Source organism: Gossypium arboreum, chromosome 4 (genome assembly GCF_025698485.1).
Source record: "Gossypium arboreum isolate Shixiya-1 chromosome 4, ASM2569848v2, whole genome shotgun sequence".
In the NCBI taxonomy this organism is placed as follows: Eukaryota; Viridiplantae; Streptophyta; class Magnoliopsida; order Malvales; family Malvaceae; genus Gossypium; species Gossypium arboreum.
Genome location: NC_069073.1, coordinates 42997747 through 43069835, shown reverse-complemented (window position 1 = coordinate 43069835; position 72089 = coordinate 42997747). Strand labels below are relative to the sequence as shown.

Sequence of the window (72089 nt, the reverse complement as noted above, 5' to 3'; positions counted from 1 at the left end):
TTTCACAGTTTAACCATAAAATTTCAACATTTCTCAATTCAATCCTTAAATGACAATTTTGTCAAAAATCACTTTACAAATGTTGTTTATCTAACAACAAGCATACATTTTCTATCATCAAATATCAAAATACACCTATATTAATCAATGGAAAAACTCTAACCTTTAAGAATTTTTCAAATTAGTCCCTGGGCTAGATCGATTAAGTTACAACGACTCCGAAAACATAGAAATCATTAAAAACGAGACAAAAATGAACTTACATGCACCAAGGATAGATAGTCGAATATTGAAGCTCAAAAATGGTGTTTTCTCGTCCTTAAAAATCGGCTAGTAAAAGATGAACATGAAAGCTTATTTTGTTTTATTATTTTTACTATGTTTATTTAACAATTTACTTATTTAACCTTAAATTAAACCTTTAAAATTCACTTAAACCATGTACATAAATGTCCACTAACATTTACAATGGTATAATTACTACATAAGGACCTTCATATTAATATTTCATAGCTATTAGACACTTTTAGATAATAGAACACAAGTTTTACACTTTACGCGATTTAGTCCTTTTTATTTAATTAAATACTCAAACGATAAAATTTCTTAACGAAATTTTCACAAAATCATATTATCATGCTGCAAACATTAAAATATTAATAAAATAATTATTTTAACTTCAAATTTGTGGTCCCGAAACCACTATTCCGATTTGACTAAAAATGGGCTGTTACACATCCATATATATATTTCTTTACCATTTAGTCCAAATCTCACCTTTTGTACCAAATCGCAAACAATCCAAATTTCAACCATACATACACATATTCATAATTCAAATACACAAAAATTTAAACACAATCATACCAAATTAACTTACCTAAAAAAATAGCAAATGAGATTAACTTCAAGGACTACTAATCAAATTTGGTTTTTTCCCGATTATCCCTAGCTTGATCAAATTCTCGATCAATCTAATGCCGAAAGTTTGAAGCTTTGAAACCTTTTCTTTCATTTTTTATTTCAGTTGAATAAGGATGAAATAGATGAAAATAATCTATTTCCATCCACTTAGGTTGTTCTTATACTTTAATTAAGTATTTTTTTAACCTTAATTAATTAAGTTTAATTAAATTAAACATATTTAATTAACTAAAACATCACCAACCACTATCACAATATTGTGTTATTCAAGATGGTTAAATTTCCAATTTAGACATTTGGTTAATTGTAATTTAGGCCCCTAGACCTTTGGCCAATTAAAAACTTATAACGATTTTTTTTTTACAATTTAGCCCCTGTACCTAAATTAACTATCAATTCAACAAAATTACTAGACCAAACTTTAATATATTTTTATACTAACCTCGTAAATATTAAATATTAATATTTACAGACTCAGTTTACGAAAATAAGGTTCCAGAACTGTCGTTTCCAACACCATTGAAAATTAAGCTATTACACTATTTTGTTTTCTCTACAGTCGTTTGGGTCATAATGATAGTTTTTGTCCCGCTAAGATTGTTTTGAGAAAAAAGATACTAGAGATGGGTTGGGATATTTTTTTGAAGGTGACTCCGCGGAAGGCTTCAACGGTGACTAGTTGTTGGTTAATAGAAGAGGGTGGTGGCATTCTGAATGTTCAGAGTTCACAGTAAAATAGGGAGACCGATGTGAGGAGTTTCTGTAACCAATATTTCTGTCAGTGGATTCATTTGAGACTTAATTTAGAAGGTAGGTTTGGTTTTGCATCGAGTGGAAAGCAGCAGATGAGTAGGTCGGGGGCTATGGGTAAAGAGAATATTGGGCTAAGAATAAAAGCCCTAAGCTACATGTATAAAAAAAAAGGTCATTTGTCAGAATTACTAGAGTTAATCCTAACCTATTACCTTTAGACCTCAACCCTATTTTTCTCTTCCAAGACAAATTAAGGTTATCACATTAATACAATTGGTGGCTTAACAAATAGATTAAATAAGTATGAGATTGAATATAAAATTAGCATAGATAAAAAACAATTTAAGAGAAAAATAATCAATTAACTAGGATATAGTTGTTGGACCACCAGTGCACCATTGACATAGCGTAAAAACAAAATCCGATGAACTTGCACCATGGATCCATATCCGACATCATCATTTCATTAGCACTTAATGACTAAGAGAAAAAAATCCCAAAAACGTTAGTGGCCAAATTGTAACTTTTTTTGTTAAGTGACTAAATAGAAACCTTACACAAAGTTAGATGACTAATGATGTAATAGTTTACCTTATATATTTTGTAAAACATTCGGATTCTATAGGTTTCTAAAATATTTAAAGTAAGGATAAATTACACTTAAGGTCACTAAAGTCATAGTAAGTTTATGTTTTAGTCACTCAACTTCAAAAAGTTACAAAATAGTCACTAAGCTATTTAAAAGTTTTCATTTAAGTCAATAAACTATTCAAAAAAATTTATTTAAGTCCTTGGGCTATTGAGTTTTTTTTTTTAGAAAAAGTCTTACTAGCAGCTCCAAGTGACAATTCTGCAATTGTCATAGTGGATCAGTACCCATCGACGAGTAGAATAACATACATTAAACTGAAGTTGATCTTACGGTTAGTGTCAGAGATCGGAGAAGAAAGTTGTTTGGATTTTGGTTCATAGATTTGTGATGTTCAAAGTAGTTTAATGAAAAAAACTAAACTGTAAAAGAAAAAAGAGCTTTCAATTGATACAAGCAGTGCGAATAGAGAATGTCATACAACAATAATTTCAACAGTTTAATGACTTAAATGAAAACATTTGAATAGTTTAGTGACCATTTTGTAACTTTTTAAAATTGAATGACCGAAACATACTTTATAATGCAGAAATTTATAATGTTGACCTATTGTATACTATAAGTAATTTTATGAGTTAACAAATTTATGCTATTGTGCTTTAAAAAAAATGTATAAAAATATAAAATATTTTTTAACTATTATTTAACAGTAAAATGCCCCAGCAAGCCAAGCCTTCTTCCATTGCGCTTAAGTTTGGGGAGCTACCGTCAACGTTCTCAACATCACCGAAACAAAGCCCATCCATTCCTCTCTCAACTTGTCGGCCAAAGTTTCTGAAACCAAAAACAAAAAAAAATCCCAAAACTTGATCGCCTCCATTAGTTGTCAAGAGTCATCATTCGTTGGTGTCTTATCCAGACAAAACGACCTCCAAAATGAAGCTCTCCTCCTTCACTATACATCCATTGTTTTAGATTTTCAAAAATATAACCAAAATCCACGAAAACCCAAGAAAAATTTCAAAGTCAATAACCCTAATCCATCACCGTCCACTTTCGAATCAACATGGTTTCAAAGTATGAGTTTCTCCTTATCGATGGCCACCTATTAATCTTTTCAAAATAATGGGCAGATGCTCAGAGCAGGTGTACTAAACCTGGTACGATTCTATTCTCTTTTTCTTTTGATTTTCTCCTTTGGTTTCTCTTTTGAAAATTATATCTGCAGAGCTCTCTAGGTTTTTTTTTCTTTTTTTTCTAAGAATTCTCATCAAACCGTCGATGAAAATGTCGAAAAACAAGAACAAACAAGCCAAGCTAGTGGGTTTTAGAAAAAAAAAGGGAAAGGTTTCGATTTTCTTCCATTTAAAACATGAATTTGATGCTTGAAATAATTTTTTGGGTAAATTACACCAACAGTCACTCAACTTTGAGACAATTGACCAAACAGTTACTCTAGTTTCAATTCAGTCACTCAACTTTCAAAAAATAATAAAACAGTCACTAACGTTATCGAAAAGTGACAAATCAGTTACCCATTGACATTTTCTGTTATAAACTTAACGGGACATGTGACGTGGCCAATTAACTTGCCATGTTGGATAAGGCAAAGTTGAGTGACTATTTTTTTTATATCCTTCCTTATCCATTTTTTTAATAAATGACCCAATATTTTTTATTTTTTATGTAAATGGCCCAATATGTTTATACTTCTTCTCCATCTCAAAAATCTTGTTGTCGATGCATCTGCCACAACTATCTTTGGAGTCACCATCGTGGTTCACGACCACCTTATCTCAATCATCCATCATCCATTCAGCAATCAACAATCTAGATCAAAAGATGTTTGGAAAGAACCTAGGAAGAGTTCACCTTGTTCAAGCCTTGAAGAAAAAATGGTTCCTACTAGAGAAAAGAAGAACTAAGGAATGGGAAATGAGGGAGAAATTCAATTGGGTTGAACTTGTTAAAAGGGAACTCAAGATTAAACAAGTTGTTGGCATCAAGAGATTCGTGAAAAGTATCAAAGGCAGAGTTGTTGCCATTGTGGAATCGATTAAGAGAGAAAGAGTTGAGGGAAGAGTAATAGAAGGTTGGGAGAAGGGATTATTTGGAAGAATTCAAAAGCAAAGCCATTGCTGTAAAATTTGAGAAAACAAAAAACGTGTTGAAAATTTACCCATCTATATGACCATGTACAAACTCTTGTAAAGGTTAAATGTTTTACAACTAAGTTACTCATCTATATGCCTTTTTATCTAAGAGAAAGCTCTCCAAAGTATTAGAAACACAAAGAAAAAATTAAAAGCTCCCCAAAATATTAGAAACAAAAAGAAAAAATCTGAAATCAAAAGACCCCCATCTACCATCTTTATTATCATATATAAATGAAACTTTGGCCACTGCTTCTTCTCTATAGGGCTTTCTTCTCCTCTATAAACGAAATTAAAATTTAAGAAACTAAAATGAGATTTTGGATTGATGGATTCTAGGGATTTGAAAGTGGGTTTAAAGAGAGTTGGAGGTGATGGTGATACGCTATTAGTGATGAGTGGAGCTTTGAAAATTTTCTCTTTTTCTTCTTCTTCTTCTTCTTCTTCCTCATCCTCTTCTTGTATTCTTCTTCTTATTTTCTTCTTCTTCTTTTCTTCTTCTCTGCTTCTTTTTTTTTCTTTTACTGCCCAGCCAAACTAGATTTTTAAATTGGGGTCATTTACACAATAGGATTGTGACAGCCCAAAATTTACCCTAGTCGGAATGTGGTCTCGGGACCATAAAACTGAGGCATAAAAATAATTAAAAATTTATTTTGATGCCTATAATATGTGTGTGCTCATGTATGACATTTTATGATGATTGATTTAGTGTTATAAAGGTGAATTCCACTAGAAAGGACTTAGTAGTGAACTTTGAAAGTACGATAGGGAAATGTGTGATGACTAATTAAAGCATGCATGCAAAATAATGGACTTGCATGTCAAATTCCCTTTACAAGTGATGGCCGGCCATGACAAAGAGATATGGGCTAAACATGTCATGAAACATGTTTTGTTGGGCATTAGGGAGAAATAATAAACAAATAAGCATGGGTAAGAAAAGAATGAAAAAAAATGTGTGTGAGAGAGTAGCATTCCCCCTTGCCGTGAGTTGACAAAGAAGGAAGAAAAAAATTGTTGTGTTCATCCATTTTCACTTCTTGGCGAAAATACTAAGGAAAAGGGGAGGATTTTTGCTTCATGCTTGGTTTGGAAGAGATCTAGAAGGAGATTTGGCTAAGTTGCATCAAGATTAAGGTATGTATGAGGTTGTGTTAGGAGTTTCATGCATGTTTTGGTTGCTAACTTGATGTGCATGTTAGCCATGGCTCAAATCTTTGTTATGCCATGGAAATGGTATTTGGCCAAAGTTGTTATGGTGATAAAGCCATTGCATGCTAAGTGTGAAGCTTGATGATGATGCATGCAATGATGGATTGTCTACTCTTGAGTAAGATTTTGAGTTTTCTTTTTGTTTAATCATGATTGAAGTTGAAAAGGAGCATGATTGTCATATTCGGCCATGATGCATTCATGAGCATGGTTCATGCTTCTTGCATGTTAGTTAAAATTTGTGTTTTGGATGGCTATGGACACCTTGAAATTCGGCCATGCTCATATATGTATATATACATTTGCACATGATGTTTTGGTTATGAACTAAGTGATGAATATGTTTGTTTAAAGAAGAAGATGTTGAAGAATGATTGTGAAATTGCAAGCACATTCGGCCTAGCACACATATGAGTGCTTGATGCTATATTATAAGTTTTGAGCTACAATATGCAAAGCATTAACTAGTAAATTGCATGCTATTTTTGTGAGGTATTAAGTGCATAATTGGCCTCAACATGTACATGAATATTCGGCCTTGGGTAGCCTATTGAAGGCCTTAGCTTTTCCTTGATGCTCGAATAAATTGTATTGAATTGCTTGATGTAGTATAAAATGTGCATGACCATTGTGTATTCAAGCTAAAAAGTGGCCATATGACCATTTAAACTCCTTGTCATATTCGGCCATAAGCTAGCACAATGAGGTTTTAATAAATTGAATTTGTTTGAATTAGCTCAAGAGCTAAGAGGGCCACAATTGGACAAGGGGAAGGAAAAAGTGATCGAATAGCCTTAAAAGCCGTTCGACAACATCCGAGGTAAGTCCTCAAGAAGTGACCTTACTTGAATTATGTGGAATGAAATATGGATGTATTGATTATTGATTTATGTGTGTATGAGTATCCGAATAATACCCGGGCTAAGTCCCGAAGGCGATTATGCTAGTGATTATAATTGTGTTTGAGCCTTAGTAACGAAAATGAAATATGTATGTCCAATGATTATTGATGTATGTGTGCATGAGAAATTGAATGATATCCGGGCTAAGCCCCAAAGACAATTATGCTGGAAATTATATCCGGGTTAAGACCCGAAGGCAATTGTGCTAGTGGCTACATCCGGGCTAAGACCCGAAGGCATTCGTGCGAGACATTCTATCCGGGCTAAGACCCGAAGGCATTTGTGCACGTGGTTATATCCGGTTATATTCCGAAGAATCTTGGGCTAGAGGTGAGTGTTGGTTGCTGTAATAAATTCAATTAGTACGCTCAAAAAGCCCAAAGAATAAGGTACGTTTATATGTGCATTGGAAAGTCGACATGTTTGAGCAACATTCGCTCAATCGACTAATGAATTTCAGCTATTGAATTGATCGATACTTTGTGAAAGTATATAATGATGAAGTGTGAAGTAAGAATGACTATGTGAATGTGTATTAATGGAATGATGTATTTGGTTATGTGAATGTATTGCTTTAATTAAAGCTGATTATATTCCTTGAGACTTACTAAGCATAAAAATGCTTACCCCGTTGCTTTGGCTCTCTGTTTTATAGATTTCGCTCGATAGCAATCGGATTCGGGATCAATAAAGTCGAAGTCATCCACACTATCAATGCTTCTATTTTGGTATAAATTTTGTTTGAACTTTGAAATGGCATGTATAGGACTACCCCTTGTTGGTTAAATATGTTGTGATGTATATGTGTACGGCCATGCGAAAATGGCTCGTAAAAGTGAAGTATCGACTTAGACTATTTGTGGTTTGTATATGTATATATTTGGTGTCATGATGTGACTATGGATTGGAAATGGGAATGTTGGTCACATGATCAGCCATTGGCATGGTTAAAATGATCATATATGAACCTATGTATGGCAAGACTAGTTGGTTCATGGAGACTACCAAATAGGTAAGACCTACCTTAAAAACAGATGCTGCCAGCTGCAGTGACGTGAATGTGAAAAATCACCAAACTTTGTAGGAATGGTATTAAATAGTGAATAAGCTATGTAAATGAACCTTGATGAGTCTATTTTCATATGGAAGAAACGAAATAGTCATAGGAGTTACATGTTAAGAGATATTAAAGCTATTGTGAGACAGGGCCAGAACGGTTTCTGGGTTCCCTGTCGCAACTTTAAAAATTTTCTATAAATTATCCAGAAAGAATTAGGAGTCATGCCTTATATTCACAGATTCCATTTTGAGTCTAGTTTCATTAGAAACAAACGGCACCAGTATTAAAGTCCTGTACAGTGAGATATTCAAGTTGTAACGCGCGAAGGTCAGAGCAGTCGATCCCTGTAACATGGGTGACTTTAACTAATAAACTGTACCAATTGGCCCGACCAAAAATTCTAGAAAAAAATCCATGGATGGATACATGAGTCTAAATTCAGGGAAAATTTACGAAACCAGTTTCCGAGTTTTAAAACTCGAGATATGATTTTTAAGGCGACGGTGACGCAGTTTTCCAGCCTGACTGGAAATGTCAAATTGGTGGGCAAAATATGTGAACTTGGCTTGTTAACCCCTCGTGTCCGACACCGGCGATGGTCTCGGGTTCGGGGTGTTACAATTTTATTGGTATCAGAGCCACGGTTTAGTCGATTCTAGGACTACCGTGATGTGTTTGGGGTCTAGCTATACATGCCATTAAATGATGAATCGATAGTGTGGTGATTTCTGACAATTTGACTTTGTGTTTGTTTATAGCAATGGATCCCGATCCCAACCGAGCGATAGCTGATGATTTGGAGAGTGTGGCACCTGCTCCCGCGCAAGGGACAGCACCGGCGGACTCTCAACCTATGGCCAGCAATCCGAATGACGAGGCTAGGCAAGCCTTTTATAGTGTGATGAACGAATGGTTTAATCAATACATTCGAACTAACACTACTGTTCCACAACCTCCATTCCCGACAAATGCAACCCCGCACCTACAATACCTCCGTGGTGACCAAATAAGGTCAAGTAAGCCCCGATCGATAGGATTCAAAAACATGGGGCCATTGAATTTAAGGCTACGGATGATGATGATGCCGAAGCGAGCTGAATTTTGGTTGGATAACACTATTCGGTGCTCGATGAGCTATCCTGTACACCGATGAGTGCTTAAAGTGTACCATCTCCTTGCTACGTGAGTCCGCCTACTATTGGTGGAGTACTCGACTTCGTGGTACCTAGAAAGCAAGTGACTTGGGAATTCTTTCAAACCGAGTTCGAAAAAAGTATATCGATCGAGATTCATCGACCAAAAGCGAAGGAATTCCTTGACCTTAAGCAAGGTTCTATGTCGATTCTCGACTCTGAACGAAAATTTGTGAGGCTTAGCCAGATGCAGCGAGAATGCATTTCGTCAAAGCCATTATGTATAAACGCTTCGAGGATGAGCTGAATGATGATATAAGGATGTTCGTTGGCATTCTCGAGATACGAGAGTTCGTAGTACTTGTTGAGCGAGCTTGTAAAGCGAAGAGCTTAGAAAGGAGAAACAAAAAGCTGATGTGGGAACGGAGAATTCGAAAGAGGTCCTCGGAAAGTCTCTTCAACAAGCATCGAAGAGATTTTGAGATGATGCGAGCCGGTCTAGAGGCGTTTGGGCTTTTCTAGACGAGGACGCGATCGACCCTGTGACCACACGAGTCACTTGATCGCCGATGGTGGAAATGATCGCCGAGAGAGGCGAGTGTCCACATTGTGGCAAATGGCATTCGGGGATCTGTTGGTTTCGTGATCGCTCCTGCTATAAGTGTGGGTCGGCCGACCACTTTATGAAGGATTGCCCGAGGATGCATGAGCAGAATGTAAGTCGAGTGGAAACCCGAGTGCTACCATTTGCCGAGGTAGGCCACCTAGAAATATGGGCAATGTCGATGGCGGTCGAGAGGATCTAGAGATGCTACCATCGGATCTCGAGGCTCGTGCTCTGCAAGGACTTATGCCATCTGGCGCGTGAGGATCTTGCCTCTCGGATGTCATTACTGGTACTTTCACTCTTTTCAATACAAATGTGATTGCTTTGATTGACCTGGTTCTACTCATTCATATATATGTGAAACCTTAGCATCCATAAGACTTTGCCTATTGAGTCTCATGAGTTTGTAATTCGGTGTCAAACCCTTGGGTCATTACGTGCTTGTCAACAAAGTGTGCAAGAAAAGTCCCCTAGTGTTCCGAGGTTCTTGTTTTCCGGGGACTTGATGCTTTTGCCGTTCGATGAGTTCGACGTTATTCTTGGTTTGGATTGGTTGACCATGCACGATGCGGTTGTAAATTGCAAAAGCAAGACTATCAATTTGAGGTCTTGCGAATAATGAGATAATTCGGGTTGAGTCTACGGACTTAAAGGGTAGCCACCGTAATATCGCAATGTTGGCCCGAAAATATGTAAGAAAAGGTGCGAAGTGTACCTTGCGTCGTGCTTTCGATGACAAGGAATCGGAAAAGAAACTGAATCGTGTCGATGGTTTGTGAATACCGGATGTTTTCCTGAAGAATTGCCGGGTTTACCACTGTTCGAGAAATAGAATTTGGCATCGAATTGGTACCGTACCACTCAATTTCAATAGCTCCGTGTCGTATGGCACCAACGGAATTAAAGGAGTTGAAAGCTCGATTGCAAGAATTGGTGGATAGAGGTTTTGCTCGCTTGAGTTTTTCGCCTTGGGGTGCGCCGGTGTTGTTCGTGAAGAAGAAGGATGGAACCATGCGGTACGTGCATCGACTATCGTCGACTTAATAAAGCGACGATAAAGAACAAATATCTGTTGCCACGTATTGATGACTTGTTCGATCAATGAAGGGAGCCTCGGTGTTCTCGAAAATAGATTTGAGATCGGGCTATTATCAATTGTGAATCCGAGATTGGACGTACCCAAGACGCCTTGAGCGAGATATGGTCACTATGAGTTCCTAGTGATGCCGTTTGGGCTCACTAATGCCCTGCGGTATTTATGGATTTAATGAATCGGATCTTGGACCATATTTGGATCGATTCGTAGTCGTGTTCATTGATGACATCTTGGTCTATTCAAGAAATGAGACCGAACATCTTTGAACACCTGCGGTTAGTCTTTGCAAATTTTACGGGATAAGCAATTATATGCTAAGTTCAGCAAGTGTGAGTTACGGTTAAGAGGTTAGCTTCTTGGGTCATGTGGTATCTGCATCGGGTATTCGAGTCGACCGAATAAAATTTCAGCCATACTTAATTGGAAGCCTCAGAAATATTACGAGGTTCAAGCTTTTTGGGGCTTGCTTGTTATTACCGACGATTTGTGAAAGGCTTCTCAAAGATAGCCACGCCGATGACGGCTACTCCAAAAGGATGTTAAGTTCGAATGGACGGAGGAATGCCAAAAAGTTTCGATCAATGAAAACTTATTTGATGAAGCCCCAATTTTAGTGCAACCCGAATCGGCAAAGAGTTTGTCATCTATAGTGACGCCTCCTCCTTGGGTTAGGTTGCGTATTGATGCAAGAAGGTCGAGTTGTGGCCTGTCGTCGAGGCAATTAAAGCCACACGAGAAAAATTATCCGACCCATGATCTCGAATTGGCGCCATCGTATTCGCCTTAAAGATTTGGCGACATTACTTATTTGGTGAAAGGTGCCATGTGTACTCGGATCACAAAAGTCTCAAATATTTGATGACCCAAAGAGACTTAAGTCTGCGACAAAGACGTTGGCTCGAGTTGTTAAAGGATTATGAGCTGGTCATTGACTATCACCGGGAAAGGCGAATGTGGTTGCGGATGCCTTGAGTCGTAAATCATTATTCACTTTACGACGATGAATGTGCACTTGTGCATTCGATCCGACGGTGTGTTAGTGGCTGAATTGAAAGCCAAACCCTTATTGACACATCAAATTCGAGAAGCTCGAAAAGTCGACGACGAGTTGGTACAAAAGCGGGCCGAGTGTGTTCGAACAAGGACTTGGAGTTTCAAATCGATGATGACGATTGTTTGAGGTTCAAAGGTCGTCTGTGTGTTCCAAAGAATTGAACTCATTTCAATAATTCGAATGAAGCCCATTGTAGCCGAATGGCAATCCACCGGGAGTACGAAGATGTACAACGATTTGAAACGTCGGTTTGGTGGCATGGTAAGAAACGAGACATCTCCGACTTTGTTTGAGAGGTTTAATATGTCAACAAGTGAAAGCGGAACATCGGTGCCTTGAGGATTACTTGACCAATCACGATACCCGAGTGGAAATGGGATCGAGTCACAATGGACTTTGTATCCGGACCGCCATTGTCGACAAGTAAGAAGGATGCGGTTTGGGTCGTGGTAGATAGATTGACTAAGTCGGCTCACTTTGTCCCCGTCGTCGGATTTTTCAATGGACAAACTAGCCGAATTATACGTTCTCGATTGTGAGATTACACGGGTGCCTATTTCCATCGTGTCGATAGAGATCCGAGATTTACCTATCGATTTTGGAAAAAGTTGCAAGAAGCTTTGGGTACCAAGTTGCATTTCAAAGACCGCCTTCCACCCCCAAACCGATGGTCAATCCGAGCGGATAATTCGGATACTTGAGGATATGTTGAGATGTTGCGTCCTCGAGTTTAGTGGTTCATGGGAGCGGTATTTGCCGTTGATTGAATTCGCACAACAACAACTTTCAATCAAGTATTAAGATGGCACCCTACGAGGCTCATGACGATTAGTAAATGCCGTACACCATTGTTTTGGTGAGCTTGGTGAAAGCAAGATCTTGAGGTGGATTTGATTAGAGATCTTTGAGCAGAAAGTGAAAGTAATCCGTGAAAGTCTGAAGATAGCCTCCGATCGTCGAAGTCGTCGCGCGATCTGAAGCGTAAGGATATCGAGTATCGGTGGGTGATAAAGTGTTTCTTAAGGTATCGCCTTGGAAAAAGATACTCGATTCTACCGTAAGGGCAAGTGAGCCCGAGGTTCATTGGGCCATATGAGATATCCGGCGAGTCGGTCCATGGCATATCGTTTGATTTTGCCCCGAACTCAAAAAGGTTCACGATGTCTTTCATGTTTCGATGCTTGACGCTATAGATCCGATCCATCGCACGTGATTAGTCCATCGAAATTGAAATTCAAGCTAATATGAGTTATGAGGAAGAACCGATTCGTATCCTATCACGAGAAGTGAAAGAGTTATGAAACAAGCGGGTTCCGCTAGTGAAAGTGTTATGGTTCAAGCACGGGATAGAAGAAGCTACTTGGCAGACCGAGAACTCTATGAAAAAGCGATATCCAAACCTATATACCGGTAAGATTTTCGGGGACGAAAATTTCTTAAATAGGGGAGAGTTGTGACAGCCCAAAATTTACCCTAGTTGGAATGTGGTCTCGGGACCATAAAACCGAGGCATAAAAATAATTAAAAATTTATTTTGATGCCTATAATATGTGTGTGCTCATGTATGACATTTTATGATGATTGATTTAGTGTTATAAAGGTGAATTCCACTAGAAAGGACTTAGTAGTGAACTTTGAAAGTACGATAGGAAATGTGTGATGACTAATTAAAGCATGCATGCAAAATAATGGACTTGCATGTCAAATTCCCTTTTACAAGTGATGGCCGGCCATGACAAAGAGATATGGGCTAAACATGTCATGAAACATGTTTTGTTGGGCATTAGGGAGAAATAATAAACAAATAAGCATGGGTAAGAAAAGAATGAAAAAAATGTGTGAGAGTAGCATTCCCCCCTTGCCGTGAGTTGAGAAAGAAGGAAGAAAAAAATTGTTGTGTTCATCCATTTTCACTTCTTGGCCGAAAATACTAAGGAAAAGGGGAGGATTTTTGCTTCATGCTTGGTTTGGAAGAGATCTAGAAGGAGATTTGGCTAAGTTGCATCAAGATTAAGGTATGTATGAGGTTGTGTTAGGAGTTTCATGCATGTTTTGGTTGCTAACTTGATGTGCATGTTAGCCATGGCTCAAATCTTTGTTATGCCATGGAAATGGTATTTGGCCAAAGTTGTTATGGTGATAAAGCCATTGCATGCTAAGTGTGAAGCTTGATGATGATGCATGCAATGATGGATTGTCTACTCTTGAGTAAGATTTTGAGTTTTCTTTTTGTTTAATCATGATTGAAGTTGAAAAGGAGCATGATTGTCATATTCGGCCATGATGCATTCATGAGCATGGTTCATGCTTCTTGCATGTTAGTTAAAATTTGTGTTTTGGATGGCTATGGACACCTTGAAATTCGGCCATGCTCATATATGTATATATACGTTTGCACATGATGTTTTGGTTATGAACTAAGTGATGAATATGTTTGTTTAAAGAAGAAGATGTTGAAGAATGATTGTGAAATTGCAAGCACATTCGGCCTAGCACACATATGAGTGCTTGATGCTATATTATAAGTTTTGAGCTACAATATGCAAAGCATTAACTAGTAAATTGCATGCTATTTTTGTGAGGTATTAAGTCCATAATTGGCCTCAACATGTACATGAATATTCGGCCTTGGGTAGCCTATTGAAGGCCTTAGCTTTTCCTTGATGCTCGAATAAATTGTATTGAATTGCTTGATGTAGTATAAAATGTGCATGACCATTGTGTATTCAAGCTAAAGAGTGGCCATATGACCATTTAAACTCCTTGTCATATTCGGCCATAAGCTAGCACAATGAGGTTTTAATAAATTGAATTTGTTTGAATTAGCTCAAGAGCTAAGAGGGCCACAATTGGACAAGGGGAAGGAAAAAGTGATCGAATAGCCGTAAAAGCCGTTCGACAACATCCGAGGTAAGTCCTCAAGAAGTGACCTTACTTGAATTATGTGGAATGAAATATGGATGTATTGATTATTGATTTATGTGTGTATGAGTATCCGAATAATACCGGGCTAAGTCCCAAGGCGATTATGCTAGTGATTATAATTGTGTTTGAGCCTTAGTAACGAAAATGAAATATGTATGTCCAATGATTATTGATGTATGTGTGCATGAGAAATTGAATGATATCCGGGCTAAGCCCGAAGACAATTATGCTGAAATTATATCCGGGTTAAGACCAAGGCAATTGTGCTAGTGGCTACATCCGGCTAAGACCAAGGCATTCGTGCGAGACATTCTATCCGGGCTAAGACCAAGGCATTTGTGCACGTGGTTATATCCGGTTATATTCCGAAGAATCTTGGGCTAGAGGTGAGTGTTGGTTGCTGTAATAAATTCAATTAGTACACTCAAAAAGCCCAAAGAATAAGGTACGTTTATATGTGCATTGGAAAGTCGACATGTTTGAGCAACATTCGCTCAATCGACTAATGAATTTCAGCTATTGAATTGATCGATACTTTGTGAAAGTATATAATGATGAAGTGTGAAGTAAGAATGACTATGTGAATGTGTATTAATGGAATGATGTATTTGGTTATGTGAATGTATTGCTTTAATTAAAGCTGATTATATTCCTTGAGACTTACTAAGCATAAAATGCTTACCCGTTGCTTTGGCTCTCTGTTTTATAGATTTCGCTCGATAGCAATCGGATTCGGGATCAATAAAGTCAAGTCATCCACACTATCAACGCTTCTATTTTGGTATAAATTTTGTTTGAACTTTGAAATGGCATGTATAGGACTACCCTTGTTGGTTAAATATGTTGTGATGTATATGTATACGGCCATGCGAAAATGGCTCGTAAAAGTGAAGTATCGACTTAGACTATTTGCGGTTTGTATATGTATATATTTGGTGTCATGATGTGACTATGGATTGGAAATGGGAATGTTGGTCACATGATCAGCCATTGGCATGGTTAAAATGATCATATATGAACCTATGTATGGCAAGACTAGTTGGTTCATGGAGACTACCTAATAGGTAAGACCTACCTTAAAAACAGATGCTGCCAACTGCAGTGACGTGAATGTGAAAAATCACCAAAATTTGTAGGAATGGTATTAAATAGTGAATAAGCTATGTAAATGAACCTTGATGAGTCTATTTTCATATGGAAGAAACGAAATAGTCATAGGAGTTACATGTTAAGAGATATTAAAGCTATTGTGAGACAGGGCCAGAACGGTTTCTGGGTTCCCTGTCGCAACTTTAAAAATTTGCTATAAATTATCCAGAAATAATTAGGAGTCATGCCTTATATGTACAGATTCCATTTTGAGTCTAGTTTCATTAGAAACAAACGGCACCAGTATTAAAGTCCTGTACAGTGAGATATTCAAGTTGTAACGCGCGAAGGTCAGAGCAGTCGATCCCTGTAACATGGGTGACTTTAACTAATAAACTGTACCAATTGGCCCGACCAAAATTCTAGAAAAAATCCATGGATGGATACATGAGTCTAAATTCAGGGAAAATTTACGAAACCAGTTTCCGAGTTTTAAAACTCGAGATATGATTTTTAAGGCGACGGTGACGCAGTTTTCCAGCCTGACTGGAAATGTCAAATTGGTGGGCAAAATATGTGAACTTGGCTTGTTAACCCCTCGTGTCCGACACCGGCGATGGTCTCGGGTTCGGGGTGTTACAAGGATGCCATGTTACTTTTTTGTTACGTCTGTAACAGAAAATGGTTAAAAGGACTGACTTGTTATTTTTCAAAAGTTGGGTGACTGAATTGAAATTAGAGTGACTGCTTTGTTATAAAATGTAACAGCCCAGTTTAGACCCTAGTCAGAATAGTAGTGTGACACCCCTAATGTGACCCTAGTCGGAGAGTGGTTTCGGGACCACAAAACCGAGTCACAAGAATAATTAGGTGTTATATTCTGTGCTTATTGTATGTGGAATTTGTATGCGTAAATATTTCGTGTCTTGATTTTTATTAATTAGGTGCTAATTTATAAGAAAGGACCCATGTGTTAGGACTTGAAAATGTGATAGGTGAATTTTAAGTGGCCTAATAATGCATGAAGTGAAATAAATGGAGTTGCATGTCAATTATCCCATTTCCTAAGGTTAGTGGCGGCCATGACAAATTATGGGCAAAGGGAACATGTTTCCAACATGTTTTGCTAATGGTTGATGTTAGAATGGTTATTATATTGGTGTTAGTAGGAAGAAAAGAAAAAAAAATGGGTATGTGTGGTTGCCCCTCCCCATTGCCGTGTATTGAGCAAAGAAAAAAAAAGTTTGGTTCATATTCCTCCTAGCTTAGCCGATCCTTCAAGAAGAAAAGGAAGAGTTAGCATTCGGTCACTTGAGCTTGAACTAAGGTATGGAATCCATGTTAGTCTTTGAAATCTTTGCATATATGAAGCTAGTTACTAAGTCCTTTACTTGCCCATGTCAAAAATTTTGAAGGTGGTAGTAATCTGGTGTTGGCCATGGAAGATGTTTAGGGAAATGGTTGTTGCCTTTATGATTTAAGGAATAATTAGAAATGGGTGAAAGAAACAAGTCTTTGTTCTTGATTCTTCTTGGCCGATTCTAAGGGAGAAAAGAGAGCAACCATTTGGTTTCTAAGCCATAAATAAGGTGAGAAATTCATATGAATCCTTGAAATTTTAGATGAAATTGAGCTAGTTACCAAGTATTTTTTAGGTGACCCATGTTAGAAATTGTGATTTTGGGGTGACTAGAACTTTCGGCCATAATGGATATTGAGGATTAAGGTTTTGTTTCATGCTAAACTTGATGAATCTTGGTGTATGGGTGCTTGAACTAAACGAATGATCAAGTAGATGCATAAATACAAAGTAAGAAGAATCAGCTATTATGTGTAATACTATTGCGAATATGAAAATGTTATACTTGAATAATGTATATGGTTGGAGTTGATAATATGAAAGGAAGGCTTAGATGTGTTTGTTTAAAGAAGGAATTGTTGAAGAATGTATGTGAACTTGGCCAACGTATTCGCTTAGTACATATATGATGTGAAAGTCTTGGAATTTATTTTTGATTTTTGTGTATTATGACCATGTATAATCGGCCACATGAGTAATTTGAGCACTTGATGTTATATTAAAATTCTTGAGCTTAAATATATGGATGTATGTATATGTGGTCATATAATGGCGTTTTGGTTTAAAGGTTGAATGATAAATTATAATAAAGCGAGATGATATGAGATGCCGAATGTGATTGACAAGTAAACATTATTGATAAAAATATTGAATACTTCTACTTGTATTCGTTAAGCTCAAGAGTAAAGGGGAGCTAAATCCGATAAAGGGAAGGAAAAAGTGGTCGAATAGCCGTTGAAGCCGTCCGACGACATCCGAGGTAAGTCCTCAAGAAATGACCCTACTCGAATTATGTGAAATGAAATATGGATGTGTAATGATTATTGATTTATGTGTGTATGAGTATTTGAATGATACCCGGGCTAAGTCCCGAAGGCGATTATGCTAGTGATATGTTTGTGTTTGAGCCTTAGTAACGAAAATGAAATATGGATGTGTAATGATTATTGATGTATATGTGTGCATGAGCAATTGAATGATATCCGGCTAAGTCCCAAGACATTTATGCTAGTAATTATATCCGGTTAAGACCAAGGCAATTGTGCTAGTGACTACATCCGGGCTAAGACCCGAAGGCATTCGTGCAAGTTGTTAAATCCGGGCTAATACCCGAAGGCATTTGTGCAAGTCGTTCTATCCGGGCTAAGACCCGAAGGCATTCGTGCATGTGGTTATATCCGATTGTATTCCGAAGAAGCTTGGGCTGGAGGTGAGCGTTGGTTGCTGTAATAAATTTAATTAGTACGCTCGAAAAGCCCAAAGAATAAGGTATGTTTATATGTGCATTGGAAAAGTCGATATGTTTGAGTAACATTCGCTCAATCGACTAACGAGTTTTCAGCTATTGAATTGGTTGATATCTTGTGAAAGTGTATAATGATGAAGTGTGAAGTAAGTATGATTATGTGAATGTGTATTAATGAAATGATTCATTTGGCTATGTGAATGTAATGCTTTAGTTAAAGCTGATTTTATTGCTTGAGACTTACTAAGCATAAAAAAATGCTTACCCCGTTGCTTTGGCTCTCTGTTTTATAGATTTTGCTCGTTAGCGATCGGATTCGGGATAATTAAAGTCGAAGTCATCTACACTATCAAAGCCTCCATTTTGGTATAATTTTGGTTGAACTTTGAAATGGCATGTATAGGACTACCCTATTGTTGAAGGTCATGTACCTTTCGGTTTTGTGTAAGCTTGGATAGCCATGCGAAAATGGCTTATATACGTTTTTAGTATGATTCTATAATCGTTTGTATGATGATCATTATGGGGTATGGAATTGTTTGAAAAGATTAGCCATTGGAATGGTTAATCGTGATCACACTTTGTGCTATGTATGCAAAAAGGGCCAATTGAATCGTGGAAATCATGAAATAGGTAATGGTTACCTTGAAAATGAGATGCTGGCAGCAGCAGTGGTGTTATTTTGAAAAATCACCAAAATTTTTAGGAATGGTATTAAATAGTGAATAAGTTATGTAAATGAACCTTGATGAGTCTACTTTCATATGGAAGAAACGAAACGGTCATAGGTGTTACATGTTAAGAGATATTAAAGCTATTGTGAGACAGGGCCAGAACGGTTTCTGGGTCCCCTGTCGCGACTTTAAAAATTTACTATAAATTATCCAGAAATAATTAGAAGTCATGCCTTATATGTGCAGATTCCATTTTGAGTCTAGTTTCATTAGAAACAAACGGAACCAGTATTAAAGCCCTGTACAGGGAGATATTCAAGTTGTAACGCACGAAGGTTAGAGCAGTCGATCCCTGTAACATGGGTGACTTTTACTAATAAAATGTACCAATTGGCCCGACCAAAAATTCTAAAAATAAATCCATGGATGGATATATGAGTCTAAATTCAGGGAAAATTTACGGAATCAGTTTTCGAGTTTTGAAACTCGAGATATGATTTTAAAGGCGACAGATGACGCAGATTTCCAACTGTCTAGAAATGTCAAATTAGTGGGTGCAATATGTGGATTTGGCTTGTTAACCCCTCGTGTCCGAAAATTGGCGATGGTCTCGGGTTCGGGTGTTACAATTTGATTGGTATCGAGCTACGGTTTAGTCGATTCTAGGACTACCGTGATATGTTCGGGTCTAGCTATACATGCCATATAGTGATAAATTGATAGTGTGGTGATTTCGACAATCAATTTGTGTTTGTTTATAGCAATGGATCCCGATCCCAACCGAGCAATAGTGATGATGTGGAGAGTGTGGCGCTGCTCCGCGCAAGGGACAACAAGGCAGACTCTCAACCTATGGCTAGCAATCCGAATGATGAGGCTAGGCAAGCCTTTTATTGTGTGATGAATGATTGGTTCAACCAATACATTCGAACTAACACGACTGCTCCACAACCTCCATTCCCGACTAATGTAACCCTGCACCTACAATACCTCCGTGAATCGACCAAATAAGGTCAAGTAAGCCCCAATCGATGAATTCGTAAACATGGGGCCACTTGAATTCAAGGCTACGGATAGCGACGATGCCGAGCAAGCTGGATTTTGGTTGGACAACACTATCCGGTGCTCGATGAGCTATCTTGTACACCGATCGTGCTTAAAGTGTACCATCTCCTTGCTACGCGATTCCGCCTACTATTGGTGGAGTACTCGACTTCGGGTGCCTAGAGAGCAAGTGACTTGGGAATTCTTTCAAACCGAGTTCAAAAAAGTATATCGATCGAGATTCATCGACCAAAAGCGAAGGAATTTCTTGATCTTAAGCAAGGCTCTATGTCGGTTACCCACTACGAACGAAAATTTGTGAGGCTTAGCCGTGACGCGAGAATGCATTTCGTCCGGCTATTATGTAAAACGCTTGAGGATGGGCTGAATGATGATATAAGGATGTTCGTTGGCATTCTTGAAATCGAGAGTTCGTAGTACTTGTTGAGCGAGCTTGTAAAGTCAAGAGCTTAGAAAGGAGAAACAAAAAGTTGATGTGGGAACCGGAGAATTCGAAAAGGTCCTCGGAAAGTCTCTTCAACAGCATCGAAGAGATTTCGAGATGATGTGAGCCGGTCTAGAGGCGCTTGGTTTTCTAGACGAGATCGCGATCGACCCCTGTGACCACACGAGTCACTTGATCGCCGATGGTGGAAATGATCGCCGAGAGAGGCGGAGTGTCTCGCATTGTGGCAAATGGCATTCGGGGAGTCAGTAGGTTCCGTGATCGCTCTGCTATAAGTGTGGATCGGCCGACCACTTTATCAAGGATTGCCCGAGGTTGCTCGAACAAAATGTAAGTCAAAGTGGAAACCCGGTGCTACCATTGTCAAGTAGGCCACCTAGAAATATGGGCAATGTTAGTGGCGGTCGAGAGGATCTAGAGATGCTACCATCGATCCGAGGCTCGTGCTCTGCTAGGACTTATGCCATCTGGCGCATGCGAGGATCTTGCCTCACCGGATGTTATTACCGGTACTTTCACTCTTTTCGATACTAATGTGATTGCTTTGATTGACCCTGGTTCTACTCATTCTTATATATGTGAAACCTTAGCATCTAGTAAGACTTTGCCTATTGAGTCTACTGAGTTTGTAATTCGGGTGTCAAACCCCTTGGGTCATTACGTGCTTGTCAACAAGGTGTGCAAGAAAAGTCCCCTAGTATTCCAAGGTTCTTGTTTTCCGGCGGACTTGATGCTTTTTCCGTTCGATGAATTTGACATTATTCTTGGTTTGGATTGGTTGACCATGCACGATGCGGTTGTAAATTGCAAAAGCAAGACTATCGATTTGAGGTGCACGAATAACGAGATAATTCGGGTTGAGTCTACGGACTTAAAGGGGTTGCCAGCTGTAATATCAGCAATGTTGGCCCGGAAATATGTAAGAAAAGGGTGCAAAGCGTACCTTGCGTATGTGCTCGGTGACAAGGAGTCAGAAAAGAAACCCGAATCAGTGCCAGTGGTTTGTGAATACCCGGATGTTTTCTGAAGAATTGCGGGTTTACCACTGTTCGGAAATAGAGTTTGGCATCGAATTGGTACCGGTACCACTCAATTTCGATAGCTCCGTATCGTATGGCACCAACGAATTAAAGGAGTTGAAAGCTCGATTGCAAGAATTGGTGGATGAGAGGTTTTGCTCGCCCGAGTTTTTCGCCTTGGGGTGCGCCAGTGTTGTTTGTGAAAAAGAAGGATGGAACCATGAGGCTGTGCATCGACTATCGTCAGCTTAATAAAGCGACGATAAAGAACAAATATCCGTTACCGCGTATCGACGATTTGTTCGATCAAGCTGAAGAACCTCGGTGTTCTCGAAAATAGATTTGAGATCGGGCTATTATCAATTGCAAATTCGAGATTCGGACGTACCCAAGACGCGCCTTGAGCGAGATATGGTCACTACGAGTTCCTAGTGATGCCGTTTGGGCTTACTAATGCCCTGCGGTATTTATGGATTTGATGAATCGGATCTTGGACAATATTTGGATCGGTTCGTAGTCGTATTCATTGATGACATCTTGGTCTATTCAAGAAATGAGACCGAACATCTTTGAACACCGAGGTTAGTCTTGCAAATTTTACGGGATAAGCGGTTATATGCTAAGTTCAAGAAGTATGAGTTACGGATAAGAGGTTAGCTTCTTGGGGCATGTGGTATCTGCATCGGGTATTCGAGTCGACCAACAAAATTTCAGCCATACTTAATTGGAAGCCTCAGAAATATTCTTGAGGTTCGAGCTTTTGGGGCTTCTTAGGTTATTACCGACGATTTGTAAAGGTTTCTCAACGATAGCCACGCCAATGACGAAGCTACTCCAAAAGGATGTTAAGTTCGAATGGACGGAGAAATGTCAGAAAAGTTTCGATCAACTGAAAACTTATTTGACTGAAGCCCCAATTCTAGTGCAACCCGAATCGGGCAAAGAGTTTGTCATTTATAGTGACGCATCCCTACTTGGGTTAGGTTGCGTATTGATGCAAGAAGGGCGAGTTGTGGCCTATGCTTCGAGACAATTAAAGCCACATGAGAAAAATTATCCGACCCATGATCTCGAATTGGCTGCCATCGTATTCGCCTTAAAGATATGGTGACATTACTTATTTGGTGAGAAGTGCCATGTGTATTCGGATCACAAAAGTCTCAAATATTTGATGACCCAAAGAGACTTAAATCTGCGACAAAGACGTTGGCTCGAGTTGTTAAAGGATTATGAGCTGGTCATTGACTATCACCCAGGAAAGGCGAATATGGTTGCGGATGCCTTGAGTCGTAAATCATTATTCGCTTCTGAGCGATGAATGTGCACATGTCCGCTTCGATCCGACAACGTGTTAGTAGCTGAATTGAAAGCCAAACCATTATTGATGCATCAAATTTGTGAAGCTCGGAAGGTCGACGATGAGTTGGTTGCAAAACGGGCCGAGTGTGTTCGAACAAGGAATCGGAGTTTCGGATCGATGATGACGATTGTTTGAGGTTCGAGAGTCGTCTGTGTGTTCCAAAGAATTCGAACTTATTTTGATAATCTTGAACGAAGCCCATTGTAGCCGAATGGCGATCCACCCGGGAGTCTGAAGATGTACAACGATTTGAAACGTCGGTTTTGGTGGCATGGTATGAAGCGAGACATCTCCGACTTTGTTTGAGGTGTTTAATATGTCAACAAGTGAAAGCGAAACATCAAGTGCCTTGAGATTACTTGACCATCACGATACCCGAGTGGAAATGGGATCGAGTCACAATGGACTTCGTGTCCGGACCGCCATTGTCGGTGAGTAAGAAGGATGCGATTTGGGTCGTTGTAGATAGATTGACTAAGTCGGCTCACTTTGTCCCCGTCGTCGGACTTTTCAATGGACAAACTAGCCGAATCATGACGTTTCTCGATTGTGAGATTGCACGGGTGCCTATTTCCATCGTGTCGGATAGAGATCCGAGATTTACCTCGCGATTTTGGAAAAAGTTGCAAGAAGCTTTGGGTACCAAGTTGCATTTCAAAGACCGCCTTTCACCCCCAAACCGATGGTCAATCCGAGCGGATAATTCGGATACTTGAGGATATGTTGAGATGTTGCATCCTCGAGTTCGATGGTTCATGGGAATGGTATTTGCCGTTGATTGAATTTGCTTACAACAACGACTTTCAATCAAGTATTAAGATGGCACCCTACGAGGCTTTGTACGGTCGTAAATGCCGTACACCATTGTTCTGGTGAGCTCGGTGAAAGCAAAATTTTCGGGTGGATTTGATTAGAGATCTTTGAGCAGAAAGTGAAAGTAATCCGTGAAAGTCTCAAGATAGCCTCCGATCGTCGAAGTCGATGCGCGGATCTGAACCGTAAAGACATCGAGCATCGGTGGGAGATAAAGTGTTTCTCAAGGTTTCACCTTGGAAAAGATACTCGATTCGGTAGTAAGGGCAAGTTGAGCCCGAGGTTCATTGGGCCATATGAGATATCCGAAGCGAGTCGGTCCGGTGGCATATCGTCGATTTTGCCCCGAACTCGAAAAGATTCACGATGTCTTTCATGTTTCGATGCTTGACGCTATAGATCGATCCATCGCACGTGATTAGTCCATCAGAGGTTGAAATTCAAGCCGATATGAGTTATGAAGAAGAACCGATTCGTATCCTAGCTCGTGAAGTGAAGGAGTTGCGAAACAAAAGGGTTCCGTTAGTAATAGTGTTATGGCTCAAACAAGGGATAGAAGAAGCTACTTGGGAACCCGAGAACTCTATGAAAGAACGATACCCAAACCTATTTATCGGTAAGATTTTCGGGGACGAAAATCTCTTAAGTGGGGGAGAGTTGTGACACCCCTAATGTGACCCTAGTCGGAGAGTGGTTTCGGGACCACAAAACCGAGTCACAAGAATAATTAGGTGTTATATTCTGTGCTTATTGTATGTGGAATTTGTATGCGTAAATATTTCGTGTCTTGATTTTTATTAATTAGGTGCTAATTTATAAGAAAGGACCCATGTGTTAGGACTTGAAAATGTGATAGGTGAATTTTAAGTGGCCTAATAATGCATGAAGTGAAATAAATGGAGTTGCATGTCAATTATCCCATTTCCTAAGGTTAGTGGCCTACCATGACAAATTATGGGCAAAGGAACATGTTTCCAACATGTTTTGCTAATGGTTGATGTTAGAATGGTTATTATATTGGTGTTAGTAGGAAGAAAAGAAAAAAAATGGGTATGTGTGGTTGCCCCTCCCCATTGCCGTGTATTGAGCAAAGAAAAAAAAAGTTTGGTTCATCTTCCTCCTAGCTTAGCGATCCTTCCGGAAGAAAAGGGAAGAGTTAGCATTCGGTTACTTGAGCTTGAACTAAGGTATGGAATCCATGTTAGTCTTTGAAATCTTTGCATATATGAAGCTAGTTACTAAGTCCTTTACTTGCCCATGTCAAAAATTTTGAAGGTGGTAGTAATACAAGTGTTCGCCATGGAAGATGTTTAGGAAATGGTTGTTACCTTTATGATTTAAGGAATAATTAGAAATGGGTGAAAGAAACAAGTCTTTGTTCTTGATTCTTCTTGGCGATTCTAAGGGAGAAAAGAGAGCAACCATTTGGTTTCTAAGCCATAAATAAGGTGAGAAATTCATATGAATCTTTGAAATTTTAGATGAAATTGAGCTAGTTACCAAGTATTTTTTAGGTGACCCATGTTAGAAATTGTGATTTGGGGTGACTAGAACTTTCGGCCATAATGGTTATTGAGGATTAAGGTTATGTTTCATGCTAAACTTGATGAATCTTGGTGTATGGGTGCTTGAACTAAACGAATGATCAAGTAGATGCATAAATACAAAGTAAGAAGAATCGGCTATTATGTGTAATACTATTGCCAAATATGAAAATGTTATACTTGAATAATGTATATGGTTGGAGTTGATAATATGAAAGGAAGGCTTAGATGTGTTTGTTTAAAGAAGGAATTGTTGAAGAATGTATGTGAACTTGGCCAACGATTCGACTTAGTACATATATGATGTGAAAGTCTTGGAATTTATTTTTGATTTTTGTGTATTATGACCATGTATAATCGGCCACATGAGTAATTTGAGCACTTGATGTTATATTAAAATTCTTGAGCTTAAATATATGGATGTATGTATATGTGGTCATATAATGCGTTTTGGTTTAAAGGTTGAATGATAAATTATAATAAAGCGAGATGATATGAGATGCGAATGTGATTGACAAGTAAACATTATTGATAAAAATATTGAATACTTCTACTTGTATTCGTTAAGCTCAAGAGCAAAGGGGAGCTAAATCCGATAAAGGGAAGGAAAAAGTGGTCGAATAGCCGTTGAAGCCGTCCGACGACATCCGAGGTAAGTCCTCAAGAAATGACCCTACTCGAATTATGTGAAATGAAATATGGATGTGTAATGATTATTGATTTATGTGTATATGAGTATTTGAATGATACCGGGCTAAGTCCCAAGGCGATTATGCTAGTGATATGTTTGTGTTTGAGCCTTAGTAACGAAAATGAAATATGGATGTGTAATGATTATTGATGTATATGTGTGCATGAGCAATTGAATGATATCCGGGCTAAGTCCCGAAGACATTTATGCTAGTAATTATATTTGGGTTAAGACCCGAAGGCAATTGTGCTAGTGACTACATCCGGCTATGACCAAGGCATTCGTGCAAGTTGTTAAATCCGGGCTAATACCCAAGGCATTTGTGCAAGTCGTTCTATCCGGCTAAGACCAAGGCATTCATGCATGTGGTTATATCCGGTTGTATTCAAGAAGCTTGGGCTGGAGGTGGCGTTGGTTGCTGTAATAAATTTAATTAGTACGCTCGAAAAGCCCAAAGAATAAGGTATGTTTATATGTGCATTGGAAAATTCGATATGTTTGAGTAACATTCGCTCAATCGACTAACGAGTTTTCAGCTATTGAATTGGTTGATATCTTGTGAAAGTGTATAATGATGAAGTGTGAAGTAAGTATGATTATGTGAATGTGTATTAATGAAATGATTCATTTGGCTATGTGAATGTAATGCTTTAGTTAAAGCTGATTTTATTGCTTGAGACTTACTAAGCATAAAAAATGCTTACCCGTTGCTTTGGCTCTCTGTTTTATAGATTTTGCTCGTTAGCGATCGGATTCGGGATCATTAAAGTCGAAGTCATCTACACTATCAAAGCCTCCATTTTGGTATAATTTTGGTTGAACTTTGAAATGGCATGTATAGGACTACCCTATTGTTGAAGGTCATGTACCTTTCGGTTTTGTGTAAGCTTGGATAGCCATGCGAAAATGGCTTATATCGTTTTAGTATGATTCTATAATCGTTTGTATGATGATCATTATGGGGTATGGAATTGTTTGAAAAGATTAGCCATTGGAATGGTTAATCGTGATCACACTTTGTGCTATGTATGCAAAAAGGGCCAATTGAATCGTGGAAATCATGAAATAGGTAATGGTTACCTTGAAAATGATGCTGGCAGCAGCAGTGGTGTGGTTTTGAAAAATCACCAAAATTTGTAGGAATGGTATTAAATAGTGAATAAGTTATGTAAATGAACCTTGATGAGTCTACTTTCATATGGAAGAAACGAAACGGTCATAGGAGTTACATGTTAAGAGATATTAAAGCTATTGTGAGACAGGGCCAGAACGGTTTCGGGTCCCCTGTCATGACTTTAAAATTTACTATAAATTATCCAGAAATAATTAGAAGTCATACCTTATATTTGCAGATTCCATTTTGAGTCTAGTTTCATTAGAAACAAACGGCACCAGTATTAAAGCCCTGTACAGGAGATATTCAAGTTGTAACGCGAAGGTCGAGCAGTCGATCCCTGTAACATGGGTGACTTTTACTAATAAACTGTACCAATTGGCCCGACCAAAAATTCTAAAAATAAATCCATGGATGGATATATGAGTCTAAATTCAGGAAAATTTACGGAATCAGTTTCCAGTTTTGAAACTCGAGATATGATTTTTAAAAGCGACGATGACGCAGATTTCCAACTGTCTGGAAATGTCAAATTGGTAGGTGCAATATGTGGATTTGGCTTGTTAACCCCTCGTGTCCGACACCGGCGATGGTCTCGGGTTCGGGGTGTTACAAGTAGTTTCAGGACACAAATCTGAGGTCGAAACAATATTTTAATATTATTTTTCATGCTTACAATATGCGAATTAATGTGTGAAAGTTTCGTATAAAAATTTAATCGTTTGTGTGCTTAATTCAATAAAAGGACCTAATCGCAGAAAATGCAAAAGATGTGTTCTATTTGTTAAGTGTGCCTATTTGTTATGTCTTATTAAAGCAAAGGTCCTTATGTTGCAATTTGACCGTGGTTAGTGGGATTGGTCATAAATTACCTTAAAATGGATGAATTGTAATGTTTTAAACAAAGGTTAAAATGGTAAATTATGTAATAATGTTGATTAAATAAAACAAAACATGAATTTAGTGTTATATTCATCATCTTTGCCAAAAATTGAAAGAAAAAAAAAAGAAAATAAGCTCGTTAGGGTTTGGCAATTTGTTTACTTGATTAAAGTACGGTTTTGACTCAGTTTTTTTATAATTTCTTTGTTTTTGTGACTGTTGCTTTGTGTTCTATTAAGCTCATACCTCAATTTCAGAATTTGATTATAATTTTAAGATGTGTCATTTTTTTTATAATGTGAGTTTTATGGAGTTTGATGATAGAAAATGAAAGATATGTGTTAGATTGCTATGTTTTGTATTGAGATTTTTGATGAATTTGAGTATTTTGGACTAAATTGTGAAAATGAGAAATTGAGGGGCTAAAATGTGAAATAAATGGAATATGTGGGCTTATATGAGCTAAAGGAAAATTTGGTTAGGCATGTGTGAAAAGAAATTATGTGTATTTTATGATTTTATGAATTAGAGACTAAAGTGTTAAAACGTAAAAATGTGAGGGCTAATTTGTAAAATGCCCTAAATTTGTGTATATGGATTGCATTGAATGATTTGTTGAATAAAAGAGTTAAATTTGAATTTATATAGATCAAGAACCAAAGAAAATGGAATTAGATCGGGGAAAGTCGAAAGTTGTTGAATAGCCATTCGTTTTCGTTCATTTCCATACGAGGTAAGTCTATATACAAACAAATGTGTTTGAATTGATTTATTCATGTTTATATGATATTGAATTGTGATGAATGGTTATAGAAGTTGAATATGTGAAATCGAGAAAGTTTCAATAATATGACAACGTCTGAAAGCCCGTACGAACCATAGGAATAGTTAGGATACATATGTCATGACATAGGATTTCGATATGTGATTTCGTGTAAGACTACGTCTGGGATGTTGTCATCAATTTGAGATTTACGTGTAAGACAATGTCTGGGACATTGGCATTGTATTTAATTTCATGTAGGACCCTCTCTGGGACAGTGGCATCGATATTTGATTACATGTAAGACCACGTCTGGGACTTTGGCATTGTATGAGCTTTCCGAGTTATCCGTGTATCCTATTTGATTCTGTACGGCTCAACAGGAATTCCAAGAAATGAATAACTATGTGAATGTGTATCCGATTCAGGTACATTTGAAATGTATAACATGATTGAGAATGAAAGGTAAGTATTTGTACAATTGTGGACTTATGATATATGAAAGTGAATTATGGTCAAATGAGTTATATGAGATTTAAGGATGTGTGCTTATATTTTTTCCATAAGTTACATGAATGAATTGTGTTATGTGATAAATTTATTTGTATATGGTTTACTAAGCTTTTGAAAGCTTACTTTGTGTGTGTTTTCAATTGTTTTTAGATATCGAAGCTACTGTGAGCTCGGGGATCTTCTAGGATCATTACCACACTATCAAACTCTATTTTGGTACCTTTTGAAAATGTGAATATTGCAGTATGGCATGTATAAGCTAGAAGTATTTGAATATGTTTTGTGAAATATATATCATGCCATGTGAAATGGCTAGATTAAAGGTGTTATTTGGTTTGATTTTTGGCATATAAGTTATGTTAAGAAATGGTATGTTTTGATATGCATAAAAGGGCCAAATGAGAAATGGTCAATTTGGTAAGTTATGTGAATTAGTTATGTAAATGGTATGAATTTGATATGAGAATGGATGTGAAAAGTTAGGATTTTGATATGTATGAATGAAGGAATTTGGTATGTGATTTTTGTATGTTTTGGGTTTGGATAATAAGGATGAAATTGTTTAGTGATTATATAGCATGAGTAGTGAATTTTTTTGAATGAAATTAGTTGAAATTATGGTACATTTGATGCTTATTTGGTGCTTGTAGGGAGGACCCTAAGTGGGTGGCATATTGGCCTTGTAAATGGCCTATTTTTGCCCATACGGGTAGGGACACTGGCGTGTGTCTCTGCCGTGTTGCTCGAGGGCCATTTCGAAATGAGCCTGGGTAGACCACACGATCGCACACACGAGCGTGTGCCAAGCCATGTGGCTAAGTCAGTTTCAAGCGCGGGCTAGATATACAGGCGTGTGACTGGCCGTGTAAACCAAGTCAGTAGCCTCCCTAATTTTCACACTGCCTGGCACACGGGCGTGTCTTGCGGCCATGTGGACAAGTCAAACTAGAGACTAAATTTAAACTAATTACAAAGTTGTAACAATATAAAAATCTTTCAATCTTTATCCAACCACTTTTTAAAAGAAATCTTCAACCCTTCAATCTTTATCCAATTATCCTTAAATCGTTAATCTTTCAATCAAGATCTCCTCTTTGCTTTTTGTTCCAATTGAGCCCATTTTTTTAAGAGTTTGAATCAGCATATCAACTTCATTCCTGATAAGAAAAATCTAAATTTAATAGAATTTTATTCGATAATTAGCTAAAAATAAATATATTAAAAATACGAATTTATCTTGCTATCAAATTCCCCCTACTTAACCGATGCTTGTCCTCAAGTATGATATCCACTAAAAATAATCCTTCAATCCTTTTTAAAATCAAAACCCCCTTTCTTAGTCAAGCATACTTCAAATAATTAGGTGAATCAAAAATAAACAATTGATAAACTCAATCAATAAGCATTTCATAAAATCTCGAACGGTATGTTAAATTCAACTATTTCATTAAATTTAGGCTTAATCAAACAAGCGAAACGATCATATCCAATTTATACTTTTATTTATTTTTTATTTTTTATTTTTTATTTTTTATTTTTTATTTTTTTATTTTTTTTCAAACATAGTTAAGTCCTTTAACGCTAAGTGAGATGACAACCCAAACACCTCATATAGATTACTCAACCCGACACATTCCCTTTATTTATTTATTTTTAATGAATTCGAGATATAATCAAACATTTTGACGTGAAACGAGATGACAACCCAAGCACCTCATCTCGATTACTCAATTTCATATGTCCCTAATCTATTTATTTCTCATTTCTCAAGGCAGCTCGGTTAGCGGAGTGTTACAAGCTTAGGCTCGTCACCAAAACTTTTGACGCGAAATGAGATGACAACCCAAACACCTCATCTCGGTTACTCAACTTGGTCACATTTCTGAATCTTCACTCTTAACCAAGCTGTTAGCAAATTTATTTAAAATGGGTACTTTTATTAGGCAAGTTAAAAAAAAACCAACAATTTTCATGAAATATCGACTAAGGCGGAACATTTTCAATTCTACAAAATATACATTGGTCAAACAAGGAATAGTTATTCATGATTCACCCAATTGTTTAAGTAAACTAAAGATAAGAATTAGAGGTTTATTTCAGAAACGAATTAAGAATTTATTCTTAGCAAAACATATGCAAGAAGAAAGTATGACATGATCCTACAAACCCCCTACTTAGACCACATTGCCTTCACTATGCAATTTTAAAACAATAAAAGGGTCAAGTGTCCTCCCTGTGTTAATTTGGCAGAAGGTGGTTTGGGCAGTTTGGGTTAGTTCTGGTCGGTTTGGTCCTAAGTGTATGTTTCCACAAATGGCAGCACTAAAATTTCACAAGGCGTGCTCATGCCATGAACTAATTCCGACCTCCTAAGAAAAACTGTCTTTGTCCATGTTCCTGGAAAATAACATGATCAAATCGATTAAAATGATACTTTATTTAATTCTCAAACTAAACTAGAATTCAAAATTAAATTAAATGAATGAAAATAACTAAAAATAAATGTGGGTTGCCTCTCATAAAACACTTTTATTAACGTCGTTAGCTCGACAACCTGAGTGTTATTCATTTGGTTCATCAAGAATTAATTCTTCCATTACGTGCACTTGAAAGTTCTCATAGAAAGATTTCAACCTTTGCCCATTGACCTTGAAGTATTTTTCGGATTCCTTGATCATTGGTAGATTAAAAAGCATTCGAGTTTCTCTACTTAGGTTTTCCTTTTTCTCTATCAGAATATTTAAATGTTTCGGTAATAGTTTGAGTTCCAATTTCGGGACCTGCAAAATGAAAGGTAAAAATTTAGTTTGAAAAGGAGACAATTGAATTTTTTTTACCTTGAATTTTGGGAAACTGTGGTGCCTCCATGAAAATGACAGTTTCACGAATTAGCTCTTTGAATGTCATTAATTCCCCCAGTTTATCCACTGTATTAAGGTCTAAATTTCCGCAATGCACAATTTGTAACCTATCCTCTTTATGATATTCACAATGAAATTTCATTAGTGGTTTAATAATATCAACACTAGAAATATTCAACATTGTATTGGGTTGGCCCATTACCTCATAAACATTAAATTTTACCACTTCACTGTCAAGTTCCATAGTAAGCATTCCACTTCGAACATCAACCTTTGTACGTGTGGTACTTAGGAATGGTCTCCTAAGTAGAATATCAGAAGCATTTTTTGAGTGGTCGTCCTCTATATCAATAATGTAGAAGTTTGCAGGAAAAATTAGTTCATTTACCTTTATAAGGACATCTTCCAACACCCTTTCTTGATATTCGCATGATCTATCTGCCAATTGAATAATCACCCATGTTTCTTTTAAAGGACCCGTGTTTAGCATCTTAAAAATAGATAAAGGCACAAAATTAATAGATGCTCCTAAATCACAAATGGCTTTTTTTATGCCAATATTACCTATTTTGTAGGATATAGAAAACATAGATTAGTCCTTACACTTAGGTGGATTTTCCTTTGTAGCACTGCAGAAATGTTTTCCCCCACATTTACCCATTCATTTCCTTGGAGTTTCTTTTTATCGATGCACAGTTCTTTCAAAAATTTTGCATAGCGTGGAACCTATTTGATTGCATCAAGTAAAGGAATATTAATTTCTACCTTTCAGAATGTCTCAAGGATTTCTTTTTCCTCTCATTCTTTTTTAACTTGGGTAAGCATTCTAGGGTATAGGAGAGGTACAACAAATGGTTTATGAGGTGTTGGCTCTGTGGGAGCTGCTAGTTCAACTTTTTGTTCTTCCTATTTAGCGTCATGGTCACGACTTATGCTAGGCGCTGGTTTTAACACTGTTCCATCTTTCATTGTCATAGCACTTGCGTTTTGACGTGGATTTGGCTCGATTTGAGATGGAAGTTTCCTTTGGTTCTCCAAATGACTGACCATGAGTGCTAGCTTACTTATTTGTTGATCCATTTCTTAGAGATAAGCTTTAGTCTTTTGTTGAAACTTTTCAGTGCTAATGACCAACCTCTACTATGGTTTCAAGAGATGACTTTCGAGGTTGATACTGTTGAGGCGGAGGTGGTCTTGGTTGATATGGTTAATTGTATTGAGGGTTCGATCCATAACTTAGATTTGGGTGGTCCCTCCACCCTGCATTGTACGTGTTCGAGTATGGATCATAGTGCCTTTTAGGTGGCCCTGGGAAATTCCCAACAGCATCAACTTATGCAGTTGTGTCCTCAAGTAAAATCGGGCACGAGTTAGTAGGATAATTGATTTAGCACAAATCTCACACAACCGAGTTGGGATCATTTGTCCTGCAAGCATATTTTTAACCACATTAGTAAGTTCATCAATCTTATTTACTATGGAAGGAGTACTTAGCTCATGAACCCTTCTCGTAGGTTCCATAGGTGGTCGATACTGTTGAGTATTTGCAGCCATAGTCGAAATTAATTCACTAGCTCTTTAGGGAGTCATGTTCACAAGAGCCCCTTCACTGGTGGTATTAATCATCTTCATTTCCATTGGGAGTAACCCATCGTAGAAATACTGTATAAGCGATTGTTTAGATATGCCATGTTGTGGGCAACTTGCACACAACTTCTTGTATTGCTCCTAATATTCATAGAGTGATTCTACTTCCTTGTTGTTCAATTCCAACTATACTCCTCCTTAATTCGACTGCTCGAGCTGCTGAGAAGAACTTGTCAAGAAACAATCAAAATATATCAATCCAAGTATTAACAGATCACGAAGGTAAATAAAATAGTCATTCTTTAGTAGAGTCAGCTAATGAAAAAAGAAAATCTAGTAGTTTTATTTAATCCTTAGTTACTCCTTTTGGTTTCATACTTAGACAAACCATATGGAACTCTTTCAGATAAGTATGGGGGTTCTCATTTTTCAAACCGTGAAAAGTAGACAAGAAATGTATTAATCCTAACTTTAACTCGATCGGTGTTTCACCCGCCGGATAAGTTATGCATAGAGGTTGTTGTTATCTAATGCTGTAACGCCCTAAAAATCCCGAAACACGAAAATCCCGAAATCTCAAATTTTTTCTTTTGTGTTTAGCGTTTCCGGTTAAGTTTTAATTATGTGATGGTAAGTCTTGGTCAAGATTTGAGTTCAAACCTAGGGATAAAATAAATTATAGTTTAATTATTAAAAATTATTAAGAGAACCCTAATGGCATGTAGGTGGGCTTTTGAATAAATGAAGGGAATATTGGACAGAAAAGAGCCTGGTAGCCTAGGGGATAAGTGGCGTGTGACTAGTGCCAAAGGTCTGGGGTTCGAATCCCACTTTGCTCAAATAAGGGATTTATTTTTGCTTTAAGGGTGGACAGAGGTGGCGTTGGAGTGAACTCTGTAGAGAGTGATAAGGGGAGAAATTTGAGGAAAGGATCAATGGGTTATCAGGGAGAAAAACGAGGAGATGAGGAGTAAGGATGAGGTGGAGCCGAATTGGGAACTTAGGCTTGAGAAATTCAGCTATAGGGGCTATAAATAGGTGCCAAATGGGATGTGGCCAGGCTAATACCAAATTCCCTTTGCCTTGTTGCCATAAACCCCATTTCCCTAAAAGTCGAAAACCCTTTGCATTTCTTTCTTTTCTTTGTGCCGATTTCTATCCTTCCTTTACACAATTTTCTTTGTTGCACTTGTGGTTTAGCCAACTTCTTCTTTCTTCTTCCCTTGGTACCGAATAGTCTTTTGTTGCCATACAAATCTCAAAGGGCCAAACACCTCTTTGGCCGAATACCCTTGGTGCCTCCACTACCCTTTCCACTCAGTTGATTCTAGTGTAAGTATTCGCTCTTCTAATCGGTTTGTTTTGCTAAGTATCGATTATTATCCCTCACTTCTTCTAATCGATTTTGGTAGGAATAGGTATCGAATCTCAGTCTTTAGATCTCTGTCGATTTGCTCCTCAAGAGAGAAACCTTGGTAAGTGTTCTTGATCTTAGTTGGTCGAATGGTCATAGTTAAGGTAAGGGGGACTTGTGTTGGATACAAGTCACCTGTTATTCTAGTTTTAATAATTAAGATTGGTGCAGATCTAGGGGTTGAGCATGGTTAATGATTAAAGAAGGGACTGTTATAACTTTCGCGCAAGGTAAGGTGAAAGGTGAGGTTTCGGTTTTGGTAGAGATATGTTTTAAGCATGCGATTAATTGAAGGATGATATCAATTGTAGGTTCGGGGCTAAGGAAATCGCAGCACGTTTTATTACCAGATGTGTACATACACTGCACACACAAGTAGATCGGCAAATCTCAAAAAGCCGAAATGCCGAAAAGCTGAAAGTTTGGCTGTGGTGTCTTGCGAGTGCGTGAACACTAGTAAGGGGGAAACTGGTAGGTTACCTGAAGCCCATGGGCAATTCCATGGACTTGGGTTGTGAATTGGCCAAACGGGCCGGAATGGGCTAAATGTGCCCGATGGGTTGTTGGGCCTATAATAAGCAAAAATTGATAATTGATGCTATGTGATGAAAAATTGTATGTGAGCATGACTGTAAATGTGGTTTTGGCCTAGTGGCCATATGAATTTGATTTGGGCCTAATGGGCCACATAAATGTGAATGGGCCTATTGGGCCATATGAAAGATATTGGGTCTAGTGGGCCATATACATAGGTATGAGGGATTTGTCTGGGCTTTGTAAGAGATTGTAGGCCTAGTATATGATGACTGCATAAAACTTAATTAATTTATTAAAAACCATGGACAAGTCATAGGGTTAAGGTGTGGCAACGGGTATATGCATGTCTAGGATTGGATCTAAGGAGAGCTTGGTACTTAAGCGGTCTTAATGACCCATCTCCTCTTCTCTGGAATCCTACCTGATCATAGTATTCGTTCATCTTAGCTCACGGGATTTGTTAACGAGCCAAGGTAAGTAAAAACTCGTAATAAAGGAAAATTACCGAAATGCCCCTAAGGGCGAAAATGACTAAAATACCCCTATGCGTGAGTGTAAGATTTATGATTTCTACATGTATATCTGCTGCATCCATATGATATTCTGTTTAGGATGTATATGGGTTGGGAATTATGGAACGGAGGAAGTATATGAGGGTCACATGGCTGCTTGACAACCGTGGATCCACCGATGGCTTTTAAAGCCAACATGTGATTGGCAGCTTACTGCAATGAAGGTAGTTCCACAACCGGGCTACCATTGGAGTGTATCAGATGGATGGGTCGATATTTATATCCCCACATGGTGTGTACAGGGGGACGGAGTTGGTGTGTAGCGGATGGATTATTGGGGTAGGTTGCACTGTATTGCATTGCATGTATGTTGTATGGTCAATGATGTTTGCTTGTTACTTGTCGAGGGTTGTACATACTTAGTTTACGAAAACTCACCCCCTCTTTTATTTTTCTCAGGTGATGCTCAGTAGGAGGTTCGATGTCTGGAGGGACTCTGGTGGCTAGCTAGCAAGACAATTTGGATTCATTTTAAAAGTATTTAAGTTACTCATTTATTAAGTAATTTTCATTTAGTATGGATTGTAATAAGGCCTCCCCCTTTTGTTATTGTTTAGATCTTTTAATTTCGTGCATTGTAATTATAAGAAGTGGAACATGGATTTTCTAAACCATAGTTTTCTTTTAATACTACGTTTCTGCAACTAAATTTTTAAAGGATAAGTTTTCTTTAATCGAATGTTTTAAACAAAGCTTCGCAATCAGAAAAGAGATTTTACTAATTAGTTGAGATGTAACTTTTTAAGGAAAGGTTTTCAATGAAACAAGGTTTTTGCTAAGTCACTTCAATGTGACACACCAGATTCAGCCATAACGTCTGGGCCGAGTTTGGGGTGTTACAAATGCAGCTGCAAGTTGGTATATAGTTTGATCTGTCATGTCGTCTGAATCTTCAGATGAGTAAATATCTTCGGTGTAAGATCCTTCTTCAGAGTCGGGTTGTGGTTGTTTACCGTGTTGAATAGCTTCTCTTCGAAGTGTTCGAGCTAACTTTTCTATTTTCAGTTAAATGCTAGAGTCCCCAATTCTAACCTGGTCATAAAAAAAATTAGAAATTTTCACCAATCCGTGGCAACGACGCTAAAATTTGATAGGCGTCGAAACCACCAAATATAAATTCTTATGACAAAATAACAATAATTAGTAGTATAGAGCAGTAGCGTCGAATCCACAGGGACTGTCTATCTAAATTTGCCTTTTTTCATGACCAGAATAGCTGTCGCGGTCATAGTCGTGCCCACGACCTGTGCGTAAAAATGTTGCAAAATAAAAATGGTGGGTTTAAATTGATTAAAATAATAAAATAAAGAAATATGAAAAATAATATAAAAACATATTCAAAAATGCACAAATAAATTTTAAAAAATAAAATAAATTGATAACTAAAGTATTTTTTTAAGCTTAGTTTGTAACACCCCTAACATGTATTCGTCGACGGACTAGGGTTAAAGGCATTACTGGATGAATTGGAATATTTTACGAACAATTCATAAATGTCATCCATAATCATAGTCATATATCACAATAGAGTCCCTTATATAGGTCATCGAGACCTTAAACATGCATTAGAAAGGGGTCGGGACCAAACCGAGCTCATATAATTTTTTTTGAAAATTAAATGATTTTTTCAAAGTTACACAGGTCACACTCCCATGTGAACAGGTCGTGTGCCTCACATGGCATTAGACACTCTCGTGTGTCTAGGTCATGTCAAAACAGGGCATACATACTGACTTAATCACATGACCACAAGACATACCCGTGTGCCTTGGCCGTGGTCGAGGCTGACTTCGGTCACACGGCTAGCCACACGCCCATGTGCCTTAACCATGGTCAAGACTGATTTAAAATTGTGGGGTATCCCAAGGGACACACGGCCGTGCAACGTGACCATGTGTTGTACACGGTTGAGACACACGCCCGTGTGGACAAAAATAGGCTATTTGAAAAGCCAATTTGCCATCCAATTTGGGTCAAACCTACAAGCATCAAACCAAGCACATTTGCACTATAATTTCAACCAATTTCAATACCAAAACTTACATCATTCATGCCATATTATTATCAACCAAATTCAAGCTTATAATATGTACTCAATCATATCAAATCATAAGCCAAATTCATATTAGATCATATGTTTCATAACTCCAATTCACCAAAACCTTACCAAATTGACCATTTCACTAGGCCATTGAAGCACATCAAAACATACCATTTATGAACACAAGTATATACCAAATTCATTCATAATCTCATCCATAACCAAGCCATATCACATGGCTAGATATACACATCACAAAACATAACCAAAATCCTCTAGCCTATACATGTCATACTATAATATATACATTTTCAAAAGGTACCAAAATAGAGTTCGATAGTGTGGTGATGATCCTCGATGATCCCCGAGCTCCCAGTAGCTACGATATCTATAAAACAATGCAAACACACACAAAGTAAGCTTTCAAAAGCTTAGTAAGCCATATTACAAATAAACTTAACAAATAACATCAATTTAGATCAATTCACTAATATAATTTAAGGCAAAATACATTCACTTAGCCATATATCTCTTATATTTCATTTGAACATGATTCACATATACATATCATAACTCATTCTCATAGCACCTCATATCATATATCCATCAAGGTACATATATTTACCTTTCATTCTCAAACATAGTAATACAATTCTAACGTACCTAAGTCGAATACAAATTAATTTAGTCATCTATTTTCTCGGAATGCCCGTTGAACCGTTCGGAATCATACGGATACGCGGATAGCTTAGAAAGCTAGTACAATGCCAACGTCCCAGACGTGGTTTTACATGTAATCAAATATCGATGCCATTGTCCTAAATAGGGTCTTACACGAAATCAAATACGATGTCAACGTCTCAGACATGGTCTTACACTTAAATCATAAGTCGATGCTAACGTCCCAGACGTGGTCTTACACGATAACACATATCAGATCCTATGTCATGACATATGTATCCTAACTATTCCTAAGGTTCGTACAGGACTTTTCGAACGTCGGAACTTTGTCTATACTTTCTCGGATGTCTCATATTCAAGGCATAAAACCATTCATCATTATTCAATAGCATAGAAACATAAATAAACCATTTCAAATACATTTATTTGTATATAGACTTACCTCGTACGGATTTGGATAGACGGAATCGCCTACTCAACGACTTTCGACTTTCCCCAATCTAATTCCGTTTTCTTTAGCTCTTGATCTATATAAATTCAAATTTAACTCTTTTATTGACCAAATCATTCAAATTAATCCACAAACACGCATTTAGGGCATTTTACAAATTAGCCCTTACATTTTCACATTTTGACAATTTAGTCCCTACAAAAATCACAAAATACACAAAATTTCTTTGGACACATGCCTAGCCGAATTTTCATAGTGTTCATACAAGTCCACATATTTCTTTTATTTCACATTTTAGTCCCTCAAAATTTCATTTTCACAATTTAGCCCAAATTACTCAAATTCATCAAAAAATTCAAAGACAAAACATGTTAACCCAACATCAAGCTTCCATATACCATCATCAAACTTCAATAAACTCATAGTTTCATCAATGGTATAATTCAAAATCATCAACAAAATCAGAAATTGAGACATGGGCTTAGTAAAACACAAAGCAACGATCACAAAAACGTAGAAATTATCAAAAACTGAACAAAAATGAACCTTGAATCAAGCTTGGACCATGGCCGAATACTTCAAACACTTAAACCCTATCTTTTCTTACTATTTTCGGTGGAAGATGGATGAACTAAATGAATTTTAACCTTTGTTTTTATTTAATATAACATTAATAAACATTTTACCAGTTTAACCTTATTATTAAACATTATAAAATCACATATATTAAGGTCATTAATGTCCATTAATCATGTTAATGGTCCAATTGCAACATAAGGAACTTTCATTTACAAAGACATATCAAATAGGCACTTTAACAAGTAGAAGGCCACTTTTACATTTTATGCAATTAGGTCCTTTTCAAAATTAAGCACACAAATGATCGGATTTTCATAAGAAACTTTCACACATGCTAATTCACATGTTATAAACACAGAAAAGAATATTAAAATATTTTTCTAACTCAGATTTGTGGTCCCGAAACCACTATTTCGACTAGGGTCTAAACTAGACTATTACATAGCCTTAGCCTCGGTGTACTCCAATCTTGGATTGATCCTTGAAATAGATTTTCCTTCCAAGAAATAAGCTAGTTATAGCAACTAATAACGTCTCGATTGCCAACTTTTCCTTATGTAGTCAATCTTGGTACGACCTGCCAATTGAATCTTGCTGAATTTCTAAGTACGATACACGTGTTCACAATTTAAGATTTTGACAACCTTACGATCTGTAAGCCCGACTTTAATCAATGGCCTCAACCGCTTATGTTGTTTATGTAACGCCCCATACCCGAGACCGTCGCCGGAGTTGAACACGAGGTGTTAACAGGCTTAATTCATTACTTAAACAGCTCAAACAATTTATTTTTAAAATTTCCAGTTAAACTAGCAATCTGCGTCACAGTCGCTTAAAAATTCATATCTCGAGTTATGAAACTCGAAATCCAATTCCGTCAATTTTCCCTGAAAATATACTCATTTATATATTTACTAATTTTTTTATAGAATTTTTGGTCGAGCCAATTAGTACAGTTTATTAGTTAAAGTCTCCCCTGTTGCAGAGTTTGACTGCTCTGACCTCTGCGTATTACGAATCAAATACAGAGTTTCAATGACTATACTGTTTGCTTCTAATAAAACTAGACTCAATAAGGAATCTGTACATATAAATTATGACTTCTAATTATCTTTGAACAATTTATGGTGAATTTCCAAAGTCGAAACAGGGATCCAGAAATTGCTTTAGCCTGTTCACAAAAATTTAAACATCTCATAAAATATAACTCATATACTGTTTTGTTCCATCCATATGAAAATAGACTCATAATTCTTCAATTCCATATATTATTCATCATATAATTGTATCTCTACTATTTTTAGTGATTTTTCAAACTCACGTCATCTTCTTTGTCTGAATCTATTTTATGGTAAATTTTACCTATTTCATGGTTTACATGGATTAGCTAGCATTTTAGCATACATAACACCAAATATGATCATGATTAGCCATTCCAATGGCTAATCATTACCAAGCATTTCCTTACCACTCAATAACCATATCATAAGACCATATACACAAAATGATTATAATGCTATACATGCCATACTCAAAATATACAAGCCATTATGCCAAGATGGTATACGGATAGTGTGAGCATGCCTCCGATCGTTCCCGATTTCCGAGCTGGCTTGTCAACACTACAAGGAATGAAAAGGAGGGAGTAAGCATAAATGCTTAGTAAGTTCACATGCAAATAGCAAGTAACACAACTATATAAGCAAACATAAAACATCATTTGCATAATCATCACTGAGACATTCATATCACATTTTCATTTATCATCTTACCATATTGTTGTTATATCGAGTTTTCAACCCGAGGGTTAAGTACATACCTGTTCAAAGTATTCATTTCACAACACTTACCAATACGTCCGTTTCATCTCGAGTATTCCTCCATTTGAGTAGAATTTTACCCGTTGAACACATCAGAATATAATTCGGATACATGGAAAGTTTGCACATAAGTGCCACATATGTAGCCAAGCTACCATGTAACCCGCCCATAAGTGAACTCGGACTCAACTCAACGAGCTCGGGCGTTCGCATCCATAAGTGAACTCGGACTCAACTCAACGAGCTCGGATGCCTAGTTACATCTCTCGAACTCGGACTCAACTCAACGAGTTCGGATGCTCAACCATCCTAGTGACATGTCACTTGTATCCTAATCTATTCCTAAGGTTCAAACGGGTGTTTTCCTTGATCACACATCTTTTCCATCTTCCACGGAATATCGAAATTGATACTTCGGTGATAGTTCATACTCATCAAGTAATTCACATAATTACATATTATTCAACAATAACCACAAAGCATAATATTTCATGATAATAATCAGCATCATATCATATAAACAACATTAAATTGCTTAAAATGACAATTATGTTACTACATTTACACATGAACTTACCTCGTATGCGAAAATGGCTACTTTTACCATTTCGTCCACAACTTGGTATTTTCCCCATTTTAGCCCGAATTTTAGTTTTTCCTTGCTCTATCATTTAAACTATAGTCTAATTAGGACTCACATTATACAAATTGAACCAAAATCATATTTTGAAAAAATTACAGTTTTGCCCCTAAACTTTCGCATATTTACACTTTTGCCCCAAACCTCGTAAATTAAACTTCGGCCTATTTTCTTATGTTTTATGACATGCTGATCATTTTTCCCTTCTATGGCAACATCAAATTCTCACTCTAACATGTACTTATGACTATTAGGTATTTTTACCGATTAAGCCCTTTTGCTCGTTTTCGCTTAAAACCGAGTAGTACAAGTTGTCTAACATAATTTAAAACCTTATATTCTATCATAAAACACCAAAATACATAAATTTCACCTATGGGTATTTTTCCAAATATGAACCCTAGGTTGAATTATTGCTAGCATAAGCTTAATCGAGCTCTTGGGACTCCAAAACGTAAAAATCATTAAAAGCGAGGCTAGAACGGACTTACAATCGAGCTTGGAAGCTTGAAAACCCTAGCCATGGTTTCTCCTTGCTATATTCGACCATGGGGTTGAATATGAGCAAAATTGGCTTTTAATTTTGTATTTTAATTCATTTTACCCCTAAATGACCAAAATGCCCTTACTACTAAACTTTCCAAAAATTTCATCCATGTCCAATTTTTTTCCATAGACTTAGAAATTGGTAAAATTCTATTTAAGACCTCCTAATTAATATTTCAAAACAATTTCATACTAGAAACTTCTAGAATGCAAGTTTTACAAATTATTCAATTTAGTCCCTAATTTCAATTTAAGCACTTTATGCATAAAATTTCTTCACGGAATTTTCACACAATCATGCAATCATATCATAGACCTCAAAATAATCATAAAATAATTATTTCTATCTCGGATATTGTGGTCACGAAACCACTATTCCGACTAGGCCCAAAATCAGGATATTACAGTTTAAATCTGATCTCTATATCCCTTGACGGAATCCAACTGACTTTTCCCACTCAGACATGCCAAATTGTTCATGGAAATTCGAACACATCACAACCAATTCATCTTATCAACTATACGCCAAACAACTCCAACCCAACATGTATTTTTTGAATCGAAGCTGAATCAACTTTAAGAGACAAATTTGTATTATCCCATATATCGGAGAGATAAAAAATACTGCGTTGAAAGGTTTTTTGAGCGGGTTTGAATCTCACGATTGTTTTGTTAGAATAATTTCTGAACTAAAGCTAAAAAAGGTTTAGTTAATCATGAAAAGAATCATAATAAATGGTTTAAATAGAATTACGAAAAGTGGAAAGGGAAAGGGCCTTAGAAGGTAATTAAACTAAAAGGTTTGAAAGTAAAAAAAATGAAAGTAGCAAGGATGAAGATGGCGCAGGAAAGGGGAGAAAAAAATTTATTAAATGTCTAGGCAAATGTGTGTTTAACTTGATGTAGCCACTAGGTATTTATACACACTTTTAGTGCTAAAATTTAGTTAGATTTTTCCTAAATATTATCACTAAATAATCTTAAATATTATCAATTAAATAATTCTAAATATTATTATTAAATAATTTAAAATTTAAAAATAAAATTTAAACTAGAGCCTAAATTTAAGCTAATTACAGAGTTGTAACAATATAAAAAATCCTTTAATCTTTATTCAACCACTTTTTAAAAGAAATCTTCAACCTTTTAATCTTTATCCAATCATCCTTAAATCTTCAATCTTTCAATCAAGCTCTCCTCTTTGCTTTTTGTTCCAATTTAACCTGCTTTTTGTTCCAATTTAGCCTGCTTTTTTTAAGAGTTTGAATTCAACCTACCAACTTTGATTTGAATTCATACAATATTGATTTCAAGACAATTTTTACATAATTTAATTTATCAAAAAATAAATTTTAATTTTATTAATTAGTTTCAAATGATCAAATCTTTATTTTATAAAGAGAATTATCTATTTAAAATAATATTATATTTGAAAATTAAAAATTAAAAAATCTTAATTTTAATTTTTATCTAACAAATATTGTATTTAAAATTTAAACTAAAATATTGGCATATTGATAGAATTTAAAAAATAGATAAAATTATAAGGTCAATGTTTTTTTAAATATTTTAAAGGTAATCATATCCAAACCCTATTAATCAAAATTTTGTTGGATCGGGTAGTGAAATAGGGCTGCGATATCGGAGGGAGACAGAGGGTACATGGTGACATCCTTTACCGTAAAATCGGTGGCAACTTTTATTAGCAAAGAGAAAAGGCTGGGGAGATTCAGAGACTTGGTATCACTGTCATCCATGGAAAACCAAACGAAAGACAAGATTTATTTTTACTATAACCATACTGATTCTTGCAATTCCGCGAGGTGGACTGCCAGGGAGAGCTATAAATTCATGTATGAGCGACCTTGGCAGGATGTTCTGCATTTCTTTTCCAATGTGGTCAACGCCCGCTTAACCTTATCCACCGTGTTTGGCACTGACAATAGCCCTCAGGTATCCGTATGTTTCTTTCCTATTGAATTAACTCATTATTCAATAAATTTGGGGCGTGTTACTTGTATTTATTCAACAAAGGTTTTTCATGCCAGACATATATTGATGTTGTTGATGATGATTATAAAACATTAGAGCTTTGTGATGAGAAGGAAGAAAGGTTTGGTAGATGGGAAAGGGTAACATTCAAGATAATTCTTTCATACAGTGGATATGCCTTTGATGGATGGCAGAAGCAGCCTGGTTTGAACACTGTACAGGAGTAAGTTTATTTATTTAATTTTCCTGTGAACTGACTTGTATTCTAACCCTTGCTTGAATGCACTCTACAGAATAGTTGAAAAATCTCTTGGGAGATTTGTTGATGACAAGAAAGCACGACTTTTGAAAGAAAAATCTAAACCACTCGAAGGTTGTGCTGTGGTTGCTGGCCGAACTGACAAAGGAGTGTCTGCTATTCGGCAAGTTTGTTCTTTTTGTATGTTAGAACATTTTTTGTCTCAGATTCTTGCTAAAGTGAGTATCCTTTGCTTATATATACCAAAAAGATAAGCTCTTGTGTTAGGCATATTCTCCAAAGTCTTAAGAAAAGACAAGTTGATATGCAATTCTTGAATATCACTAAGAATTCTCTAAATTCCTATATTGAAACTTCTTTTTCATATTTTGGGAAATGGTGGTGAAGAATACTGTATCAGCGTTGAAACTATGTGCCCCCCACATGATTCATTTTTCATTTTGCTTCACTAAACCTTCTTGGTTTTCATTCTTTTTCTCATCTATAGTGGAACTGGGTGGTCTCTAATACACACACTCCTCTAGATATTATTCAACATTATCTTGTTTTTTTACCTCTTCTATTAAGGGGTTCTCTAAACTTCCTCAAGAACTACATCACATCTTAGAAATTCTTTGAGAGCTTCTAATCCTCGTCCTAATTCTACTCCTAAATCTAAGCTAGTATTTACCTTACTAATTTCTCACCATTGAATACCATTGGCTTGCTATTAAACTCCCCTAGACTTGTCTCAGGCACGTCTCTCCTAAAATTGATGTGTCTCTAGTTCTAGAAGAGTCTTTGATTGTTTCTAGAGTATCGAAAACAACATCAAAAGGTATAGAGGAGGATTGGAGGCGACATAGCTTTTTTCAAACTAAAGTACATTATGGTGGAAAGGTTTGTGATTTGGCTATTGATGGAGGTAGCATGGAGAATGTCATTTCGAACGGTGCGATATATAAGTTGAAGTTGCCCTTAGAAAAACATATTTATCCCTACAAAATTTATTGCCAAAGGTCACAAAATATGTCACATCTAGATGCTTAGCTAAGTTTGTCATGAGAAATAATATAGATAAAGAAGCTTTGTGATGTTCCTATGAATATGGTTCTCATTCTTGTGGAGAGGCCTTGGTTGTATCATGCTAAGCCAAATACTTAGTCCTTTTATAGGGATGGTAAAAAGTGCACATTTCATCCGTTTAAAGATGCAAAATTAGCTTCTAATGCTTCAAAAATTAGTAAAATTAGTGGGTTTTTACTTGCTGAACAATTTGAGCTTGGATGATCAAATTTAGTGTGTGCCTTGGTGAGTAAAGTTGTGACTAGTTACCAAATTGAAGAAGCACCCAAACAAGCTTGAAAAATTCAACATTTTTTGAGTGAACTTGTCTTAGTTAGTGGTGATGTGCCCTAAGGCTTGCCACCCATGAGAAGTATTCAACATGCTATCGATTTGGTACTTGGTGCTTCTTGACAAATTTTGCTGGCTTAACAAATGCCACCAACACAGTGTTGAAATACAAAGTCAAGTAGAGTTATTGGTTAAGGGTTTTGGTTTGTGAAAGTTTGAGCCCATATGCATGTCGAATTTTACTTGATCCAATAAAGGATGGTTATTGGAGGATGTTTCTTGATAACTATGCAGTTAATGAAATCACTCTAAAAAATAGATTTACCATTCCTTGGTTAAATGATATTTTTGGTCAATTGGCTGGTTTTATGGTGTTTGCAAAGATTGATTTGAAGAGCGGGTATTACCAAATTAGGTAGAGATGAATGGAACAACATTCAAGCCTCTAGATGGTCTTTATGAGTGGTTAGTAATGTGTTTTAGCCTTTCTAATGCATCAAGCAGATTTATGCAAGTCATGAATGAGGTATCTAAGCCCCTTCTAAATTCTTCTATTGCTTTTTACTTTGATGATGAATTGGTTTAGAATAAAAGTAAGGAAGAAGACTTATCTCACATGCGACAAGCTTTGGAAGTGTTGAAAAAAGAATTATGAATTTCAAGGAATGCAACTTGTGTGAAGAAGTGTTTTGGAGGTTTGTTGTCTTTGCAAATGATATAAGACCAGATTTGGATAGGGATCATGCCATTAGAGAATGGCCTAGGTTGCAAAATTTTAAAGATGGTTTGGCTTCTTTTTTATAGGAGGTGCATTAATAATTTCAATGTTGGTAGAAGTCTTATTAATAGTATTTGAAGATGAATAACTTTGAATGGCCAAAATCAACCTAATAGGCGTTTGAAATGGTTAAAATTTTGATGATGAAAGCACATGTTCTTGCACTTGTAGATTTTGACAAGTTATTTGTTATCAAATGTGATGCATCTTAAGTAGGAATTGGGGTTGTTCTCAGCCAAGAAGGAAAACCTGTGGAATTCATTGCTGAGAAGTTATTTGATGCTAAAATGGAATTATTCCACTTATGATCTAGAGCTTTATGCTTTGGTAAGAGTTGTTCAGCATTGGGAGCATTATTGAGATTATTGATAGTTTGTGGTTTTTCTAAATCATCAAGCATTGGAATATGAGTTTAGAAAGAAAAAAAAAAGGCTTAAGGCATGTCATGAGAAGTGGAGTTCCTACCTTCGTGAGTTTAATTTCTCAATGAAACATAAGACATGTGAGTGTTGTGGCAGATGCACTTAATAGGTGATCATCATTTTTATTTAATAGCAATGAAAGTTGAAGTGATGGGCTTCGAAGAATTGAGGATTCAATACTAAATGGACCAAAACTAAACCACATCTCAGCCCTATTACTTTTTTAATTGGAAGGGTCAACTAGATAGGAACAATTGCATTAACTATTACATGATGGGTGTGTGTTTAAATGAAATTATTTGTGCATTCTAGATTTTTCTTTGTGTGAATATATTATGAGGGAGCTTTATGGAAATTGCTTGTAAGGGAACTTTGGGAAGGTAAGACCATGGAGCTAGTGGTTGATCGATATTTTTGGCCAAGAATATGTAAATGTCATGGGCCACTGATCAAAGCCCTTAACCATCACACACAAAACACCCCATAGAGGTCAACTTCTTAAATGAGGTTCATTTGTCCTGTTTGAACTGGCCTGATTCATGAAACTAATGGAGAAGCCCATCTGCTTGAAGCCTTAGTGGTCTAGTGAAACACTTTAGTAAAACTAGAGTTATCAGGGTAAATAGTATAAATCCTAAAGGGATAAGATTGTAGAGTTTAAATATTTTAGGATTCTCAATTGTAGATAGGCTCTAATCTTGACGGTCGATGTAACTAAATTTGTACCGTTGGTTTTGGGAGAGCTCAACCTTAAATAAAGACCTCCCCTTCATTTGTGATCATCTTTTCCTATGGCTTTTCAGTTCTCTCATTGCCCTTTTGTTTGAAGTTGCTTCTGCTATATTTTTTGGTGCCTTAGAGAATTTTCGAGAGAATTCTCACTTTTCAAGTTTTAGGCTGACTTAGATAGATTTGAAGTAAAGAATCGCCTAAAGTCGTGCGGTTTGCTAGACTTAAGTTCTAGCCCTGTGGCATAAAGATGTAGACATTTTTGTGATGAGGTGTCTTTGTCAATTTGACAGGGGCAATTCACAAAATTCAGGGCCCTACATTCTGCTACCTATGCCAGATGTGCCTTGGAATCATTTGAATATGGATTTTGTGGACGAAAATTGGGACCAATTTATATTTTCCAGCATTTTTCATCCACAAACAGATAGGAAAAAAGAAGTTGTTAATCAGAGTTTAGCATATATGGCTAGATTTATTGTTGAGAATCATGTGAAGCATTATTATTTGGTCCTCAAGCAACAATTTCATACAAGAACTCGACGAACAAAACAATTATAGAGACACCTTTTGTTGCTGACTATGGACTCTAACCTCAACATGTGCTTGATTTAGTTCCTTTGCCACTTGGAACTAGGATGAGTTATGATGGAGAAGCTTTTGCTAATTATGAAAAATTCTTCAAGAGGTGATAGTGATAGTGCCTTGAAAGCAAGTAATGAGAGTTTTGCTAATACAACATATCTACCTTGTCATATTAAGGAGTTTGAAGAGGGAGGGAGACTTAGTTCTACATTTGAGGCGAGAAAGGATTCCTTAAGGTACTTATCACAAGTTGAAGTCAAAGAAATTTGATCCCTAAGGTTTTAAAGAACATAAGCTCTAATGCTTATGATCTAGTTGCCTTAAGATTTTTATGCTAGCCCAGTTTTCAATATTTATATCTTGTATTCTTTAAGGGTTCTGATGGGTATTTTGAAAATTTGATCAAGTGCAGCAACTTATGTGACGGTCCTGACTAATGAATCTTGTAACTGAACGATTCACAGGCAATCTGTTTGTCTTGCCAGGATCTTTCCCTAATTTTTACCCTTTCCTTGCAAATGACCTATGTTGAACAATTGAAACATGTCGAAGGGAATTCTAGACCTTAAGACTTGTTAGAGAGAATCGTAAATCTCGTAAAAAATTGGTTTAATCTGACTTCATCTTGTTGCTATCAATTGGCCTCTTAAATAGAGGTTACATAGATTTACTTATTTGAATAAAAGACTTATACGCTAATGAAACGAAAATAAAGACTCCTAATGTCTCTCTAAAAAACTTTTAATTGGAAGAAAGTCTCTTAAAAGTATAAAATACTCATAAATTAAATCTCCTAATAAAATAATTATAAACTAATCTAATAATAATTAATCAACATGTAACATTACTCCCCTCTTGGAAAAAGAGCTTGTATGCAAGCTCGAGATTGAAACTCCTCTTGATTTTGTGCATGATCCCCAAGATCTTTTATCTCCAACCAAAATAATTTTTTACATTTGTGTTTGAACGAGTATGGTTCATCACAATTGTAACAAAAACCTTTGTCTCGTTGTTCTGCCATCTCCACATGATTCGATTTTTTAATGAAAGGATGATCTTTCTTCCTAGTACTAGCGTCTTTTGTCAATTCCCAACTATGCAGGTCTGCAGCTTGAGTTAGTTGATATTTTGTCTCAAAAGTTCACACCAAATTCATAGCATGATCCAAGTTTTTAGGTTTCAGCATCTCCATGTTTATTTAGATTGAATCTAATAGCCCTGCAACAAATAAATTAATTTGTTGATCCAGTCTCATGGAATCTACACAGGCTAACAGTTCTTGAAATTGGCAAAGATAGTCTTCCACCGATCCTGTTTGAATCAACTTTGCTAATTCCCCCAAAGGATTCTTGTGCAGCAGTGGTCCAAATTGTAGAGTACAGTATTCTTCGAATGCCTTCCATGAAAAATTAAGCTCTTCTTGCTCCATTTGATAATACCACAATTGTGCCTTTCCCGTCAAGTGAAAACCACTCTTCTTGCTCCATTTGATAATACCACAATTGTGCCTTTCCCGTCAAGTGAAAACCACTCTTCTTGCTCCATTTGATAATACCACAATTGTGCCTTTCCCGTCAAGTGAAAACCAGTTAGACTCCACTTTGTCTAATTTTGTTGTCTTCTTATTCGCAAAAAACTTCTCACATCGGTGCAACCAAATTAGAGGGTCTTCTGTCCCATCGAAAGTCAGAAAATCCAACTTTGTGTATAATGGAACTACACTGAATCCTGTCTCTTATCTAAACTGCTGTCAATCCCTTTTCGCTTATCAAAGTGTTGATTGGAAATCATCAATTCTCTCATCTGCAGCATGAATCAATCTTTGACTCTATTTCTGTTTTAAACAACTCCAACTCCTCTCTCATAACGAAATTGCCCATTGTTTCTGTTTCTGATGCCAAATTGTTACGATCCCAATTGATGGATCTTGTAACCGGATGATTCACAGGCAATCCGTTTGTCTTGTCAGGGCTCTTTCCCTAATTTTTACCTCTTCCTCACAAATGACCTATGCTGAACAAGTGGAACTCTTCAAAGGGAATTCCAAAAAATTAGAGAGAACAATTGAGGCATTCGTAAAAAAATGGTTTAATCTGACTTCATTTTTTTTGCTATCAATTGTCCTCTTAAATAGAAGTTACACAGATTTACTTATTTGAATAATAGACTTATAAGCTAAGAAAACCAAAATAAAGACTCTAAATAAAGAAAGACTCCTAATATCTCTCTAAAATACTTTTAATTGAAAGAAAGATCTTCTAAAGATATAAAATACTCATAAATAAAATCTCCTAATAAAATAATAATAAACTAATCTAATAATAATTAATTGACATGTAACAACTTACTAAGGCTAAAACAGATGTTATTGAAGATGTGTTAGATTTTAAAGAAGCTATGTCTAGAAGGGGTGATCAGTATAGGAGATTTTTGGTGAAATGGTTGGGAAAGCCAGCTAGTGAAAATACTGGGATAGCGGAAGAAAAGCTACAGAGAGCTAAAGTGGTGAAAGTTTTCCTTTCGATGTTGAGTTTTCCAAGCCAGAATGATACAGGAGCTTTTAATTATTTTGTTAATTATCGAACATAAGGATTGATGGCTAAGATTATAAGTTATTTTAAGGCTGTAAAGTAGATTTCCAGCCACATTATTATTTTCTTTGAATTAAGAGGCTTCATAAACTTGAGGTTTCTATAACCCTATGTTTTGTTAGAATACCAACTTCTACCTTACTCATTTTTCACCTTTAATTTTATTGATTTGCTGTTGTTCTCTCCCTAAACTGCATCATTTCTTTCCTATCAATTGAATATTTTGATTTATTATGGAAATTTCCTTATCTTATTTGGTCAAGGTTCAGTTATCATAGCAAATGATGAAGCAACTATTTTGTAAGATATCTTATGATAGAAATAGAATATGTTCTGGTTAAACTTATTGGGGTTGTATGCATTGTTTTCCCACATTTTATTTCTACAATTGTATCTTATTTTTCTCGACTTTGTGTTTTTATGTTAGATACTTGGAGAAAGGATGTAAAACCTTGTGATATTGAGGGTGAAATCAACAGTGCAGCACCTGGGAAACTCAGAGTTGTGTCAGTTTCTGAGGTAGTAGTTGTTTTAATGAATGGTGATTACCGAAGGGGAAAAACACTCCTTGATAACAGCCAACTGCAAAGCTTATCTGTAGTAATTACTCCTACATGCTTATAACTATTGTTGAATTATTGTAGGTTTCGCGTGTATTCCATCCCAACTTTTCTGCAAAATGGAGGCGCTATTTGTATATATTTCCTTTGAATGATCAAGAAAATGAGAAGCAATGCTGTGAGAATGTGAAGGAAGTTGAGAGTTTTAGTTTTGCTAGAAACTGTAATGAGCCAAGTAACAAGTGTGTTGAAAGCAGTAGTTCGGAAAATGTTGAGAATTTAATTATCGGCAATAATAAAGAGTTTGAAGCACCAAACAAGCCAACCTGTTTCAGTGTATGCCGGGTTAATCAATTACTACGGCATCTAGAAGGAAAATTATTATCATACAATATGTTTGCACGTGATACCAAAGCCTCTAGAAACATGTAAGAGTCGAACAAAGTTGACATCATCGAGAAACTCATAGTTGAGATGATGTGCATATTGTCATACTCTTGTTCTTTTGGATTTATTAAATATATCTGAATCTTATATGACTTCTGCAAGAACTGAAAACTGAAAATTTGGAGGACAAGAGGTTTGAAAGCTTGGGTTTAAACCCTAGCAACCCAAACCGACCTCATAAGAATTCTGTTGGTAGATTTATTGTGTTTCATATATATCATGTAATTTGTGTTGTACACAGTATTTTTTTTCTATTTTACCCCGTAAAGTATCTGAGTCAGTTGTTTATTATCATTGCATTTGCCATATAACTGTTTAATGACAGTTATTATTATTATTATTAATTTCAGAGGGCCACCAACGGAGTGCTTCATGTACCATGCTCGAGCTGCAGAAGCAAGAATACCCTGTTCGGTAATTATCTCTTGAATGTTATCAATGTTGCAAACTTATTTCATTCCTCACTATTCACCCGAGAATGGACATGTCTGTAATTTTGCTTTCATGAGATTTCTAAAAGATTTTGCGTATAGGCTGCACGTGCAATTAGATATATAAGCTTTTCTCCAGTTTTGTGTTGCTACAACTTCATCTCATGTTGAAGCGTACCTTCTCCTAGGTATTATCATACAAATTAAAGTGTAACTTTTGAATACTTAATTCCAACTTTTCCTTAATTTGCTAGATTGATAAATAATTATTTCATTACGACTTTATAAATAAAAGGGATTGAATGAAGTTGATAAAATATATAATTCCAACTTATCCCTATTTTTGCTAGCTTGATAAATAATTATTCCAGATACAACTTTGCATGTAGAGAAGGGATTGAGTTAAGGTTAACTATTTACTAATAAACTTTTTGTAGGTTCATGAGGAAGGAAGGAAGGTTATGTGTGTTGAGTTGGTTGCAAATCGATTCCTACGCAAGGTATACGCTGGTGTGCTTGTTTGCATGCATGCATGCATGCTTGTGATTTCTTTTTATAATACCAAATCACATTGTTTCTGTTTCTAAATTTATAATGGCATTACATCATGTGGTTACCGTTTCTCCAACTTGCTTTCTGAGGGTATGTAACCAAATATGACAGATGGTCCGTGTGCTTGTGGCGACCTCTATAAGGGAAGCAGCTGCGGGAGCAGAAGAAGATGTATTGCTAAAACTAATGGAGGCTACGTGTAGACGTGCCACGGCACCCCCCGCCCCCCCTGATGGGCTATGTCTTGTTGATGTTGGCTATACTGACTTCAACCCAAAAAATTGTCTCATCCCATGATGTGTGTTGTAAGTTCAGATGTTTACATACGTTAGTTTTGAGCTTAGAACTTGAAATTTGGGATTCTTTAGGATTGTCAGGCAGATGAAAAGTCTAGCATGTACGGAAAATGTGGTCTTAAGCCCAACCATAGATGTATAACTCAATTAAGATACGCTAGGGTTACTTCAAGTGAATTTAATTATTCATATGGGATTGGATGTTCAAGAATGAATATTTTTTTCACATTAACTATTTACAGAACAATTAAGTAATATATATACAATAGAAAAAGAATAGATTAGCTGAATATAATGATACAAACAAATCAATCGGATTCTTATAATCATCTAATTGATTAGCAATAATATTTTAAAATTTTGAATATTATAGCTAGGACTTTTGAAAATCATAAAATCATTTGTTTTTTCGATAGGTAAAATCTTAATATTTATTTAAAGGAGGAATTCAATAATGGAGTTGCCTTGCGTTAATAGGATAATATGCTACGTGTCAAAAAAATTGGGCAATTTCCTAAAAAAAGCCTTTTTATTTCGTTATTTATCGAAATAGTCCTACGTTTTCATTATTTACAGGAAAAGACCATTTTCCTTGAAAGCGTGTTCACGTCAGCGCGAAGTCAGGGTATGTATCAGCAAAACGGGGAAGCGTTTTGTTCACATTAGCACAAAGCGCTTCCTTGAGGACGCGCTTTGTTGACGTGGATAAAATGCTCTTTCAGGGAAGCGTTTTGCCCTTTTTTTTAGGGTTAGGGTTTTTGATTATTTTAGGGTTTAGTGGTTTAGGGTTTTAGTGTTTTCTAAGGGGAAAATTAATTTAATTAGAGTTGAGGGTTAATTAATTAAATTAACTATGAAATTAAAAAAATTAATTAAATTAGGGTTTAGGGTTTTTTAGGGTTAGGGTTTTTGATTATTTTAGGATTAGGGTTTTAGTGTTTTTTAGGGAAAAATTAATTTAATTAGAGTTGAGGGTTAATTAATTAAATTAACTATGGAAATAAAAAATCAATTAAATTAGGGTTTAGGGTTTTTTAAGGTTGGGGTTTTTGATTGTTTTAGGATTAAGGTTTTAGTATTTTTTAAGGAAAAATTAATTTAATTAGAGTTGAGGTTAATTAATTAAATTAACTATGAAAATAAAAATCAATTAAATTAGGGTTTAAGGTTTTGAAGGTTAGAATTTTTAATTGTTTTAGGATAAGGGTTTTAGTGGTTTAGGGTTTTAATGTTTTTAAGAGAAATTAATTTAATTAGAGTTGATGGTTAATTAATTAAATTAACTATTAAATTAAAAAGATCAATTAAATTAAGGTTTATAGTTTTTTAGGGTTTATTAATTAAATTAACTATTAATTACGAAAAAAAGATCCCACGTGGACGTTATATTGCCATGGTAGTATCTGAAAAAATAAATTTGAGAAGATGTTTCTAAACAAATAATGTCAAAAAAGCTTCAAGAAGGATGCACTTCAGCAAAATTATAGAAAAAAACTTCAATATAGACACTCTTTTGCTACAGTAGTATCTGATAAAATAATTTTGAGAAGATATTTCTGAATAAACTGTGTCAAAAACGCTTCAAGAAGGATGCACTGTCAGCAAAATTACAAAAAAAAGCTCTCACTTAGATGCTCTTTTGCTACAGTAGTATCTGATAAAATAATGTTGAGAAAATGTTTCTAAACAAATAGTGTCAAAAACGCTTTAAGAAGGACGCATTGTCAGTAAAATTACGGAAAAAAGTTCCCACGTGGACACTCTTTTGCTACAGTAGTATCTGAAAAAGCCTTAGACTATAAATGAGTCAAATTTCATTCTCAGGTTTCATAAGTTACATCAAGAGAAATTAAGGCTAAAGTAAAATAAAAACTAAAGATAAGTGAACGTGTTATTGCTGTTATTTACTATGATGACGAGGTTTGTGACACTGAGAACGGCATTTTTTTATCGGAGGGCACAGCGCGACTGGTTTTTAACTAGAACATAGATTTGACAGAACTTCGTAAAAGAATTAGGCGTAAAATCTTCGGAACGACGCCAATGAAAGTTTTGTCTATTAAGTATCGATTTTGTACTTCGGTTGATCCCGTGAGATATGACTCATTCGACATCAAAGGTCTTCGTAGCTTGGAGGCAATGGTACAGACTCATCTTGCTAGTGGATCACCCTATCTTGAGTTATATGTACAAATTTCATCACCAAATAATGCATTTGCGACTTCGACATCTAATGCTATTCGAGAGGAATACACGACCTCTGCTCGACACTTTGTTAATAGGTGGCAAAACATGAAAGCGCTCGTGTTTGATAGCAGTATGGAATACACAATCCCTGTAGGACACTCTGTTGGTGGATGAGACATGCACCTCGGTGGGTCGATGTTTGATATTGAAAATACGTACTGGGGAATGACATCAATTTCTAATGGGGGACGTTATGAAACATCCAGAATAATGGGTGATGTACTCCCTACGACATTCACCGACGAGGGGACCTCGTTCGTTGCAGATTATGGTGGGTTGGATGATGAGTCCGATGTGGATCCACCTCGAGAGTCCGACCCCGATGGTGCAGAAGTTGGATTATTTTCTGAACCGGAGCCTGTTCCAACCATACCTGAAGATGTTAAAGGGGGTTTAGATAAAGAAGAAGATCCGCGATTCATGGCGTACTCGTCTTCAGCCCACATGCATAATGTCGATCTATCTCAAGATGATGCGTTGGAGCTTTCAGATCTACCACACAGAAGGCGTGACCGTACAAGTTCGTCATTGGATTCGGGTGAAATTGAAGTTGGTAGGAGTTTTCTAATAAGGATAGTTTTCTTGTTGCATTGAAATAACGTAGCATCATGAATGGGGTGAACTACAACGTGGTTAAATCTAAATTCGATAAGTTTGAGGCCAAGTGTGCAGTGCAAGACGGTATGAGTTGATGGAAAATCATGACCTCATTGAGAAAAAGGACAGGCTTGTAGGAGATAAAAAAGTAAAAAGGTCTACATATATGTGTTGGCGGTAAAGTATCACTAGGTGTTTAGGGTTTTTGAATAAAACTGTTATTACGTAATGTTGCATTATTTAACGTACTTCGTTGACAGATGTTTCATAAGATCATCCCAAGATGAATTCATATATGTTAGCTAGCTTAATACTACCGACCCTGAAGGCGGATTTGAAGATTTCAGTGTCAGTCTTAATTGCCAATATTCGTAGTTAATTGAGGTACAAGCCCTCTTACCGCAAGTTTGGATAGCTAAGCAGAAGGCGTTGGAAAAGATGTATGGTAACTGGTACGCTTCATATAATGAAGTGTGGCAGTGGTGTCAGGTGCTGAAGAGATATGTCCTAGTTGTATAACAGACCTTGAAACGACACCTGGGTACTACAACGACCAATTGCTCCGTGGATGCCAAGTGTTCAAGCGTCTGTTCTAGAGCTTTAAGCAATGTCGGGATACATTCATATACTGCAAGCCATTGGTACAAATTGACGGTACCTTTATGTATGGTAAATATACCCATTGGCTATTGCTAGCTGTGGCACAAGATGACAGTAGGAGAATCATTCCAATTGCATTTGCAATAACACCGGGGGAGTCAGCTGATGACTGAGATTTCTTTCTTTTTAGGTTAAGGAGGCATGTTTGCCCCCAACCTGATATATGTGTTATATCGGATTGGGGCACTAGAATACTAGCCGCAATTGAGCGACAAGGAAGCCAATGGTATTGCGCACACTAACGGTATTGCCTAAAGCACATTACGTCCAACTATTACGGGCAATATCGATCTACAATTGAATGACTACAAGTGACCAACATGGGTATTTAATCTCTATTAATATAATTTTGTTTGTAATATTCAATTTATTCTGAATGGAAGAGTGGTATGTAATTTTCGTTATCAATTTATATTGGCAGGGTATGAGATAAGTAAGGACCGTTTTCATGAGATGTTAACGATTTTCGTTCAGTTAACGAAGAAGGCGCAGACTACCTTTGTAACATACATTTCGAACAGTCGACACAAGCATACGCCAGCGGCCTACGATATGGTCATATAACCTCAAACCTGTTTGAATGCATAAATTCTGTTCTAAAAGGAATGTGTCATTTGCCGATAACAGCTGTTGTGCGAGAGACATTTTTATTTAGCGGCACTATTTTCAAAGCGAGTAACGAGTTATAAAGGCTAAATGCAGGGAGTCCATGTATGGTGCGCGAAAGTATTGCAAGAGATTCACAAGGCGAAGGCACGAGCCAACACCATGCACATAGTGTGTCATGATCGCGACAACTTATGGTTTCGTGTGATGGAGTTTGACAGACCGAACCAAGGTATTATTGGTGGGCAATATAGTGTACACTTGAGAAATAGGACATGCGACTGGGGTGTTTAACGCACTACGTTATCCATACGCTCATTCAATTGCAGTTTGTCAGAATCTCCGTCTGTATCCCATGACGTATGTCGACCAAATGTACAAAATAGAATACATGTACAACGTGTGGAGACACGTATTCCCACCGATCCCAGATGAAAGTAAGTAGCAAATCAGACGCTTCGCTCTGCTTAAGTCAAGTATCGGATAGAGAATTACGTCGCAAACCAGAGGGTCGACCTTGCTCGATTAGAATACGTAACAATATAGATATTCGAGAAAGAACGAACCAACAAAGGTTGTGCGGATGGTGTATGAACCCAGGCCATATAACTCGATCATGTCCAAATCGGAATAGCTGATTGTTGTTGTAATAAAATTATGTTGCATTATTTATATTTTATTAAAAATATAAAAAAAATATTAAAAATATTACCGTAGTGAAAATAATATTTATTTTAATAAAATTATTGACTAATTTAAAAAACATTTATTGTATTAAAATTAAAAAAAGTAAAGTACAATTAAAATATTAAAAACAATTTTTATTTTATTATATGAAACTATATAAAAAAAGTTTCTACAAATATATTAAAAAAATTAATACTGGTGCCCGTCAAAATCAGTGCCACATGGGGGTCATCGACGGTTACGCGCTGGATTCATCATTGGTTCAGTTTCCGGTGAGGGTTGTGTTTGCTCCTGTGGGAATTGTGGTTCCTTCAGCAAGGGATCTGTTGTGGGTGTTGGGAGGATGACCCACTTTATTAAAATAATAAATACGGAGGTGTTTGCATCACCCATGGTGGAGGTGTTTGAATCTCATAAGGCGATGGGGAATGGTAAAAAGAAAATCTCCTCGATGGAGTCTCGTGCGATCCCTCATGCGACGATGGCCTATTGATCGGCGGTTGACTCGGAGTAATTAGAAACGGAGATGAACCGGGCCATGCATTCCAACCTGCTAAGGATTTGGAAAAGAAAACCTAAAAGGGTTAGGATATATATAAGGGCTAGGATACGCACATGGCATAATCTGAAAAGGCTGTGATATGGGTGTCGTCGGTTGAAGTGTTGGCACAGGTGGTTGTGTGGGCACTGTTGATGGGCCCGCGTCGTCATTCATTCTTCTTGGAATTAAAAGGCCCTATCGTTCCCTTTGCACACGAATTTGTCGTCGCCTCTCCTCTTTCAACTGTAAATATGTCTTGCAATGGATCCTAAATCATGGCATTTATTTCGATATGCATGCTAACTCAAGAACGATAATCGGTTCCCGAATAGGTATATAGTCATACCGATTTTCCTACATTATGATATATTCTGACCAGTGTCTCAGTCAATCCATATTCAATAGCCGTAAGTCGACTTTGTGCTCATCATCGAGCACTTCAGGTTCCACGAGAATCGGTTGTCGGAATTCAAATTGCCGCAATACCCTATCTGACTGGTCCATGTCCACGATAGCATAGTTTACTAATGGGACCTTCACATGCTAAATGTTCAGATTTTGAAAAAAATCATCCGGAATTACTGCTTGAATTGCCGGATCCTCGTATGGTGTCCATTGAAACTATATGAACATGATAACAATATTAGTTATATAAGTAATACTAAATAATAAATACTAAATACTAAATAGGAAACGACTGTTTTATTATGTATATATATTTTATTTAATACTTATTTGTGCTTCCGACCGTTGGTCTAATAGAAGCTGTATATCTTCAAGGGATGTGGGTATTCCAACATAACTTGTCAAATAGTTTCACCTAATTAAATGATTTTTTAGCATACAATTATATTTTAAATCTATGTAATAATTGTAAAATCTAATATAAAATTTACCTCGTTATTAGTGAGAATGTATATGGGTGGTTCACTCAAGGACGTAAAAATAAAAAGCAAAACTGTGCCCATGATTGCAGCAGTGATACGCATCCTCCGATTTTAGCTTTATTCGGTCGCGTCACCCCGTACATCTCCCGGTACAATGTTGCTAACACGGCAGACTCTCAACTTAATTCACCTGCTGCTCTAAAATCAACGAGGTTCAGCAGCCATTTCAAATGTACGTGGTTTTGTTACAAGTCCGGCATCAGATAACCTCCAATCATCTCAATAATGTATGCACGAGCATATCGTATTCTTTCTAATTCAGTCGAATCATTGTCGGGCCATGAAAATGTGTCTCGTAACCAGCACATCTCGATCCAACCTCCGTTAATATTATCCGGAATAGCACCCAAAAGCTCGTAGCATAAGGCCCCCCAATTAGCAGATAAAGCAGACTCGGTGACTGCGTACCCATCGATCGGCAATCCCAATTGCAATTACACGTCTTTTAGAGTAAAAAACCCTTCAAGAAAGATGTACTGTCAGCAAAATTACGGAAAAAAGCTCTCACGTGGATGCTCTTTTGCTATAGTAGTATCTGATAAAATAATTTTGAAAAAATGTTTCTAAACAAATAGTGTCAAAAAATTTCAAGAAGGATGCATTGCCAGTAAAATTACGGAAAAAAGCTCCCATGTGGACGCTTTTTTGCTACAGTAGTATCTGAAAAAGCCTTAGACTATAAATGAGCCAAATTTCATTCTCAGATTGCATAAGTTACAGCAAGAGAAATTAAAGCTGAAGTAAAATAGAAACTAAAGATAAATGAACGTGTTAGTGCTGTTATTTACTATGATAGCGAGGTTTGTGACACCGAAAACGACGTTATTTTTTTATCGGAGAGCACAGTGTGACTGGTTTTTAGCCAGAACATAGATTTGACAGAACTTCTAAAAGAATTAGGCGTAAAATCTTTAGAACGACGCAATTGAAAGTTTTGTCTATTAAGCATCGATTTTGTACTTAGGTTGATCTTGTGAGATATGACTCATTCGACATCAAAGGTCCTCGTAGCTTGGAGGCAATGGTGCGACTCATCTTGCTAGTAGATCACCCTATCTTGAGTTATATGTACAATTTTCATCACCAAATAATGCATTTGCGACTGCCCGGCCCTGATGGTGTAGAAATTGGATTATTTTTTGAACCGGAGCCTGTTCCAACCATACCTGAAGATATTGAAGGGGGTTCAGATTAAGAAGAAGAAGATCCATGATTTAGGGCGTACTCGCCTTCAGACCACATGCATAATGTCGATCTATCTCAAGATAATACGTCGGATTTTCTATATCTACCACACAGAAGGCGTGACCGTAGAGGTTCGTCATTGGATTTGAGTGAAATTGAAGTTGGTAGGGAGTTTTCCAATAAGGATAGTTTTCTTGCTGCATTGAAATAACATAGCATCATGAACGGGGTTAACTATAACGTCGTTAAATCCAAATCTGATAAGTTTGAGGTCAAGTGTGCAGTGCAAGACGGTACGTGTTCATGAAAAATCATGGCCTCATTGAGGAAAAGGACAGGCTTGTGAGAGATAAAAAAGTACAAAGGTCCACATACATTTGTTGGTGGTAATGTATCACTAGGTGTTTAGGGTTTTTGAATAAAATCGTTATTACGTAATGTTGCATTATTTAACATACTTCGTTGACAAGTGTTTCACAAGATCATCCTAAGATGGATTCAGATATATTAGCTTGCTTAATACTACCGACGCTGAAGGCTGATTCGAAGACTTTAGTGCCGGTCTTAATTGCCAATATTCGTAGCCAATTGAGGTACACGCCCTCTTACCGCAAGGTTTGGATGGTGTTGGAAAAGATGCGTGGTAGGTGGGACGTTTCATATAATGAAGTGTGACAGTGGTGTCAGGTGCTGGAGAGATATATCCTAGGTTGCATAATAGACCTTGAAAAGAAACCTACGTACTACAACAACTGATTGCTCTGTGGACGCCAAGTGTTCAAGTGTCTGTTCTGGAGCTTTAAGTAATGTCGGGATGCATTTGTATACTGCAAGCCATTGGTACAAATTGACGGTATCTTTATGTATGGTAGATATACCCATCAGCTATTGCTAGTTGTGGCACAGAATGGCAGTGGGAGAATCATTCAAATTGCATTTGCAATAACTCTGGAGGAGTTAGCTGATAACTGAGATTTCTTTCTTTTTAGGTTAAGGAGGCATGTCTGCCCCCAACCTGATATATGTGTTATATCGAATCGAGGCACTGGAATACCAGCCGCAATTGAACGACAAGTAAGCCAATGGCATCGCACACACCATCGGTATAGCCTAAGGCCGTTGTGTCTAATTACTACGGGGAATATCAATCTACAACTAAACGACGACAAGTGACCAACAAGGATATTTAATCTCTATTAATATACTTTCGTTTGTAATATTCAATTTATTCTGAATGGAAGAGTGGTATGTAATTTTCGTTATCAACTTATATTGGCAGGGTATGAGATAAGTAAGGATTGTTTTCATGAGATGTTAACAGTTTTGCGTTCAATTAACGAAAAACGATGACAACTGAACTACATTTCTAACATTCCTTTCGAACAGTGGACATAAGCATACGATGGCGGCCTACGATATAGTCATATGACCTCAAACTTGTCTGAATGCATAAATTCTTTTATAAAAGGAACGCATCATTTGTCGATTACAGCCGTTGTGCGAGAGACTTATTTTCGTTTAGCGGCACTATTCCCAAAGCGAGCAACGAGTTATAAAGGCCAAATGCAGGGAGGCCATTTATGGTGTGCGAAAGTATTGCGAGAGATTAACAAGGCGAAGGCATGAGCCAACACCATGCACATAGTGTGTCACGATCGGGACAACTTATGGTTTCGTGTGACGATGTTTAACAGACCGAACCAAGGTATTATTGGTGGGTAATATCATCTACACTTGAGAAATAGGACATGTGACTGACGCACTACGTTATCCTTGCGCTCATGTAATTGTAGTTCGTCAGAATCTCCGTCTGGATCCCATGATTTATGTCGACCAAGTGTACAAAATAAAATAAATGCACAACGTGTGGAGACACGTATTCCCACCGATCCCAAATGAACGTAAGTGGCCGTCTGTATCGCTTACTCCGTTTAAGCTGTTATCGGATAGAGAATTACGTCGCAAACTAAAGGGTCGACCTTGCTCGATTAGAATACGTAACAATATAGATATCAGAGAAAGAATGAACCAACAAAGGTTGTGCGGATGGTGTATGAACCCAGACCATATAACTCTATCATGTCCAAATCAGAATGGCTGATAGTTTTTGTAATAAAATTATGTTGCATTATTTATATTTTATTAAAAATATAAAAATATTAAAAATATTACCGTAGTGAAATAACATTTATTTTAATAAAAATTATTGGCTAATTTAAAAGAACATTTATTGTATTAAAACTAAAAAAAGTAAAGTACAATTAAAATATTAAAAACAATTTTTATTTTATCATATGAAACTATATAAAAAAAGTTTCTACAAATATATTAAAAAAATCAATATTGGTGCCGATTGAAATCAGTGCCACATGGGGGTCGCCGACGGTTACACGTTGGATTCATCCTTGGTTCAGCTTCCGGCGAGGGTTATGTTTGCTCTTGTGGGGATTGTGGTTCCTCCAGCAGGGGATTTGGTTGTGGGTGTTAGGTGGATGACCCACCTTGATAAAATAATGAATACGGATGTGTTTGCATCACCCATGGTGGAGGTGTTTGAATCCTATAAGGCGATGGGGAATGATAAAAAGAAAATCTCCTCGACGGAGCCTTGTGCGATCCCTTATGCGACGGTGGCCTATTGATCAGCGGTTGACTTGGACTAATTGGGAACGGAGATGAACCGGGCCATGCATTCCAACTTGCTAAGGATTGGGAAAAGGAAACATAAAAGGGTTAGGATATATATAAGGGCTAGGATACGCACATGGCATAATCTGAAAAGGCTGTGATACGGGTGTCGTCGGTTGAAGTGTTGGCACAGGTGGTTGTATGGGCACTGTTGATGGGCCCGGTGATTGTGTGGGCACTGTTGATGGGCCCGCATCGTCATCCATTCTTCTTGGAATTAAAGGGCCCCATCGTTCCTTTTGCACACGAATTTGTCGTCGCCTCTCCTCTTTCGACTGTAAATATGGCTTGTAATGGATCCTAATCCATGACATTTATTTCGGCACGTATTCTAACTCAAGAACGATAATTGGTTCCTGAAGAGGTATATGGTCATACCGATTTTCCCATATTATGATATATTCTGACCAGTGTCTCAGTTAATCCGTATTCAATAGCCGTAAGTCAACTTTGTGCTCATCATTGAGCACTTCAGGTTCCATGAAAATCGATTGTCGAAATTCAAATTGCCGCAATACCCGATCTGACTGGTGCATCTCCACGATAGCATAGTTTACCAATGGGGCCTTCACATGCTAAATGTTCAGATTTTGAAAAAAATCATCCGGAATTACTACTCGAATTGCCGAATCCTCATATGGTGTCCATTGAAACTATATGAACATGATAAAAATATTAGTTATATAAGTAATACTAAATAATAAATACTAAATACTAAATAGGAAACGACTGTTTTATTATGTATATATATTTTATTTAATACTTATTTGTGCTTCCGACCGTTGGTCTAATAGAAGTTGTATATCTTCAAGGGATGTGAGTATTCCAACATAACTCACAGAATAGTTTCACCTAATTAAATGATTTTTTAGCATACAATTATATTTTAAATATACGTAATAATTGTGAAATCTAATATAAAATTTACCTCGTTATTAGTGAGAATGTATATGGGTGGTTCACTCGAGGACGTAAAAATAAAAAGCGAAATCGTGCCCATGATTGCAGTAGTGATACGCATCCTCTGATTTTGGCTTTATTCGATCGCGTCACCCCGTACATCTCCCGGTACAATGTTGCTAACACGGCAGACTCCCAACTTAATTCACCTACTGCTCTAAAATCAACGAGGTTCAGCAGCCATCTCAGATGTACGCGGTTTTGTGACAAGTCTGGCATCAGATAACCTCCAATCATCTCAATAATGTATGCACGAGCATATCGTATTCTTTCTAATTCAGTCGAATCATTGTCGGTCTCTGAAAATGTGTCTCGTAACCAGCCCATATCAATCTGACCTCCGTTAATATTATCCGAAATAGCACCCAAAAGCTCGTCCCAATTAGCAGATTAAGTGGACCAGGTGACTGCGTACCCATCGACTGGTAATCCCGATTGTAATTGCACGTCTTTCAGAGTAAAAAACGTTTCAAGAAGGATGCACTGTCAGCAAAATTACGAAAAAAAGCTCTCACGTGGACGCTCTTTTGCTATAGTAGTATCTGATAAAATAATTTTGAGAAAATGTTTCTGAACAAATAGTGTCAAAAACATTTCAAGAAGGATGCATTGCCAGTAAAATTACGAAAAAAATCTCCCACGTGGACACTCTTTTTCTACAGTAATATCTGAAAAAGCCTTAGACTATAAATGAGCTAAATTTCATTCTCAGGTTGCATAAGTTACAGTAAGAGAAATTAAGGCTAAAGTAAAATAGAAACTAAAGATAAATGAATGTGTTAATGCTATTATTTACTATGATGGCGAGGTCCGTGACATCGAGAACGACGTTATTCTTTTATCGGAGAGCACAGTGCGACTGGTTTTTAGCCGGAACATAGATTTGACAGAACTTCGTAAAAGAATTAGGCGTAAAATCTTCGAAACGACGCAAATGAAAGTTTTGTCTATTAAGTATCGATTTTGTACTTCGGTTGATCTTGTGAGATATGACTCATTTGACATCAAAGGTCCTCGCAGCTTGGAGGCAATGGTGCAGACTCATCTTGTTAGTAGATCACCCTATCTTGAGTTTTATGTACAATTTTCATCACCAAATAATGTATTTGCGACTTTGACATCTAATGCTATTCGAGAGGAATACACGACCCCTGCCCGACACTCCGTTAGTGGGTGGCAAAACACGAAAGCGCCCGTGTTTGGTAGCAGTATGGAATACACAATCCCGGCATGACACTCTGTTGGTGGATGGAACATGCACCTCGGCGGGTCGATGTTTGATACTGGAAATACGTACTGGGGAATGACATCAATTTCTAATGGTTGGAATCCACATCAGATTAGGGACGTTATAAGACATCCAAAAGAAGGGATGATGTACTCCTTACGACATCCACCGGCGAGAGGGCCTCGTTCGTTGCAGATGATGGTGGATTGGACGATGAGTCCGATGTGGATCCACCTCGAGAGCCTGGCCTCGATGGTGCAGAAGTTGGATTATTTTCTAAACCGAAGCCTGTTCCAACCATACTTGAAGATGTTGAAAGGGGTTCAGATAATGAAGAAGAAGTTTCACGATTCAATTCGTACTCGCCTTCAGCCTATATACATAATGTCGATCTATCTCAAGATGATGCGTTGAAGTTTCCAGATCTACCACACAGAAGGCGTGACCGTACAAGTTTGTCATTGGATTTGGGTGAAATTGAAGTTGGTAGGGAGTTTTCCAATAAGGATAGTTTTCTTGCTGCATTGAAACAACATAGCATCATGAACGAGGTTAACTACAACATGGTTAAATCCAAATCCAATAAGTTTGAGGCCAAGTGTGTAGTGCAAGACGGCACGTGTTCATAGAAAATACCTCATTGAGGTAAATGACAGGCTTGTGGGAGATAAAAAAGTACAAAGGTCCACATACATGTGTTGGCGGTAAAGTATCACTAGCTGTTTAGGTTTTTTGAATAAAACTGTTATTACGTAATGTTACATTATTTAACATACTTCGTTGATAGGTGTTTCACAAGATTATCCCAAGATGGATTCAGATATGTTAGTTAGCTTAATACTATCGAAGCTGAAGGCAGATTCGAAGACTTCAGTGCCGGTCTTAATTGTTAATATTCGTAGCCAATTGAGGTACACGCCCTCTTACCGCAAGGTTTGGATAGCTAAGCAGAAGGCGTTGGAAAAGATGCATGGTAAGTGAGACGCTTCATATAATGAAGTGTGACAGTGGTGTCAGGTGCTAGAGAGATATGTCCCAGGTTGCATAACAGAGCTTGAAACGGCACCTGCGTATTACAACGAGTGATTACTCCGTGGATGCCAAGTGTTCAAGTGTCTGCTCTGGAGCTTTAAGCAATGGCGGGATGCATTTATATACTACAAGCCATTGGTACAAATTGACGGTAGCTTTATGTATGGTAGATATACCCATCGGCTATTGCTAGCTGTGGCACAGGATGACAGTGGGAGAATCATTCCAATTGCGTTTGCAATAACACCAGGGGAGTCAGCTGATAATTGGGATTTCTTTCTTTCTAGGTTAAGGAGGCATATCTGCCCCCAACTTGATATATGTGTTATATCAGATTGGGGCACTGGAATACTAGCCGCAATTGAGCGACAAGGAAGGCAATGGCATCGCACACACCATCGGTATTGCCTAAGGCACGTTGCGTCCAACTATTACGGGCAATATCGATCTACAACTGAACGACGACAAGTGACCAACATGGGTATTTAATCTCTATTAATATAATTTCGTTTGTAATATTTAATTTATTCTGAATGTAAGAGTGGTATGTAATTTTCGTTATCAACTTATATTGGCAGGGTATGAGATAAGTAATGACCGTTTTTATGAGATGTTAACGGTTTTCGTTCAGTTAACGAAGAAGGTACAGACTACCTTTATAACATACATTTCGAATAGTGGACACAGGCATACGACTGCGGCCTACGATATGGTCATATGACCTCAAACCTGGTTGAATGCATAAATTCTGTTTTAAAAGGAACGCGTTATTTGCTGATAACAGCCATTGTGAGAGAGACATATTTTCGTTTAGGGGCACTATTTCCAAAGCTAGCAACGAGTTATAAAGGCCAAATGCAGGGAGGCCATGTATGGTGCGGGAAAGTATTGCGAGAGATTAACAGGGCGAAGGCATCAGCCAATACTATGCACATAGTGTGTCATGATCGCGACATCCTATGGTTTCTTGTGACGGAGTTTGACAGATCGAAACAAGGTATTAGTGGTGGGCAATATCGTGTACACTTGAGAAATAGGACATGCGACTGGGGGGTGTTTGACGCACTACGTTATCCTTGCGCTCATGTAATTACAGTTTGTCAGAATCTCCATCTGGATCTCATGACGTATGTCGACCAAGTGTACAAAATAAAATACTTGTACAACGTGTGGAGACACGTATTCCCACTGATCCCAGATAAACGTTAGTGGCCGTCTGTATCGCTTGCTCCGTTTAAGCTGTTATCGGATAGAGAATTATGTCGCAAACCAAAGGGTCGACCTTGCTCGATTAGAATATGTAACAATATGGATATTCGAGAAAGAACGAACCAACAAAGGTTGTGTAGATGGTGTATGAACCCAGGCCATATAACTCGATCATGTCCAAATCGGAATAGCTGATAGTTGTTGTAATAAAATTATGTTGCATTATTTATATTTTATTAAAATATAAAAATATTAAAAATATTGCCGTATTGAAAATAACATTTATTTTAATAAAATTATTGGCTAATTTAAAAGAACATTTATTGTAGTAAAATTAAAAAAAGTAAAGTACAATTGAAATATTAAAAACAACTTTTATTTTATTGTATGAAACTATATAAAAAACATTTCTACAAATATATTAAAAAAATCAATGTTGGTGCCGGTAGAAATCAGTATCACATTGGGGTCGTCGACGGTTACGCGCTGGATTCCTTCTTGGTTCAGCTTCCGGCGAGGGTTGTGTTTACTTCTGTGGGGATTGTGGTTCCTCCAGCAAGGGATCTGGTTGTGGGTGTTAGGTGGATGACCCACCTTGATAAAATAATGAATACGGAGGTGTTTGCATCACCCATGGTGGAGGTGTTTGAATCCCATAAGGCGATGGAGAATGATAAAAAAAAGAGCTCCTCGACGGAGCCTTGTGTGATCCCTCATGCGACGGTGGCCTATTGATCGGCGGTTGACTCAGAGTAATTGGGAACGGAGATGAACCGGGCCATGCATTCCAACTTGCTATAGGACTGGGAAAAGGAAACATAAAAGGGTTAGGATATATATAAGGGCTAGGATACGAACATGGCATAATCTGAAAAGGCTGTGATATGGGTGTTGTCGGTTGAAGTGTTGGCATAGGTGGTTGTGTGGGCACTGTTGATGGGCCCGGTGATTGTGTGGCCGCTGCTAATGGGCCCGCGTCGTCATCCATTCTTTTTAGAATTAAAGGGCCCCGTCGTTTCCTTTGCACACGAATTTGTCGTCGCCTCTCCTCTTTCGACAATAAATATGGCTTGCCATGGATCCTAAACCATGGCATGTATTTCGGCACGCATGCTAACTCAGGAACGATGATCGGTTCCCGAGTAGGTATATAGTCGTACCGATTTTGGAATACATGGAAAGTGTGCGTCTTGGGTCTCCACCTCTTTATTAATGCATTGATTAGTTTCGGGTCCAACTTGCACCCCCGGCCTATCGTGGCCACATGCCAAAAACCCGATTCCGGTAGGTAATTCTCTATCAACGACGATGAAGGATCAGACATATTACGGATATATCATTGCAACACTCGATCTACAGACTGTTATAAAAAATTATATAATAAATATTAATTAAAATTGCATAAATGAAAAAAAAATTAAATACTATTCAAAAATTAATTAAACTTATCACTTACCATTGTCATTTGATCGACGGGGATGTGTTTCGTATCGAGACGAATTAATTCTCCGACCATTGTTAACACGATGGAATATTTTTGCAATTTAAAAAATAAAACTAATTCAAAAAAATTAAACACAGCTTTTTTTTTGCAAAAATTAGAGACAACTTTAAAAAAAATTGAGAGAAATTTGAGAGAATTTGGAAAAAATTTAGAGAGAATTGTGAGAGGACTATTGTGTGAAAAAATGAAAGGGGGGAGGGGCCTTTTATAGTTTTTTTTTTTTTTTTTACCGTTGGAGTTCAAATGGTCATATGACCGTTGAGGGCAAAAAGCTTTCCTGAGGGAGCGTTTTGCTGACACGTGCCCTGACTTTGCGCTGACGTGGATGCGCTTTCGGGGAAAATGTTCATTTCCTGTAAATAATGAAAAAATCAGACCATTTCGGTAAATAACGAAATAAAAGGGCTTTTTTTAGTAAATTGCCCTAAAAAATTAGGCTGTTTATGTCAGCTAGAAACCTAATATCTTGAAATATATAATACTAGTTTCTTTAATCAGTATCGCATAGGTTTATCGTATATATTAATTTACATTTAATTATTTCTTATTTTTAAAATTTTATAATGTTTCACTAATAATGTGATTATGAAATTAAAATATTATAATATATAAATTTAGTTTTAATATATATATATATATATAATTGAATGTAATTTATTCAATTAAGTAATATATTAAATTTAGTAAATTATATATTAAATTTAGTAAATTATATAAATTCATTTTAAATATTTACTATATATGTATGTTGTATTTGTAAAAGTGATAAATTTACTAAAAATTTTATACGATACAAGAATAGAGCCTAAAAATTTTGAAGACAAATTCAACTCAGAATCAACTATTCATAAAAACTTGAAACTTTTGGTCTATGTACCATGGGAAGCTAATACGGTAGATCAAGCAACAGTTTTCTTTGCCTTCATGTTGGACACTGTTGATGCAAAGTTTGGTTGGTGTTGGAGTCGATCAATTTACCTCATTTAGAACAAGATGGAGAGTTGATAGTGATGCTCAGAATATGGTGAAAAAAGTGAATTCTCGAGAAATGAAGAAGACCGGGAAAAGCAAAAGACAAATAAGGAGGAGCCCACCTCATTTGTCTCCTTATTATTATTATTATTTTTTTATATAGGCCTTTGGTAATGATAGCCTAATATATTTAGGTTGTAATATGGTACAAAAATATGATCAATAGACCCTTTAACAAGATTGATATCATAAATATAATAATTTTTTGGCAAATTTTTTAACTAATATCGATTATCTTATCAGCAGTCTAAATATCTCTCAAGAGTATTACTTCAAAATTTTAAACTAATAACGTGTTTTACAATATCATCATTAATTAAATACATCCAAAATTTTAATTATTCTAAAATATAATTAACTCAACGCTTTGGAGTTGTATACATTTTACCCATTTAGTTGTGTAGGAATATTCACAATATAATAGTTTTATTTAATTTTCATCTTTAATTGTTTAATCTTATTTGAAAAAGTAATGTATCAAATTTGTCAAGTATAAACGAATTAAATTAAAAATTGAAGTGTTTAACTTTAGTTTTTGTATGAAAATAATATTTAAATGTTGAAGAAAGCATAGTTAATTATAGTTGTGCTTCATAGACCTAATGCCATTTTTAACAAGAGCCAAAACAGTTTTTCTCGGATGATTCAGCCCCTTGGCCGCCGTATTGATCCTCGTCCTGGGTGGAGCTTGTTGCTCAACGGCACCTTTTGTTTCATTGCGGTATCCTCATCACCCGTAGGTTGTTCCATTTCCATGGGATTTGGACATGTTTTTGCGATGATTTAAAATATTAAATATTCATCACGTTTTGTTTCATATGAATTAGACTTTATTAAATTTGTTGATATATTTTAAAAATAATTAAATTAGTTTATCAATTTTTTAATAAAAACATATTGTAATTAAAAGAATATCCTTTATGTTTTGTTAAATTTTAGTAAATTCTAATAAAATAAAACTATTTTTATTAACTATTAATTCTATCTGCTTAAAAACATATATAGTTTTGAATATTATAATAATTTTATATTTATGTATCACGTTTTTAACT

General features: G+C 36.7%; 1 protein-coding gene across 2 annotated transcripts; it reads left to right on the top strand.

The window, feature by feature from the left end:
• The first annotated feature begins 44505 nt into the window (after positions 1-44505).
• On the top strand, positions 44506-54129 carry LOC108460466 (uncharacterized). 2 transcript variants are annotated; one of them, XM_017759969.2, is made up of 8 exons: positions 44506-44890; positions 44986-45152; positions 45223-45368; positions 52056-52147; positions 52273-52616; positions 52986-53049; positions 53504-53566; positions 53730-54129. In XM_017759969.2, exons 1-8 carry the CDS (start codon positions 44600-44602, stop codon positions 53913-53915), a joined length of 1353 nt encoding a protein of 450 aa, XP_017615458.1. In that variant the 5' UTR covers positions 44506-44599; the 3' UTR covers positions 53916-54129. The 2 variants fall into 2 exon arrangements, with proteins under 2 accessions (XP_017615458.1, XP_017615457.1); XM_017759968.2 differs by having other exon boundaries at positions 44506-44896.
• The last annotated feature ends 17960 nt before the right edge of the window (positions 54130-72089 follow it).

What these genes read in the sequence shown, in the direction of transcription:
- LOC108460466 (XM_017759968.2), top strand. Translation starts at nt 44,600, where the DNA reads ATGGTGACATCCTTTACCGTAAAATCGGTGGCAACTTTTATTAGCAAA. An exon ending in ACAATAGCCCTCAGGTATCC is followed by an intron (nt 44,897 to 44,985) that starts GTATGTTTCTTT and finishes TTTTCATGCCAG; the next exon opens with ACATATATTGATGTTGTTGA. An exon ending in ACCAAAGCCTCTAGAAACAT is followed by an intron (nt 52,617 to 52,985) that starts GTAAGAGTCGAA and finishes TATTAATTTCAG; the next exon opens with AGGGCCACCAACGGAGTGCT.